The following is a 72,089-nucleotide window of genomic DNA, read 5'->3' on the forward strand; positions in this document are numbered from 1 at the left end:
TGCCTCTGGCGTTGCTTACGTCCATAAGCGACGGTAACCATTCACCATCGGGTGGACTGAGCATTTGCTTACAAGAGCAAAAAAAAGAGTAAACAAAAATCAGCCCATCTCGTCTTAAGTGGTAAAAAACTCCACAATGTGAAGACATTTCACTTTGAATTAACTAATTCTTAATACAGTTTTTGCTTTGGTTTTTATGGTATTTTCAGTTATCTAGCGACCACGAAAACTGTAAGGTATTCGAAAAGTCGTAAATAACACAATTTCAGTAAAAAATCCTGAAATTAAACCGTAAAAGTTGTTTTAACTTAAAAAAATATTAATGATGTTATATTGCAATTGAAAAATGTGATCGGTCTTAAGTGATTACCGAAGCCCATAGATATCTACAAAGTAAATGCCGCCACCCTCCTTGAGATAGGAGTTCTAAGGTCTCAGTATAGTTACAACGGCTGCCTCACCCTTCAAACCGAAACGCATTACTGCTTGACGGCAGAAATGGGCTATAGTTATAGTTATAGTATAGTTAGTATAGTTATCTACGTATATACTTAAACTATAAACATATATTTATCAGTCTCTATTTTTATTGCTCTTGTAGGCACACGAGCACACGGCCCACCTGACGCTAAGTGGTGACTGTCGCCCCTGGACGTCAGCAATGCCAGGGACAGAGCCAACCTGTTACATACCGTTAACTACTCTCCCCAAGCCTCGTTTAAAGAGGGACATGTCATAGCATAGATACTCATAACATAAGAAATCCTAAATAGAGGTCGGATAATACCAGCTACTTCCATTTGACTCTATACAGAAGAGAGCCGTTCGGATTGCCGATAATCCCATTCTCACGGATCGTTTGAAACCTCTGGGTCTGCGGAGGGACTTCAGTTCCCTCTGCATTTTGTACCGTATGTTCGATGGGGAGTGCTCTGAGGAATTGTTTGAGATGACACCATCATCTCGTTTTTACCATCGCACCGCCCGCCACCGGAGTAGAGTTCATCCATACTACCTGGGGGCGCTGCGTTCATCGACAGTGCGTTTCCAGAGATCATTTTTGCCACGTACCATCCGGCTATGGAATGAGCTTCCCTCTACGGTGTTTCTCGAGCGCTATGACATGTCCTTCTTCAAACGAGGCGTGTGGAGAGTATTAAGCGGTAGGCAGCGGCTTGGCTCGGCCCCTGGCATTGCTGACGTCAATGAGCGACGGTAACCACTCTGCATGCTCGGGCAATAAGTAAAAAAGGTGATTTGTTCTTTGTTATTGTTATTTTTCGATCTAAATACATCCTAATAATTGGGAGTAAGAAGGACTGCGTCTCATGATTCATCTCAGTGCTGAAACTGCATTCAGTATCGATGGCGAAGTCAAAGTGAATGATCTAATTCAATTAAAAACAATTTTAAATTGAGCATTATTAAAGTTACTTTTACGGTTTAATCACCACCTTTATCGTACCAAACGCTTCGTTGTGTTACAGTTTTCGTGGTTACCTTTAAATTTCGTCGCCCATTTTCTTTTATCTGTAATATTTTTCTGAAAGAAAAAAAAAAACGCTTCTGACCGCATAAACTGTAAAATGTATATTTATATAACGCGCAATTAACTTTAAAAAAAAAGGATTTAAAGTTAAAGTAATAAAATAAATTTGTAATATATTATATAATTAATAAAATAAACTTTTATATTCTTCATTCGTTTATTAAACGCCATAAATATGTACACTGATTTTAAAATTAAACAGTACAGTTTTTAAATCTATGTAAGATCTAATGAGATTTAAAATAAACTTGTAATATATTATATAATTAATAAAATAAACTTTTATATTGTTCATTCGTTTATTTAACGCCATAAATATGTACATCGATTTTAAAATTAAACAGTACAGTTTTTAAATCTATGTAAGATCTAATGAGATTTAAAATAAACTTGTAATATATTATATAATTAATAAAATAAACTCTTATATTGTTCATTCGTTTATTAAACGCCATAAATATGTACACTGATTTTAAAATTAAACAGTACAGTTTTTAAATCTATGTAAGATCTAATGAGATTTAAAATAAACTTGTAATATATTATATAATTAATAAAATAAACTTTTATATTATTCATTCGTTTATTAAACGCCATAAATATGTACACTAATTTTAAAATTAAACAGTACAGTTTTTAAATCTATATAAGATCTAATGAGATTTAAAATTAACTTGTAATATATTATATAATTAATAAAATAAACTCTTATATTATTGTTCATTCGTTTAATAAACGCCATAAATATGTACATCGATTTTAAAATTAAACAGTACAGTTTTTAAATCTATGTAAGATCTAATGAGATTTTAAAATTTATTTTCCTACTTAATATTCACATTAAATCTACTTGGACTTCTAAAAACATCTTAAAGATTAACATGTACATACTTAGTCTACGTTTACGCATAATGCGTATTGCTCTATATATATAATATTAGAATAAAATTCATAGTACTAACTACGAGTATACTGAGACCTTAGAACTTATATCTCAATGTGGGTGGCGCATTTACGTTGTAGATGTATGTGGGCTTCAGTAACCACTTCACACCAGGTGGGCTGTGAACTCGTACACCTATCTAAGCAATAAAAAAAATAAAAATTAACAAATATGAAATCCAGAACACTTTATCACTGAGTAACAAAAAAATTAATACACTTATTAGAATGAAAAAAATTATAACTAAAACTTGATTAAAAATGACAACTTATTATCCTTTAGTGGAATTAGAGAATAAGCACTTAGAGCATAAACAGAGGTACCTACATTACATAATATAGTTCAGACTCAAGCCGAAATTTTCAAGGTGGGAAGTAGCCATCACGTGAGATTTATGTACTCTATCCATTACTACGAGAACAGATCGTCTAGCTAGATGCGCATAGCCTTAAGAGGCTATTTCAACTTCACCCTAACGTTTGTAGGTGAGCTCACGGGGCTCAAACCGGAGAGTTGCTAACACTGACCCTAGCAAGAGCAGTGCTTCGCAGAATCTACCACCGGATCCGAAACGCGACTCACTGAGAAGGTCCGGCGAGAAACTCAGTGGGCTGTGTCTGTGGGTTAATTCGCTCGTCGAGCCCTTCGTCGCAAGCGACGGGTTCGACGAGGACGGTGACCGGTGCTGATCAGGAGGATCCGTAATGACGTGCTTTGGGCGACGTCGACTGTAGCTAGCGCAATAAAAACTCATATACTAGCCTTCATTAGAGCATCGAGTTTATATTCTTCGGATAAGCGATGAATACTTCATTCGATTCAGTATTCATGATGGCGTCCCAACGTCCGACTCGGGTTCGAAACATTCATTTATGTTTTTAGTTTCTCAGAAAACGGAATTTCACGAATGTACTCAACGGAGAATAAAGGCTTCCTCAAACAGAACGCTTATTTAGCGCGCGTCAGAACGCTAAGATGACGGCGCGCTATGACGCCGAGATGTGTTGTACTACTATGGTAACATACTGTCCAAAAGAGCGCCAGCGCTATAAGTACGCAACACTCTGTCGCGGCGTTAGGACGCTTTGACGTCAGGCGTCGTAATTTTTTACAAATTGCATTTTAGCGTCCGAGAGAATGTGTATTAAAATAATGGATAATGCCCGAAAAATTGATAGAATTTGTTAGAAAATACTCATGCTTATACAATGCCACATCTGAATCACTTGACACTGCTATCGAAAGGCACTATGATTTGGAGTTCCGTTGCGTCAAGGAGCGTTGGGCTCATCTAGTCAATTTGTGTGACATGTAAAGAGCGCGACGTTAAAACGCAGCGCTAAGTACGCGTTCTGTTTGACGAAGCCTTAAAATGCCTTTACGTTTGACTTGTGCATTTTACGATTTCAATGGCTCCGTGCAGTTTTCATGATAGGTTTATAGCGTAAATGTGTTTTTAATTTGCCCTTCTGGTTTCCGAGGCAATCTTACTGATTATTTACTAATAAAATGCGAAAGTTTGTAAGAATGTATGGATGTATGTTTGTTAATCTTTCACGCAAAAACTACAGAATGAATTTTGAAGAAACTTTACAATAATATAGCTTACACATTAGCATAGCACATAAGCTATAATTTATAAAGATATAGTGTGAATTACCCAAAATATACTTGTAACTATACTGAGACCTTAGAACTCATATCTGAAGATGGGTGGCGGCATTTGCGTTGTAGATGTCTATGGGCTCCGATAACCACTTAACATCAGGTGGGCTGTGAGCTCGTGCACCCATCTATGCAATAAACATTAAAAAAATAATTGAAAAGAAATGTTACATATTAAAAAATATGGTTCATTTAAGAATACTATATTTAAAACATTGTATTCACAATTAATTTTAACAAAAAATATTACTAACAATTGATATTATTAAGCGAAGATAGAGTTTTTTTAGTAATTAAAACGGACTTCATTCAAGCCATATTTACATACATAATAATATAAAAAATAAATCAGCTAAACCATAATTCTTTTTATTGATTTACAATGAGATTTTTTTTAAGTATATACATACAAATTTTTAACACTAATTTAAGGAGCACATCTTATAAATTTCTAACTTTATTGATTTTATATAACTAACATACGTTATTAGAATTTTAAGAGTACAATTTTTTTGATCTTCAAAGATTACCACTGAAAGCTATTACAAATGGTTTTGAAGTAGTAATTGACTTTCTTTTGAAGAAAAATTATAACTTATGATCAAAACGCCTACAGTTTATTAATCTTTTATTTTTATTTATTTTGTACACACAACTGCTAGAAGAAACACGACAATAAGGATACAGAGTACAAGGGCACTACTTATTTCATGTTGAAATCTCTTCCAGTAGGCCCGCAGAAGGAAAGAAGAATTAGGAACACAAACCTAGTCTCTTGTTTGTTATCAATATTTCTTTACCATGAAAACTATAAAGTTTTGTGAATAATTTTATTTAATTGTCATCATCTGTTGTGACAAACAAAAATTTGAAATTTCTGTAACCTATGGAATTCTTATTACCTTACCATTAAAAGTATGAAATGCGGTTATATATTACGTAAATTATCACAAAAATATTCGAAGCTTAGTAAAAGGTAACTGACGCCAGATTTAAGCCTGCTTTTTTTTAAAACCATCCTGGTTATTGTATTCTTAGTTATTTTTTGTATTGATTTTCGCCAAAAAAAATTACATTTTCATATTTTATGAAATTTTGACATTTAATAATAGATTAACACAAGATTAACCAAAAAAAGAATTTACCTATTAAACTATGGCTTTAATATAATCCTACGAAAATACTATTTATATACAATACGCCTATTTTATTTATTAGACGGCTTTTGTCTCTTACGATCATGTTTGAGCATTATGGTTCATGAATGCAATAATAAATACAAAAAAAGACACCTTCAAAAAAAATTAAATGAGAATTTCATTGAGGTAAATCGAAGTCCATCAAATATACATTGGGATGCCTAAAAAACAAAAATTGTTTACCTAGAAAAAAATTCTAAGCTTACAATATTCTTTTATCATAGTTTAAACACAACGTTAAAAAATTGCTAGGTACTACACTGGCTATCAGATACTTCATTTTACAGTATACATTTTATACTTAACAAAAAAATTATTTCAAAATTAAATACTATAAAAAGATTTTTCTTCGGTTTTGCGCAAAATTTAAGGTTTTTTAAGCAGTTATGTATTCCACAAACAACAATACCAACCAACACAACACAACAACAACCTACAACAGTAACTTGAAAATATCCAAATTGAAGCCTTTAATATTTATTATTATTACTATTATTTAATAGTTTAAAAAAACAAACAAAATACGCTTTAATAGAAAATCCAACTAAAAAATTTAAAATAAATTTTAATAAATTTGAATTCAAAATGTGTAAGAAAAAATTATATTATTGTAAAAAAAGTGTGGAGTGCATGGTATAAGTAGTTATAAATATTTTATTATACAGATATGAGTAGAAGGGTTATTGTGATAATACCCTGAAAAGCAACCCACGCTTTTTTACAATAAAATCATTTTTTATTACACTATATTTAATTCAAATCTATTAAAATTTACTTTCTATTTTTTAGTTGGATTTTCTATAAAAGCGCATTTTGTTAGTATTTTTAAACTATTATTTATATTTCATTTTTAGTTGAATTTCAATTTTTGCAATTCATTTATTTTTCATTTTTTTTTATTAAGAATTGTCATCAGTCCTTAATAAGCATACCAAATTTCGAGTTAATACGACGTTTTGAAGGGGGTCAAAATCATGTTCAAAGATTCCGTTACAAACATACATACATACGTCTGAAGCTAATAAAAACGTATTAAAACTAGATTTACTACAACGAATTTACCTGATTTATTCCATACACACATTAAAATTTTAAGGAGAAATCATAATCGTGAAACTCATTACATAATAGGAAATACATGATTGGTTCATTTTTGCGTAACAGCATACGCAAAGCAATTCTTTTTGCCATAATATTCGCCCGCAGCTAAGTGCTGTCGAGTTATAGAACGAGAATCGATTCGCATATGTAATATCGATTTTATTGCGAGTAATACGACCTCGTTTCTTTTCTTTTTTTTTAATTTATTCTCTTATTATCCGCTGGCAGGTAAGTGATGTTGGATTGTAGAACGAGAATCGAGTGGCATATGTAATATCGATTTTATTGCGAGTAATACGACCTCGTTTCTTTTCTTTTTTTTAAATTTATTCTCTTATTATCCGCTCGCAGGTAAGTGATGTCGGATTGTAGAACGAGAATCGAGTGGCATATGTAATATCGATTTTATTGCGAGTAATACGACCTCGTTTCGCTATTTTTAGTCGACGACTTCTATTTTAGCAAACGGCCAAAGGGTCGGAATATCGATTGACTTACAACGAAATAAATGTAATCGAAAGAATCAGAAGCTTTCTGAATCATTCGCATTCGATAATTAGAGAGAGAGAGAGAGAGAGAGAGAGAGAGAGAGAGAGAGAGAGACAGAGAGAGAGGGAAATAGAGAGAGAGAGAGAGAGTATTCTTTTATTGTACACCAAAAAAGAAATAAACAGTGCGATACATTAAATACAAAAAAAAGTACAATTGGCGATCTTGTCGCTAAGAGCGATCTCTTCCAGACAACCATCAGCTGGACAAGAATCATTTGGAAACGAATTACGCGCGGTGCACCATTTCAGTGAAATATATATATATACATATCGACGCTTGAAAGGCAAACGTGACTAAGCGACAATGCGTGAACTTTACAGTAGACTAATTTAAAGTTGAAATACCTGAAAAAAAATCTATTTTAACGGATCTAGCTGTAGGATTGAAATAATTTTAATAGACCTAGAAATATATTTTTTTTGCGCATCGAATATGGTTATTGCCTATCATTTATGTACAAAGCAGTTATTGTCGCTTAGTCACGTTTGCCTTTCAAGCGTCGATATGTACACACATATATATGCATAAACACACACATACACACATACATACATATATCCGTAAATATACATAAAATTAATACACAATGTAATACAATAATTATTATTAAAAATAATTAATGTATTATTATACAATTTGATTATATATAAAGAGAACTTAATTCGATTCACTGTTGTCGAAGTTTCGAACTACCCCATTACGAATGCAGGGACAGCAGCAATATTAACATAGTATTATTCTGAGGAAAAATAGACATGCTTTAACAAAAACTGACTTCAAATAGAATAAAAAAGATATTCCAAAACAAATCAATATACACTAAAAACAATAATCATCGAAATCGGTTGTCGTGATATTGAGTTATTGAGTTATTCATCTATTTGTCGCGCACGTACTTAATGCAAATTTAAGACTTACATATATGCTTTTCTCATGGATACTGGATTATCAGAACTGGACTAAATTGAAATGGGACCACACGGGAAGCGTCAGCTTTTTAATAAAAAAAAGAATTATCAAAATCTATTCACCCAGTCAAAAGTTATGAGGTAATAAACATAAAAAAAACAAACAGTCGAATTGAGAACCTCCTTCTTTTTTGAATTCAGTTAAAAATCAAAACGAGCTGCTCGTTTCTTTACTACTAAATCCATAAAACATATCAGAACTCCGAATTCGTAATAAGAATAAACAATTTACAATACATACAAAACCTTTCTATGTGATATAACATCGCATGCAGTCGCAGTGTTGTATTTACTGAACTGTGACGTCATTAAACATTGAACGAAACTTAGCCCATAGACATCTACAACGCAAATGCGCCACCCACCTTGAGATATAAGTTCTAAGGGCTCAAGTATAGTTACAACCTGCTCCACCCTTCAAACCGAAACGCATTACTGCTTCACGGCAGAAATAGGCAGAGTGGTGGTATCTATTGCGGACTCACAAAAGGTTCTACCACCAGTAATTACGCAAATTATAATTTTGCGGGTTTGATTATTATTATAACAGAAGATTTTGGAACAGTGGAAGTTTTATTTTATGCGGTGCGATACCTATTCTACAGTTTGACTCATGTTACTAGTTAGTGTATTATTTAAAGAGATATTTCCTCATAAAGTCGAGGCGCGAGTGGGCCGATTCATTTTCTTGATATTCATTACACATATTTGCTTTTAAATTGCGTTTAGAAACGTTTGAGTGTGCTCAATGAATGCATTCTTAGACGTAGGGACAAAAAAATTAAAGTGTATTTTAAGAAAATATATTTTAAAATTACTTTTACGGTTTTCGGTCATTCTATTATTTCGAATACGTTACAGTTTTCATGGTCACCGATGACCACACCTCGTACATCCGTGACCACGAAAACATATCGTCGAGATTTTGCTATTAACCTAACTTCCGTCTATTAATACGCTTTTATTAGCTTCAGACGTATGTATGTTTGTAACGGAGTCTTTGAACATGATTTTGACCCCCTTCAAAACGTCGGATTAACTCGAAATTTAGTAAACTTATTAAGGACTGATGACAATTCAATATTTAAAAAAAAAAAAAGAAAAAAAAAATGAAATTCAACTAAAAAATGAAAAATCAATAATAGTTTAAAAAAACTAACAAAATACGCTTTTATAGAAAATCCAACTAAAAAATAGAAAATAAATTTTAATAAATTTGAATTAAAAATAGTGTAGTAGAAAAAATGATTTTATTGTAAAAAAGCGTGGGGTGCACAGTATAAGTAGTTATAAATATTTTATGCACAGATATGAGTAGAAGAGCTATTTTGATAATATCCTGAAAAGCACCCCACGCTTTTTCACAATAAAATAATTTTTTCTGACACTATTTTTTTATTCTAAAGATTATTTCTCGACTTGAAAGTTTTATTTAGCATTGAACGAAATTGATTAATTGAATTAATATTTGGTTCCGCAGAGTAATGAAAAATTTAATCAGACATCTCGCTATCGGGATCCATCCTTGAACAATCCCGTCAGAAGTGAACGAGAATTCTAAGAATTCTCATAATCGCTTTCAAAATTATTATTAAATTTGCAATATCATCGGCCTTCGCCGCTTCAATCAGCCATCAATGAATGAATACTCAATCGATTTATATTAAATTTTAATTAGAAACACTCCGATACTCCACTCCAATTGATGTGTAATTTTCTTCGATTATCCCGAGTCATTGAGTTCGTAATACTAAAAATTAATTTTATAGTTTAATCTTGCACTAGAGGTCCTGCAGTAGTCGAAATTCGACTATAATTAATTGGAATTGTAAGTTTGTACACTATTATGATTGTATTTTATACTTCTATAATCACAAATTTCGCCAAGGCTACACTATAAAAAATATTAACAAAGACAAACAATATATAATCTATTCTCAATTTGACAACAGACGTCAAGAACAAAAGTTTGACAATAAATAGTATGCATGCGTGTGTGCGTCAAATACATGGTATGTAGTGTGTGTAATGTTTTCTTTATTGATTGAATGTATCTTTTATGCATTATTTTAAAAAAATATTAGCATTGTGGACTTCTTCTCTATATTCTCTATAAGTGTGGAAAATTTCATAATCCTCCGTCCGCGCAATTTTCGTAAAAAGTGATACAAAGTTTTTGCTTCACGTATTAATATATAGATTCGTTATAGTCATTGTATATATTATTTCAGACATTTCGAATAATTTACAGTTAGTAATTTTAATTTAAAAAAATCTATTCTAAAATTTTTAAACTTCATCGGTTGTTATAGGTAATGATATGTCTCCGTACATGACGTACTGCTGAAGAGATTATTAATTAAACTCATATAAACTGTGACTTTTGAAGATAAACAAATATTTTCTCGGTCAATTAATTTATTTATTTATTGCTTAGATGGATGGACGAACTCACGGTCCACTGGGTGTGTTACCGGAACCCATAGACATCTACAACATAAATGTCGCCATCCACATTGAGACATGAGTTGTAAGATCTCACTTTGAACAGTACAACGGCTGCCCTACCCTTCAAACTGAAACGCATTACTGCTTCACGGCAGAAATAGGGTGGTGGTTCCTACCCGCGCGTACTCTCAAGACGTCCTACCACCAGTAATTACGCAGACTATAATTTTGCGGCAAATTATCGCGTTTCAATAAAGATTTCTTGACTTTTTTATTTATTGCATACATGAGTGAACCAGCCTACGACACAGTCGGTAATAAGTGGTTATTGTAGCCAATAGACATGACAACGTGATTACCGTCGCCTTGAGATATGAAGTTTAAGTTTAACATGTATAACGCCTGTCTCAAATCTTCAACTCAGATTATGAATTATCGATTGAACATATTTTAAAATTATAGAGTCGAAAATACATTAAACAGTTTGATAACGTACATAACCTCATTCGGAAGTGTTCTCAATAAATACCTACTATTGAATCCATGTAAACTAGTCCTTAAATAATTATGTTACGGTAAATTCGACAATGGTCATTGATTCTTAGCGATAACGGCCCTTATTCTAGTTTTACTGGTGGTAAGACCTATTGTGAGTCCGCGCGGGTAGGTACCACCACCCTGCCTATTTCTGCCGTGAAGCAGTAATGCGTTTCGGTTTGAAGGGCGGGGCAGCCGTAACTATACTTGAGACCTTAGAACTTATATCTCAATGTGGGTGGCGCATTTACGTCGTAGATGTCTATGGGCTCCAGTAACCACTTAACACCAGGTGGGCTGTGAGCTCGTCCACCCATCTAGAAATAAAAAAAAAATAGTTTCAAGTTTGTCGATACTTCCTTTGAAAAATTCGATTTTCATATCAAAGGCAGCTGTAATAAACGCCTTTTACTACGAAGCCTCGTTTTCTTGTGGGTAATTAATCGAATTTTCATTTGAGGCTTTATAAGCTACTGTATTGGTTTTTCTTTGAGCAATACGTACATAATGGGAGTTGTTTGTGACATTTTTTCAGATCAATTATTTACAGCTTGGAGAAAATGATACGCTATCCATGGATTGACCCGCGGTAAATTTTTAATAATTAAACGTCCGACATATTATCTTTGAAGCAAGTAGCTGGGCCAGGATGGTTACGTACAGCAAAGGACAGAAGCAAATGGAAATCTTTAGAGGAGGCCTTTGTCGAAAGACAAGCTGTTAAGAGGAGAGATAACCCGAATGCCGGGATATGTTTCAGTATAAGTTAATTTTATAGTTTTCTTACCTCTATTGTTATCATTTTATGTTTAGTTAAATAAGTTAAACTCTAACAGCAATAAAGGCTAATTTATTATTATATTATCTTTTGATATAGGCGGGCGTGTCGTGGGTAGTCGTCTAAAGAGAAAGTAGTTCCCGACCGAGTAACTAACAAAACTTCTTAGTAAATTATTATTAAAAAAAATAAAAAAATTAAAAAATACTTTGTTTTTGGTGACCCACCCACCTGATGGTAAGTGTTACCATCGTCCAGGGACGTCAGCAATCCCGGGGGCAGAGCCAAGCTCCTGCCTAACGAATAAAAAGAAAATTTACCAGCCAAAAAAAACACTTACATACATCGGACTTATATTTACAAAAAAAAAGTGCGCTTATTTTTCTTTATAATTTAAGACTATACAAATTAAGTGCTAGTAGGCGCTTTATTACGCATATTGCTTTTTTGGAACGAAGTTCCTTATGGGACGATTCGGAGGGGTACCCTAACCGGGATAAAACGTCCGTAACGTAAGATTTTTATTAGTAATGCACACAGTGTACGACTTAACTTTGTTATAACGTACAAAAAATAGCATATTTTATTATATATTTTTTATAAATCATTGTGAATAAAATAAAGTTGATAGTTTTGTAAAGTAGTTTTTTTTTTTCAATAAAAAATGTATACCCGAATAATTATTTTCTTTATACCTCGAATAGAACTTAAAATTTGATATTTTTATAATAAGGAACTTCGTTCCTATCCGGTGTCCCACGACACCACACATTTTTTTTTTATTACACACAATAAATCTTATATACACAACGCCTATGGTAGACTAACTAGGAAAGAACGTCTTTGGTAATAAACACAACCATCATACTAAATATATACCCAATTAAGAGTAATTGATTCGAAGTTCTGCCCCTGTTTTTGACGTGACAACGTCTTATAATTCGATGGAGCCGGCTGCACGCACGAAAAAACATGACTCATTGAGGCGTTCCATTTAAGGCTTGAAGTGCAAGCGAGAGCGCGCAACAAGAGCGACAAAGAGGCACAATCGGCCTCCGCGTTCGGCAGCGTTCGACATCTGTATCTCTCCTACTTGAGTGAGCGATGCATCTGCGTGGACAGCCGCTATACAATAATACATTAACATGTTTTCGTCAAGTATCAAGTTCAGTGAAAAGTGAATGTGGTGTCAATTATCCATACAAAATATCCATAGTAATAATTAATATCCATAATAAACCATTCCGTCTGTTAGCGATGCGTTGAATATCAATTTGGAGCTGTGATTTTGATCTATTTGGATGGATCTATTTGGTGTATGTTTGTTTGTGTGGTGGATTCGTTTCGTTATAAGAAGTTAACAAAACTTTTAGCTTAATTTTTAAATTAACAAGATTTGTAAGAAGGAGTGCGCGGGGTTCAACGAGAGGTGAGGGGGCCTCGGACCGGTGACCGATGAGGCGAGCGAAGTCAGTGCTGTTACCCAAACAACGAACCCCGCGCGCTTCCTAACCACTAAAGCTTTTGTCATCCGACGCCACTATAGAAAATAAATATTTTTCACACAAAAAACCTCTGTTAGTGTATTCCACAAACCTATGAACCAACATAAATTACACCATCACTATTTTCTTATGACGTTGTCACGTTCAACTATCGTCAGTAAATCGACTTTACAGACAACCGTTTTTTTTTTGTTTTTCTTCACTATTTTGTTCACGTTGCAAAAACGATGTCGTCCGGTCGCGAGCACGAGGGCAGGTGGGCTCTCAGAACGTCTGCTGAAGTCGACTTGACGCAGTTGTTCATGTGGATGTCGGAGGACGCGTTCGAATGGTGCTGGTCGCGACGCGGCCTGCGACAACAATAGCGGCGGGCCACGTCACCGCATAGCGACCTGTAGGGAGGAGAGGAAAGCTTAACTTGTGTAATGGTAGTTAAAGACACGCTCGTGAATCGTATCGGCGACCCACGTCTTAACCTTAACTTGTGTAATGATACCTAAAGGCGGGGGCACGGGTCGGGCCTCAGGGTAATCTCCTCTGCCCGGGCTTGAACTCTGCCTAACGAGGCAGAGGTGATGATTATGCTTGTTGGCCATTTTCTTGAGGCGATGAAGTGATGTGGTTGAAGATGTGATGAGGTAATGAGAAGTTGAAATGAATGGTGATGAGTTTGTTTTATGAGATTAGTGATGATGATGATCTCTATGGTTCCGATCATATAAAGGTGGGTAAATGCAAGGCGCATGATATCTGCCCACAGCAATTATACTGACTGACTACCCAGACCACTCTGACAAGACACGACGTGCTTTTAGGTACCTCAAGCACCGGTGGTCGTTTTCGTCGAATCCGTCGCTTGCAACGAAGGACTAGTAAAATAACTCACAGTCGCAGCCCACTGAGTTTCTCGCCGTATCTTCTTTGTGAGTCGCGTTTCCGATCCGGTGATAGTGAAGTAAGGTAATTACTGGTGGTAGGACCTCGTGTGAGTCCGCACGGGTACGTACCACCACCCTGCCTATTTGTGCCGTGAAGCAGAAATGCGTTTCGGTTTGAAGGGCGGGGCAGCCGTTTTAACTATACTTGAGACCTTAGAAACTTATATCTCAAGGTGGGTGGCGCATTTACGCCGTAGATGTCTATGGGCTCCAGTAACCACTTAACACCAGGTAGGCTGTGAGCTCGTCTATATACTATATGCTATTATATTATAGCGCAGTCTGAAAGTGGCTTAATTAGGTACCCACGAGTAAACTTGTCTAAAGCCTTCAAAGGTCCACATTGCTCAGCTCAATGGTTTAAACTATCAAAGTTGTGCTATTTATTGGAGGGTCCCGGGATAATGAAGGTTCGGCGCCCTTAAACGTTTCTCATATCTGCCCGTGTGCATTGACGTCTGATGTAATTGAAGATTAAAGAGATATTTTAATATATATAGTATATAACTATACATATCGACGCTTGGAAGGCAAACGTGACTAAGTGACAATAACTGCTTTGTACATAAATGATAGGCAATAACCGTATTCGATGCGCAAAAAAAATATATTTCTAGGTCTATTAAAATCATTTCAATCCTACAGCTACTAGCTAGATTCTACTACAGCTAGATTCGTTAAAATAAATTGTGTTTTCAGGTATTTCAACTTTAAATTACTCTACTGTAAAGTTCACGCATAGTCGCTTAGTCACGTTTGCCTTTGAAGCGTCGATATAATATATCCCGTAAAGTTTCCATCTATCATCTAATAACTACATTAACCATACCAAAAAAACAATAGTATCTCAGATATACGTTCTGTATTCGAAACAATAAAGAAACAAATATATGGGGATACTGGGTATAAAAAAACGTAACGCCAATTTTAGTTTGGTATAACTCTATACCAGAAAAAAAAACAGGCATACCGTTGCTCACGTGATACAAATTCATCACTTATCCACTTAATCGATTTCATTTACAGTATTTTTCTACACACTCCAGGCGACAATATAATATAATAATCTAATAATACCGACTATTAGTTCGTAATTTCTATTTCTATTTCAAGTAATCGTATAAAAACAATTATGATTGTATACCCAACGTTTCTCAAAGTTTAATCTAGAGTCACTTGGCAGTAATTTTATTTGAATTTCTAATTTCCTTTGATTAATTACGCTGAATTGTTCGTGACTCGAATTTTTCCCTTTCAGGACACACGGTTGTTTCAAAATTAGGCAGTTAATAACAGAGAATGGTTTTGATTTTCCTAGGAGGGTATGCATAATTTATGAAGTCGTCGTGGCCTAAAAGATAAGACGTCCGGTGCGTTCGTGTTGAAGCGATGCAGCGGTTTTCGAATCCCGCAGGCGGGTACCAATTTTTCTAATGAAATACGTACTCAATAAATGTTCACGATTGACTTCCACGGTGAAGGAATAACATCGTGTAATAAAAGTGAAACCCGCAAAATTATAATTTGCGTAATTACTGGTGGTAGGACCTGTTGTGAGTCCGCGCGGGTAGGTACCACCGCTCTGCCTATTTCTGCCGTGAAGCAGTAATGCGTTTCGGTTCGAAGGGTGGGGCAGCCGTTGTAACTATACTGAGACCTTACAACTTATATCTCAAGGTGGGTGGCGCATTTACGTTGTAGATATCTATGGGCTCCAGTAACCACTTAACACCAGGTGGGCTGTGAGCTCGTCCACCCATCTAAGCAATAAAAAAAATCTTAACTTTATTACGTTGTCGGGGGTATATATAACTCGATCACAGAGGAAGTCATAAACATCGCTATCACCCTTTGAGACACGAGGATGAAGTCTAGATAGTATTTTATGACGACTGTCCCGAACTTCGCGGTAGAAATAGGTAGTGGTGACGCTCATGAGGGCTCACAAGATGCCCCTCCAGAAAATGCCGGCTGGTGATGGCACCATGATGGCATAATGTCCAGAGAAGGCTGTTGTCAATTCCCTGGCGAATAACTCAGTCGACGTTTACAACAAACACAGGGAGAGATGGGGTGGTGCTATCCTACGCCGACACCGCGCATGCCAGTTAAAGTTTGTCAACGGTTGACTAATGATATTAGCCCACTGAGTTTCTCGCCGGATCTTTTCTCAGAGGGTCGTATTACCGAACCGGAGGTAGATTCTACGAACCACCGCTCTTGCTAAGGCCAGTGTTAGCAACACTCCCGGTTTGAGCCCCGTGAGCTCACCTACACGTCAAGGACAATCTAAAATAGCCTCTCAAGGCTATCAGTATCCTGATAGGATTTCGCTAGGAAAAAAAAAAGGTGGTTTGATAATAAAGTTAAACATGTCTGATTCTAAGGTTTCATTTAAGAAAAATCCACTGTAAGACCATATCGAGGGGTGAGATATTTGGTTTACGCGACACTTTTGCAACTTTACAGTTTAAAATTTCAAAAATATCTAGCAAAGAAAACTTTCTTCAGCTATATCAATAGAATAAACTTAATTGAAGTTCAATTAAAAACATCGAACTGTCAATGCTAAATACCAAATAAAATGTCGCGTATTAAGCGAAATGTCACTTAAAAGCAGGTAGTCAGCGGCTTGGCTCTACCCCTGGCATTGCTGAAGTCCATGGGCGACGGTAACCACTCACCATCAGGTGGGCCGTATGCTCGTCTGCCTACAAAGGCAATAAAAAAAAAAACAAATATCCTTTCACCCCTAGATATCAAGAGACCCTTAAGTTTTTATTACATAGCAAATATCTCACCTGCAGCAAGAATCCAAGGTCTTTCGGAACGCCGCTCTGAAATCTCTGTTGAAATACGCATAGATGAGCGGGTTGAGTGCGGAGTTGAAATACCCCACCCAGAAGACCGCAGCCACCACCGGCGGAGGCGATGGACAGTCATCCCCACAAAGTGCTGTTATAATATACCTGTACACGAGAAACATTTTCAAGTAGAATCCAGTAAGCAATGCGGTTGCTATTAGTTTAACATTTCAGTGGTTTTTGTTTTTATTGCTTATATAGGTGGACGAGCTCACAGCCCACCTGGTGTTAAGTGGTTACTGGAGGCCATAGACATCTACAACGTAAATGCGCCACCCACCATGACATATAAGTTCTAAGGCCTCAGTATAGTTACAACGGCTGCCCCACCCTTCAAACCGAAACGCATTCTACTTCAGTGCAGAAATAGGCAGGATGGTGGTACCTACCCGTGCGGACTCACAAGAGGTCCTAACACCAGTGAAAATAATAGCAGTTTAAATAAGATGCTTTTTTATGTTTTCTTTAAATAAAAACTCTTGACTAGCTCGAAGTTTTAGACGTGACTAACCATTTTATTCTTGTTCTTGCCCTAATTCTTTATTATGTGGGGTTAGCACAACATATGCTCTATCAGGCTACGTAGGGTTTTACGACCGGCCTACCTGACGTCAAGCCTTCTTGGATTATATATACCTCTAGTAGTACATCAATTGCAACGTGCCATAGAGAGACATTTCTGTTTCTTCTTTTGGTGTTTCTTTCGCTTCATCCGGTTTTTCTTTAATTATTTTCCCTTTTTTATTATAAATTAAACGAAAATTTAGATTTTCAAATATGTCTCTTTTCCCTGTCTAATCGTTGGTTGCCCAAAAGGCTATTCCTCCTACGCGCGGTTTAGTATTATAGGTCTTGCTCACGGAAGAACTTGATAATTCTGACCCTAGCAAGAGCAATACTTCGCAGAATCTACCACCGGATCTGAATCACGATCCACTGAGACGATCCGATGAGAAACTCGGTGGGTGATTTTCAAATGCCAAATAATAAAAATTTCAAAAAATTCTATTGTTTATCTGTATTTTCATGAAACATGACCAACTAACTGTCATCTATAAATCTACTAGATAGATAATACGTGACAAGTTATTTAGATAATTAGGTCACAAAAAGCGCTTCTTTTTAATACGCTTTTATTAGCTTCAGACGTATGTATGTATGTTTGTAACGGAATCTTTAAACATGATTTTGACCTTCAAAACGTCGGATTAACTCGAAATTTGGTATGCTTATTAAGGACCGATGCCAATTCAATACTTAAAAAAAATTAAAAAATTTGAAATTCAACTAAAAAATGGAAGTAAATAATAGTTTAAAAAAACTAACAAAATACGCTTTTATAGAAAACCCAACTAAAAAATAGAAAATAAATTTTAATAAATTTTAAGTAAAAATAGTGTATGAAAAAATGATTTTATTGTAAAAGAGCGTGGGGTGCTTTTCAGGATATTATCAAAATAACCCTTCTACTCATATCTGTTCATAAAATATTTATAACTACTGATACCCCACGTTTTTTTTACAAAAAAATCATTTTATCTCCTTCTCCTACCTACGCCAAAAGTTCGGTTTTCGTCCCGCTGTAAAGGGAAGAAAGTCTAACTTTTTCTCCCTGGGTTCTGACAAGTGCGCATGCGCGTTAGTGTCTACGTCTGCTCTCACACACCTAAAATTCTCCGCCATTGTTGTGCTCGGTTAATTTGCAATATTGTGTTTAGTGTAAAAGTGAAATAAACAAAAGGCAATAAAATTTAATAGTGAAGTACAACGTCGAACAATTTTTGAATTTACAATGTCGAACATTCGGCCTGGTAGGAGAAATCAATTTTTTTTACACTATTTTTAATTCAAATTTATTAAGATTTATTTTCTATTTTTTAGTTGGATTTTCTATAAAAGCATATTTTATTAATTTTTTTTTAAGCTATTATTTATTTTTAATAGAAATCTTCATTTTCTGATTGACAAACGGGGAACGTATAACTAACTCACTCACCACAAGAAGAAAGGTAGCCAGCAGGCCAAAAACGCCGACATGATGATACCCAAGGTTCTGGCCGCCTTTCGTTCCCTCTTCATTTTGCTACTCGCCATCGGCTGCATTTGGATACTGGTGCGTTCTCGCATCACCTCGCCCATGGAGATGCCGTTGATTTGCAAATGCTTATCTAGCAGCAACGCGGCCACCTTACTCCTGTTGGGAAATACACTTAGAAATAATTTTGAGAGAATTAGAACAATAATGAATGAATTAGCCTGATGGAAGACTAACTTGTTCACAATCTGTACTCAGTAATCTATTATCTATTGAGGGCAAATGTGGGACGCTGAAGGCTAAAAAGTCTACTGAGAAAGTCTCAATAAATGTTCACCATTTTACTGAGATTGTATTTCATCCCATATCATCATCTCGTTTCATTTAATTTCATGCCAACTGATTAAGTTTCCTTCGTTTTTTATTATTCATAAACTGTAAATAATTAAAACGGCAAATTATAAAAATCTTATTACTTGAAACCGGCTAATGGATCCAAAAACTAAAGAAGAAGAAATATGTCAATATTCGAGAAGTTCTGAGATACAGCGTGTATGTTACTTAATCTCTATATATAAAAATGAATTGCTGTTCGTTAGTCTCGCTAAAACTCGAGAACGGCTGGACCGATTTGGCTAATTATGGTCTTGAATTATTTATGGAAGTCCAGAGAAGGTTTAAAAGGTAGATAGATGGATGAAAATGCTCGGAATTAAATAAAAATAACAATTTTGTTTTCCCTTTTTAAGTTTATTTTATACAAAAGTCTTTTATTTATCCGAAGTCTGCCGGGTCAGCTAGCTAAGAAATAAAAATATTTTATTACTGCTGAACTAAATAATACTGTCTCTAGAGTAAATCTTTCATATGCCTCTTTAGAACATACTATGTTTATCTAAGAAAAAGCAACGCTTTTAAAAATAAGAACTAAACAATACTGTTTCTAGATTAGATATTTCATATGCCTCTTTAGAACATACTATGTTTATCTAATAAAAAGCAACGCTTTTAAAAATAAGAACTAAACAATACTGTTTCTAGATTAGATATTTCATATGCCTCTTTAGAACATACTATGTTTATCTAATAAAAAGCAACGCTTTTAAAAATAAGAACTAAACAATACTGTTTCTAGATTAGATATTTCATATGCCTCTTTAGAACATACTATGTTTATCTAATAAAAAGCAACGCTTTTAAAAATAAGAACTAAACAATACTGTTTCTAGATTAGATATTTCATATGCCTCTTTAGAACATACTATGTTTATCTAATAAAAAGCAACGCTTTTAAAAATAAGAACTAAACAATACTGTTTCTAGATTAGATATTTCATATGCCTCTTTAGAACATACTATGTTTATCTAATAAAAAGCAACGCTTTTAAAAATAAGAACTAAACAATACTGTTTCTAGATTAGATATTTCATATGCCTCTTTAGAACATACTATGTTTATCTAATAAAAAGCAACGCTTTTAAAAATAAGAACTAAACAATACTGTTTCTAGATTAGATATTTCATATGCCTCTTTAGAACATACTATGTTTATCTAATAAAAAGCAACGCTTTTAAAAATAAGAACTAAACAATACTGTTTCTAGATTAGATATTTCATATGCCTCTTTAGAACATACTATGTTTATCTAATAAAAAGCAACGCTTTTAAAAATAAGAACTAAACAATACTGTTTCTAGATTAGATATTTCATATGCCTCTTTAGAACATACTATGTTTATCTAATAAAAAGCAACGCTTTTAAAAATAAGAACTAAACAATACTGTTTCTAGATTAGATATTTCATATGCCTCTTTAGAACATACTATGTTTATCTAATAAAAAGCAACGCTTTTAAAAATAAGAACTAAACAATACTGTTTCTAGATTAGATATTTCATATGCCTCTTTAGAACATACTATGTTTATCTAATAAAAAGCAACGCTTTTAAAAATAAGAACTAAACAATACTGTTTCTAGATTAGATATTTCATATGCCTCTTTAGAACATACTATGTTTATCTAATAAAAAGCAACGCTTTTAAAAATAAGAACTAAACAATACTGTTTCTAGATTAGATATTTCATATGCCTCTTTAGAACATACTATGTTTATCTAATAAAAAGCAACGCTTTTAAAAATAAGAACTAAACAATACTGTTTCTAGATTAGATATTTCATATGCCTCTTTAGAACATACTATGTTTATCTAAGAAAATGAGCAACGCTTTTAAAAATAAAAGCATAAAACTTTATTAAAGCTAAAATTGCGTATTTTGTAGTCAATTATGAAATCTAGTTTGCATTTTAAAACAAAATATGTACCTATCAACTAGATTGTAAATTAGAAACAAAAAAAAATTGCTGTTCAAAATTCAAATGTCAATAACACATTAATTGTCTCTAACGACAAAAACTGTTATGTATGCGAAACATCAGGAATGATAATACGAAAATGTGAAACGCGAGATTGAACCACAATGTAGCTTTAATTATTTATGTCTACGCCTCATTAAAACCAAAAAAGCACTAGATATATATCTAAGACATAGAGTTTTAAAGCAGAGACGTAATTTTAAAAGGTACACTGCCGGCCAAAAACTTAAGTCCGCACTGAAACAACATAATAATCTAACAATTGTAATAAAATCCCATAAGATAAATAAAAGAAATGCACATCCGCATATTCTATTGTTAATATCAAATATTTATAGAACTCATTATTTTGCTTACTTTCAAGTTATTGGACAATAAACATCTATTGTTTTCAAACACCGACAAACACTTCGCTAGAGTCAGGTGGTTTTTTTTTTTGGTCAGGAGGAAAATGCCTGACTTCCGCCCTTCTCTGGGGATGGCGGACGGGGTATGTCAGAGTCGAGCTGACTAAAACCTCCTGTCGCTCAACAACCAACGTCCAAACCTCGCATGAGACAGAACTCATGAAAAGGTAAAAGGGGGAAAGTGAAGCGTTTAGTGCGGAGCACATCTCTCCCATCACCCTCCCCCTCGGGACGCCGGACTGTCAGTCGTCGGCACCACGACCATCAGCCCTCTCGGTCGGCAGACTGTCCGAAGCCCGCTTAGATGGCGCCGGTTAGAGTGGGTTACCCTACGGAATACCCCGCTGGGCCAGAATCAGCGTGGGTCGAGGATAGCCGGCCTTCCATCACCCGGATGCTCTTACGTAAAACGCGTGCAGAGCAGCTTGCACGTCGTCTTCTTAGGCCCCCCTCGCCGGTCCCCAGACCGACATGTGAGGGGGAACACTTAGAGGGCCAAGGCTTGGGCGAGATCCGCCTCCCTGGCCCCCGCTCGACGGCGGCGGGATTGTGCGTCTCTCACGCGCCCCGCCGCCTCCTTCTGCGAGATGGTGCACTCGCAGAAGTCGAGCATCGCTTTAGAGTCAGGTGGTAGAGTCATAATAATATTTTTATGATGCACTCATTACGAATTACTTTGCTTTTGTTTCTAATAGGTCAATAATTAGGATTATTTAGCTTCCGAAAACACGTGTTTCCAACTTCTTATTACCTGAGTTTACTTAGGTTTGTTCACAAAAAATCTCAATTAGTCTAAACTTGTGTTTTCTGCAGTGAAGACATCTTAAAATGGAAAAAGCACGCGAAATTAGCAGTGAAGTAGTTTTTGTCATCGTTGTTTTACATAATGAAGGTGAGTCCGACGTATATAGTGCATTAGTCCATGACTTCTCTAACAAAGGTATACATTTATTTATATTAACTAGCGAGCCGCCCTTGCTTCGCTTCGGAAACATTAAATTTTATTATTGATGATAGCTGAGTCCCGCGATGCTACTCGCGGTTGTCGTACCGCGAGTGACGCTGAGGGGCGAAGCTAGTCTAAAAAAGTAGCCTAAGTTACTCCTTATATCATCAGCTACTTATCAGTGAAAGTTTCGTCAAAATCGGTTCAGACATTCCAGAGATTAGCCGCAACAAACAGACAGATAGGCAGACATACAGACAGACAAAAATTGTAAAAAATGTTATTTTGATGTATGTACCGTATATATATTCATATAGAATATAGACGCTTGAAAGGCAAACGTGACTATGCGACAATGCGTGAACTTTACAGTAGACTAATAATTTAAAGCTGAAATGCCTGAAAAAAGTTATATTTTAACGAATCTAGCTGTAGGATTAAAATGATTTTAATAGACCTAAAAATATATATTTTTTGCGCATCGAATATGGTTATTGCCTATCATTTATGTACAAAGCAGTTATTGTCGCTTAGTCGCGTTTGCCTTTTAGGCGTCGATATGCATGTAGTAAAAAGCGGTTATTTCAATATTACAAACAGACACTCCAATTTTATTTACATGTATAGATTACATGAGTAAATAGAATTATGAAATAATATTTAAACAAAGAGCTCCGGTTTCGATCGCGGCTTTCCAAAAGATTGTCAAGTGGCTCTAAACAAAAGCCATGGACCTTTTCCCTTCGAGGCAAATAGCTGAGGTCGTTCAAGAGCCCTTGAAAGGGTATGTAACAAGCCCTAAAACCACCCGAAGGTTTTGGCATATTTTATATGAGATTTCATTTGTCATCTATCGCAACAAATACCTCAACTCATTTTCATTCAATCCAAAGAGCGTTTAAGCCAATTGTACCTTAATAAAAAGGTTCGTGTTATGTTTGGTATGAGACTAGCGACCCGCCCTCGCTCGCTTCGGAAACTTTAATTTATTATTGATTTCTCCACTATTTAATGGATGTTATTATATAAATAAACCTTCCTCTTCAATCACTCTATCTATTAAAAAAAACCGCATCAAAATCTGTTGGGTAATTTCAAAGATTGAAGCATACATAGGGACAGACAGATATAGGGACAAAGAAAGCGACTTTGTTTTATACTATGTAGTGATTATAACCCTATAATCTCATTGGTACCAACGTTGAGGATTCCCTCATAAAAAAACCACATCTTATGTCAATTTTTTTGAAATCTAATTGTCGATGCTATATAACTTTTGCACGCATACCTTGTGAATATTACATTCTGCATTGCGACGGAATTTTTAAACGATATCGGAAAAATAAATCTAAATGACTAGTACATGAAGCCAACGAATCAGTGTTTTATATGTATACACATAGTTTGAAGTTAAATACTCGTTACAATACAAAAAAAAACTGTGTGTGCAAGTCACAAACGTTAGAAGTGAAACTTATAAAAAATAAAAATAATCGCAAGGGTCAACCCACTCCGCAGTGCAATGGAGCAGCCTCACCCTGGGGAAGAGCCTGCATAAACACGGTATCCCTACGCCAGATAAGTAAGATTTAGCAAGAGTAATACGAGAACGTCTATCAACTGTGTAACATCTCGTCACCATGATTCAGGAATTGTTGAATTTATGTGCAGCGACATCTGTTGATAACAAACTAAATAAAAATAAAAGTATCTCAGGGCGCTCCGAGAGCCACGACAGCGTGCATGGACGTCAAAAACACACCGAACTAGTCGGGGACGCGAGACCGTGTGGAGCGCTTCGTGATTTGTCGGCGCCGCTCGGAGCCGCTTCGGCAAGCCAATCGCGGCACACTTATTTTTTCGTTTCGTTTCATTTCGATTCATCGAGTTTGAAATCACAACGATTCTAAAGAAGTTTCACTTAAAAAAAAGACATTAAATGGCATTTGAATTTGGAACCTGTCATTTTGACATCAACCATGACTTTGTTTTATCATTTTAACGACCGATACTTGCAAAATGTTGTTGTGATATTAAAATTCTCCAATATTTTGGTCATATAGCAAGAAAACCCTCTCGATAATCTGGAGAGACTCATAGTGATTGGTAAAGTGGATGGAAGAGGAACCAGAGGTTGGAACCAAAAAAGATGGAGTGACCAAGTGTCCGGGCATCTGGACACGAGAGTGTACCACGCACTTCACTGTGCCACTGACCGACATAAGTGGCTACAAATTACAAAAAAAGGTCACAGGCGGGCGTATCTCGATGTTCAGCAATGAGCGATCGACTGAAGGAGGAGGCCAATGAGCATACGGCCCGCCTGATGGTGGGGCACAACCAAGCCGCTGTCTACCGTTTGAAGAAGGATATGTCATAGCGCTCGGGAAACACCGTCGAAGGGAGCTCATTCCAAAGTCGAATGATACGTAGCAAAAGAGATATCTGGAAACGCACTGTATAGCATCATCTTCTCCATTAAAGTTAGGATCTTTTTCAAATGCAACGCCTTTGCGTGTCTCACTTGTTAATAAATTGTTTTCTTTAGCAAGTATTTGGATTTCGTCAAATCATATAAAATGGTTGGATATTGGCTGAATAAGTAAAATCGAAACGGCTTCTGAGACGATACGCAAGTATGGTCACAAAAAAAAACTAAAGAGATATTTTTTTATTGAGCCGCTTTTTCGCAAGCCTTAGCCATCTACATAAGCCATCTTCGAGCGCACGAGCGCCAAATCGACGGATAGGAGTCAAAGTGGTCGCCATGGCCGAAATCGGTCGGATGAATCATCATCAATGTTCAACGCTTTGAATAAGCAAAGTACGACTTGGAAATTATCTGGCCTAATGTTCTTGTTAGGTGTTAGCCATTCAAAGAGTGACTGCGTCATATTTTTGAGAAAAAGTTATCCGGACATCAGCCGGTTTGAAGGTTGAGATCGTGGCGAACTAAGTTTTACAAGTTCATTGATAAGTACCATATTTTGTAGCGATAGGCAGCGGTTTTATTGCGCCCTGGCATGATGAAGTTCATGAGAAGTCCATGAGGTCACATTTCACCATCGTCTGTTTCAAAGGCAATAAAGAAAATGTTATCAACAAACATTTTTCTATAATTTGTAACAAAAGTCGGTATTATATAGCTACCCAAACACAAGAAGCCATACTTTAAATTCCACATTTCCACTTACTTAAATCAATTCAGTAGATATTACGGGTCCTCCTCGAATCGACAATCAATAAATGGACCAGAATTCAACCATGCCTACAAACTTCGGAATGAAGTCGAAAAGAAAATCAAATAAATCCCTTTCTGATTGTGTGACCTACCCGTGAGAAAAGATTAATCTGGGATTTTGCTCCTTTGATTTTGTCAATCTAGTTATTTTAAACGGCATTTTTTTCTAGTTTTGGGTTAGGACGTTTTGTGAGTCCGCACGGGTAGGCACCATCACCGCGCCAATTTCTACCGTGAATCAGTAATGCCTTTCGGTTTGAGTGGCAAGGCAGTCGTTTTAATGTAAAAACTGAGACTTTAGAACTCACTAGCTAGCTGCACGCTAGTTGTAATCATAATAGTAATTAGTTTTTTTTTTTTTTATTGCTTAGATGGGTGGACGAGCTCACAGCCCACCTGATGTTAAGTGGTTACTGGAGCCCATAGACATCTACAACGTAGACGCGCCACCCACCTTGAGATACAAGTTCTACAGTCTCAGTATAGTTATAACGGCTGCCAAACCGAAACGCATTACTGCTTCACGGCAGAAATAAGCAGGGCGGTGGTACCTATCCGCGCGGACTCACAAGTGGTCCTACTACCAGTAATTACGCAAATTATAATTTTGCGGGTTTGATTTTTATTACACGATGTTATTCCTTCACCGTGGAAGTGAATCGTGAACATTTGTTGAGTACATATTTCATTAGAAAAATTGGTACCCGCCGGCGGGATTCGAACACCGGTGCATCGCTTCAACACGAATGCACCGGAAGGTCTTATCCTTTAGGCCACGACGACTTCAAAATTAGTTAGATAGTTAGATACTCTATACTAAAATTTTATATATGTAATACCTAAGCATAAAAAAAAATTGATGGCTTTTATTATTATTGTTTAAAAGTCGACAAATTATACTTTAGTTATCCGTGACCATGAAAAATGTAAAATATTTGAAAAGTCTTAAATGATAGAGCTTAACTTATTAAAGCTTTAGGAAATATAATGAAATTGAATTGAGTAAATCTACGCCCAACGTAATTGTAACAATGTCGGTAATTTTTATTTGTCCAAATATAAAATTAGGACCTTCAAATAAGTTGAGGTAATGTAATCATCTGGTCATCAAACGCCAATTGTGGTTGGATAACAAAGGGGCGAACTTTCCCAACACCCCACCCCACCTCCTAACTTTTACAAACCTTGATACTATGTAAATTTTATACTTTTCTTTCGCTTGAAAGCCTAATGAAGTGGTAAAAATTGAGTTTGTTTTACGCGATTTTCGCGTCCTTTTTTTTTTTATTCAATTAAATTGCAAAAGCAAATTTCAATCGACGTGTACTCAAAATTTAATGGGTTTATAAAGCACGTTCGAAGTTTGATAGATGCGGAAATTCAGGTCGGATAAAAATAGATCTGTATTGTTACATTATTGAATATACCTGTTAAACAGAGGATCGTATCGATATATTCTTTACTAGCGGCCCGCTCCGGCTCCGCTCGGGTCTTTAACAAAAATTTCAACGATATTTGACTTATTGCGCCTTAACTATAATAGTTAGACATATGCTGTCGTGACACTTTTTGTAAATAATAATTAATGTGTTCTACAAAGTCGTAGTACATTAATTTATTCTATCATCAATAGTTTTCGCAGGGCACGCGATGTAAAGAATATTTTAGGTAAATTTTTTTTACATCTTGGGTTACATTATTGGAGTTCTAGTAAGGATCCCTAATTTTTTTCAAAAAAGATTATAGCCTATGTCACTCGGGAATAGTGTAGCTTCCAAACAGCGAAAGAATTTTTCAAATCAGTTCAGTAGTTTCGGAGCCTATTCAATACAAACAAACAAACAAATCTTTCCTCTTTATAATATTAGTATAGATATATTTACTTATTCAACCAGATAAATATTCCTCGTTCATGGCATATCAGTAAGTAGTACCGTTAGCGTTACCTCAATGAGTTCGACGAGTTCCGACGTCGGTCAGATAGTTTATTAACTTGACAGGAATTGCTTTGTGATTTGACATATTAACATTGTACAATATAGATCCTCAAATTTTAAGTGATTTTAACTCATCATCATCATCATTATCCTGCCTTTCTCCCAGTCACCTGGGGTCGGCGCAACATGTTTTCTCCTTTCATACTCTTCTATCATATACCATTTCTTCGCTCACTCCCCTCCTACCCATATCGTCTTTCACACAATCCATCCATTTCTTCTTAAGTCTACCTCTTCCTCTAAATCCTTCCACATTCATAGTTAACACTCTCTTAACAACCTCATTTTCATTTCGTCTCATCACATGTCCATACCATCCCAAACGTGCACTCCTCAGCTTCTCTGTCACAGGTGCCACTTTCAGACCTCCTCTAACATATTCATTCCGTATTCTATCCATTCTCGTTATTCCATACATCCATCGCAACATTCGCATCTCTGCTGCATGCAATCGCCTTTCATCCGTTAAGTGATTTTAACTATCCAAAATAATATCATCAACGATTTAGAGAAGTATTTAATTACAAATTTCGTTTGTAGCGTGCCTCTATCATAGAGCATATTTGACTGATGCCTGAATTTAGCTAGTGACATTTTCATAGTAAGTTTACATATGGTAGTCACAAAATACCAGTCACAAAATTTAATATAACTAGAGGTCCCGCAGTAGTCGAAATTCGACTATAGTTAATTGGAATTGTAAGTTTGTACACTATTATGATTGTATTTTATACTTCTATAATCACAAATTTCGCCAAGACTACACTATAAAAAATATTAACAAAGACAAACCATATTCTATTCTCAATTTGACAGCAGACGTCAAGAACAAAAGTTACACAATAAATAGTATGCATGCGTGTGTGCGTCAAATACACGGTATGTAGTGTGTGTAATGTTTTCTTTATTGATTTAATGTATCTTTTATGCATTATTTAAAAAAAAAATTGGCATTGTGCACTTCTTCTCTATATTCTCTATAAGTGTTGTAAATTTCATACTCCTCCGTCCGCGCAATTTTCGTAAAAAGGGATACAAAGTTTTTGCTTCACGTATTAATATATATAGGTAGATTTGTACATGTTTCTTTAAATATGTTATTAAGTGTTTTCAGATAATATTGACAATTGTTTTCCAGTTAAAAAAATACATTTCAATAGAATGACAATTTCATTTAATAATAATTTATTTAAATCAATTCTGTCGGTCAGCTCGAGTTAGTCGGCGTGAACGGCACAAGTTTGTGCTTAGGTTACCGAAAACCGAACTGGATTTGCATAAATTAAGATTTCAATATTCAATACAAATTCGGCTTCGCGAATTTTCGTTAAGATTAAAATAATTTCCAGAACTGCTGGGAAATATTACACTTCATGTAAAATTTACATTGGCGGACTTAATGCCTAAGGCATTCTCTGCCAGTCAACCAAAGGTAGTGCAGAGTAAATAGTGGTAGGTGCAATTAAATTTATATTAATTTACAAATACATACACACAATAAAATAATTTAGAGGAAGATACACACAAAAAAAATGATTTAGAGAGGATTTAGAGGAAGAGGTAGACCTAAAAAGAAATGGATGGATTGTGTGAAAGACGATATGGGTAGGAGGGGAGTGAGCGAAGAAATGGTATATGATAGAAGAGTATGGAAGGAGAAAACATGTTGCGCCGACCCCAAGGGACTGGGAAAAGGGCAGGATAATGATGATACACACAAAAAAAGTATATACATACATATATACACAATCACATATACATACTAGGACCTCTAGGACCTCTTGTGAGTCCGCGCGGGTAGTTACCACCGCCCTGCCTATTTCTGCTGTGAAGCAGTAATGCGTTTTGGTTTGAAGGGTGGGGCAGCCGTTGTAACTATACTGAGATCTTAGAACTTATATCTCAAGGTGGGTGGCACATTTACGTTGTAGATGTCCATGGGCTCCAGTAACCACTTAACACCAGGTGGGCTGTGAGCGCGTCCACCCATCTAAGCAATAAAAAAAATACATACATTCAAACACAAATACATCCATACATATAATAGTTTATACGCTATTAAAAGGAATATATTAATAAATTTCCTTAACAAATAACTTCATCTTAATAAGTTCATGACGATTCCGCTAACTTTTCCAACAACATTCGCCGAACTCTTAACTTGAACGCGCACCGGTTAGTAATAGTCCTGATCTCGAGAGGAAGCGCATTCCATAGCAGAACGGATTGCACGACAAAAGAGTTACGAACTTAACTAGAACTATGTGATGATGATTCATCCGACCGATTTCGGCCATGGCGACCACTTTGACTCCTATCCGTCGATTTGGAGCTCGTGCGCTCGAAGATGGCTTATGTAGCCTATCTTCGCGGCAAAACTCCTTGCGCATTGAGGGCACGTAAGCACGCCGTTCTCATAATTATAGGTTATGGCAGCAGGTGGGCGAGCCTTTAACTGGTCGCGTTTGTAATCAAGGTCAGCTTTACGCTGATCCTCGAACTCGCGTACTTTGCTGTTCACCATCCTGCGCCATTCTGGCCGCTGTGCTGCCAAGCGCTCCCATTGAGAGGGCTCTATATCACATCTCTTCATGTGTCGTTTCACGACATTCTTGTACCTACCGCAGGAGCTGTCCGCCAATGTACTATTAAGAACGAATCAGATTTGTTTCCGTTACTTAATCACTGGTAGCCTAGGGGGCTATTTCAGTTACGCTCTGACGGCTAAATAAACTCTCTCAACCTAAAGATAATTCGCTAACAGTAATGCTAGCAATAGTGCTTTGCAGAATCTACTACCGAATCGGAACCGCAACTCACTGAGAAGATCCGACGAGAAACTCAGCGGGCTGTGTCTGTGGGTTAATTTACTCGTCGAGCCCTTTGTTGCAAGCGACAGGTTCGGCGAGGACGGTGATCGGTGCTTGAGGTACCTAAAAGTAATGTTAATGGATCGGGAGGATCCGTAATGACGTGTTTAGGACGACGTCGACTGTTTACCATTCAGTCCACGGGATCGTATGTAATTCGAAATGTAATTTCCGGCAGTCACGACAAGTGGGTTTTCGTGTCGTGCCGCCTTCTCAAAGTGGCGCAATGATGCCGCCTGTAAATACTTACTAACTGAGTCAAGCTCCAGGTCATCATGGAGATCCACGTTCCTTAGAAACCATAGTGCTCCGACGGCTATCCTGCAAAAACGGGATTGAGTCTCTTGAAGGGGTTTCAAGTTGGTGCGGGCCGAGTGAACGAACACTACGCTTGCATAGGTCATGAAATTCTGAACTACAGTAATACGTACTCAACAAATGTTCACGATTGACTTCCACGGTGAAGGAATAACATCGTGTAATAAAAATGAAACCCGCAAAATTATAATTTGCGTAATTACTGGTGGTAGGACCTCTTGTGAGTCCGCGCGGGTGGGTACCACCACCCTGCCTATTTCTGCCGTGAAGCAGTAATGCGTTTCGGTTTGAAGGGTGGGGCAGCCGTTGTAACTATACTTGAGACCTGAGAACTTGTATCTCAAGGTGGGTGGCGCATTTACATTGTGGATGTCTATGGGCTCCAGTAACCACTTAACACCAGGTGGGCTGTGAGCTCGTCCACCCATCTAAGCAATAAAAAAAAAACAGCAAATCATTGAAAACACATAAACGCGTAAAAGAAAATTCAGCTTTAATGAATTTTAACATTGAATTACCAATTATTATTTTGTTACTCCGTTAAAGAGAAATATTTTAACATTTTTAATACCTGCCTATGTACATACTGTTTTGCTTAAAAAAATATATTTGTATTTTAGATCGTATATATGCGGTAACCGACTCTCTGATGCTTAGTTACTGGCGCAATTTTATTTCAATTCGAATCAGTCAAGATACGTGATGCGGTCGTAGTTTAACTCGAGTCTTTGAGTTTCTCGCCGGACTTACTGATTTTCTCTTTACAAGTGGTAGGACCTCTTGTGAGTCCGCACGGGTAGGTGGTATCTTGCCTATTTCTGTCGTGAAGCAGTAACGCGTTTCGGCTTGAAGGGTGGGGCAGCCGTTGTAACTATACTGAGACCTTAGAACTTATGTCTCAAGGTAGGTGGCGCATTTACGTTGTAGATGTCTATGTGCTCCAGTAACCACTTAACACCAGGTGGGCTGTGAGCTCGTCCACCCATCTAAGCAATAAAAAAATATCTAAGTAATCAAAGCGCATGCGCTCTATACACCGATTCTAAAAATAGATATTTCATGATTTCCCTCAAAATTTGTTTTAATAAAATTCCAACCAATCATCGCTTTCGTGAGAATCCTCAATTTATCCAACGAAGTCCCGTAAATAAACAGCAGCTTAAATATCGTCTTAAATGATCTTTGAAGCCTTAAGAAATTCATTCGAAAGTTCCGAGTTATCGAAGATTCGACTTGTTTTATTTAAGAACGGAACTGTTAGGGAGCTTGCAAAGGAAACGGCGTTTCGGGAGAAGCTCCCTGTTTGTTATTACGAACAATTCGAGACTTAATTTCGATTTGGAAAACGCTGTATTAATTTTAATTAAAGATGTTATGATTGTATTTTATTAAAATATGCTTCAATTTGCAGTTAACAGAGGTATTACTGGTCGGAATAACACAATAGTTTGGTATTTTAATCTATATATATAAAAATGAATTGCTGTTTGTTAGTCTCGCTAAAACTCGAAAACGGCCGGACTGATTTGGCTAATTTTGGTCTTGAATTATTTGTGGAAGTCCAGAGATGGTTTAAAAGGTAGGTGAATATGAAAATGCTCGGAATTAAATAAATAAAAAACAATTTTGTTTTTCCCTTTGTTTGTCTTATGTTTTTTTATACGAAAGTTTAGGTCTTTTATTTATCGATTGAGGCACTACGAAGTTTGCCGGGTCAGCTAGTTTTAAATAAAGCATATTATTATAATAATACTGACTGTACCCGTCCGCTTCGCTGGGCATTTAAATTTAAATTATTATTTCTCGCCCTTACAAAGATTCTCATTATTATCGCCCCCGCAACTGGTGTAGGGAGTCCAACACTCAAATAAATATTAGCCTATCCGTTAAGTACATGTATTTTCTACATGGATACCAAGTTTCAAGTCAATCGGATGTATGGTTCAGTAGTTATAACGGAACATCCGTAAAACTACTGTAGATTTATATATTAGTAGTAGATGATGACCGAGGTTTTTTTTTGATAACGCCATCTTGTTGTGTCTTTAAAGCGGTTAGTTTGAAATAGTATTATTATTCGCCAATAGATGTCGGGAAGAGTTGATTATTGAAAACACGAATAAAACAACATTTTCTGAAAATAAATCGCAGCTAGATCGATTTATCGCCCCCGAAATCCCCTGTATACTAAACTTTATGAAAATCGTTGGAGCCGTTTCCGAGATTCAGATTATATACATATATATTAATATACAAGAATTGCTCGTTTAAAGGTATAAAATAGATTATAGTTCACGTCAATTTACACTAATGACGTCACTAATGACGTTTTTCATGTGCAAACGTCACATACGAATAGGAAATGCTGAATTAATTATTAACGAGAGCTGTGAATTATTCAAGACCAGTTAGTGCAGTTCTGATTTCAGAATTAACCATTAGCTACGGCTTAAATTATGAAGTATCTCCAATTGGATCGGTTTATGCAGTGCCAGCGTGCCTGTCACCTGTATGTGTCACGATTGGCTACTTGTAGGCAATATTTTTTTATTTATTATTATTGCTTAGATGGGTGGACAAGCTCAAAGCCCACCCACCTGGTGGTAGGCGGTTACTGGAGTTCATAGACATCTACAACGTAAATGCGCCACCCATCTTGAGATTTGAGTTCGAATCCCACAGCCATGCATAGTTTTTTGGCTTACAATTACTTAGATCATGGTCACGGATGATTTCCACGAAGAATGAATAATAATACTGAGCCTGTGAGCCTGCAAGGGTAGGTACTACCATCCTGCTTATTTCTGCCGTAAAGCATTCCGGTATCAAGGGTGGTACAGCCTATTTACCATACAATTGAGACTTACAATCAAGAGTCGCGGTTGCATTCACAATGCTATTATAACTACGAGTGCCGGCATCAACTTAACACCGGATGCATCTAAATCTCATTTACTCGTATACGTAATAAATAAATTTTAAATAATATTACCTGTACAGCATTCTCTCCTGTCTATCGGCTTCCACATAAATCCTGTAATACATGAACAACATAATCACACCGGGAATCCAGAAACTTATACTGCTCGATATCACTGCGTACACTTTGTTGACTGTGAAACTGCACACTTTCGGGTAGCGTCTTCTGAAGTCCAAATGATCCTCGGTTGTGTACCAACCCATGAAGATCGGTAGAAACGAGACCAGCGCCGGACTGCACCAAACCACAGCCAACATTATGCCGAGCTTGGCCGTGGTCATAATCAACGGGTAGTCCAATGGCTGGACGATTGCGTAGTATCTGTCGACACTGATGCAGCACAAATGAAGAATGCTCGCCGACGAGAAGTACACGTCCAACGAATTCCAAACGTCGCACATGAAATAGCCAAATAACCATTCCCCGTTGGTGATCTCCACGCTGAAGTTGAAGCACATCGCCCAAATAGCCACCAACATATCAGCCAAAGCCAGCGACACGACAAAATAGTTCGTTATCACCCGCAACTTTCTGTGTCTCATCACCGATACTATAACCAACAGATTGCCAAATATCGCTGCCAATATTATGAACAGCATTATCATGCATTTTAGTATGATTAAAAACACAATTAGGGGATCGTCTTCGAACTGATTCGAGTAAACCAAGTCATTGGTCGTCAAGTTCACTTCCAGCGTCCTGTTTACGTAAGTGTCCGTTAGATACATGGATGTGGATAGATCTTGCAGGTCCGCTGTGAAGTTGCCCAGTTCAAGGCTGAATACGACTTCCAGTTTCATTGTTCACATTTTGTTGGAACTTTAAGTGGTCTGCCGAAATTTTCGTCTCGAAATCTGTTTTGTTCTGTCGTCTGCCATTGCGCCGTGGATCTGTGAACAATTGATCAGATTTAGTTTTGGACAATAGACTTTTCGGGGCTTTCGGTTTTTGCGATTGAGTTTTGGGAGCTTTAAAGCCGTAAGATGGGTACGTATGAATAGATTTTGGAACGGAACGTTAAGGTGTAAGTTCAAGAAAATGGTAAGAAAGGAAGAAAACAATACGAAGGAAAAAAGAAAAATGGCGAGGACTGTTGAATGAGCGAGTGTGAAAAAGGTGTTGATTCATTTTTTTATTTTAGTAATAGGAAAGACTTGGGACGACAACAATAAAAGTTATAAGAATCGCGTGATTGATATCACATATCAATCACGCAGAAACATGATATCTCAACTTTTAGATTATAAAGTTTTATATCAAAATTCAAAAAGTCTGGGTATGTCTGTTTGTTTCATTCATAGCCACAATTTAATATACTGATGAAACCTTGTCAAGATCGGCTGTTATTAGAAAAATATCGTTTTTATTATAACTGTCTATAGTATTTTGATTGACCTAAGTTAAAAGTATTAGGACAGCAACCCTCCTACCAGTGGTAGGGGATCTTTTGAGAACACACTGCTAGGTCCGACCACCCGGCTTATTTTAATTAAGCCGTAATGTCTTCCGGTTTGGAACAGCCCTTATAATTTACAATTGAGGCTTAAACCTCATGTCTCAAGGTGCGTAACGCAATTCATGTCCGGTCTCCGGTAACTACGTAAACACAGACGGGCCGTGGATTCGTCCACTCGTATGTGTAATGAAAATAGATAATGAATTTTTCATAATTTTTTTATACTTCCTGTAAAATCTATCTATATAACTAGTCAGGTCATAAGTATTGTCACACAGTAAAAACTTTTCTTTTAGAATGCTGGCCACAAAAAAGTTTATTGAATTCGAATTTCGAATTGCTCATAAAAATAAAAATGTATACTTTTAGAATTTTACTCATTTTTAAATATGGAGTGGACGCTTAAAGAAGACCGTGTTGCAGTTATTGCGTTGCATCGTTGCGGTTACGCGTCAATACAAATTTTTAACATACTCAAAAATTTGAATATAACCAAAAGATTCGTTTATCGTACCGTCAAACGATACAATGAAGACTCTAGTGTAGATGACAGGTCAAGAAGTGGTCGCCCTCGGTCTATTAGGACTCCAGCAGTGATAAAAGCTGTAAAGGCGCGAATTCAAAGAAATCCCAAACGTAAGCAAAAACTGTTGGCCCTTCAGATGGGGTTAAGCAGAACCACGGTGAAAAGGGTGTTAAATGAAGACTTAGGGCTTCGGGCATATCGAAGAAAAACAGGACATCGTTTGAATGCTCGTCTAATGGACCTGAGACTGAAGAGATGCCGCGCTTTGTTGAAGCGGTACGCGGAAAAAAATATCGGGAAATTCTTTTTTCGGATGAAAAAATTTTTACCGTAGAAGAGAGCTACAACAAACAAAATGATAAGGTGTACGCACACAGTAGTAAAGAAGCGAGCAACCGTATTCCGCGTGTCCAACGAGGTCATTTTCCTTCCTCGCTCATGGTATGGTTGGGAGTTTCTTATTGGGGCTTAACAGAGGTACATTTTTGTGAGAAAGGTGTAAAAACGAATGCAGTTGTGTATCAAAATACAGTCCTGACGAACCTTGTGGAACCTGTTTCTCATACCATGTTCAATAACAGGCACTGGGTATAAGATGCGGCGCCAGCTCATAGAGCGAAGACACAAGACTGGCTGGCGGCGCGTGAAATCGACTTCATCCGGCACGAAGACTGGCCCTTCTCCAGTCCAGATTTGAATCCGTTAGATTACAAGATATGGCAACACTTGGAGGAAAAGGCGTGCTCAAAGCCTCATCCCAATTTGGAGTCACTCAAGACATCCTTGATTAAGGCAGCCGCCGATATTGACATGGACCTCGTTCGTGCTGCGATAGACGACTGGCCGCGCAGATTGAAGACCTGTATTCAAAATCACCGAGGTCATTTTGAATAAACTTTAGTGTCATAAGAATCTATGTTTTGTTAAGTTCATTTTGGTATATGAATGGTTACATAATGAATAAACTTGTTTCAATTATTTTACATTAAACATGTGACAGAATTTATGACCTGACTAGGTATATTAAAAAAAAAAAAAAGGTATATAAAAATGAATTACTGTTCGTTAGTCTCGCTAAAACTCGAAAACGGCTGGACCGATTTGGCTAATTTTGATCTTGAATTATTTGTGGAAGTCCAGAGAAGGTTTAAAAGGTAGATAAATATGAAAATGCTCGGAATTATATAAAAACAAACAATTTTGTTTTTCCTTTATTGTGTCCCCCGTCGGACGGATTCCTTTTGTTTGTTTTAAAGTTATTTTATACAAAAGTTTAGTTATATTCGATTTTAGTATTTAGTTATACAAGTTATCTATCAATTGAGGCACTACGGAGTGTGCCGGGTCAGCTATATTCAATGAAACAAATCGAAATATCACTCTCGCATTTAATCCTAAACTAAGGACGTGAAGTCAGAACATTTTATCACGTCAAACGATCTAAGATATTGGAAACGAGATCCGAACGAATTCAACTGTGCGAAATTGAAAGATAAAACGTGTTTTTTGATTTACGAAGCGTTTTTGTCCTTTGTTTTGCTTTTTTTTTCCTCTTCGCTCCAGAGTAAATTGAAAATTTGATTGCGATTCATAAATAATATCGCTACCTACTTTTTATCGTTCCTTTTTGAAACGTACGACTGTTTAAGTTTCCCATTTTTTCGAACCTCTTTATAGAGTTGGTTCATGGACATCAGTAGCGGTGGAACACAGCCAAACTGTTCAAGGTACTTGTCAACCTCGTCTGAAGATAGATAAGTTTAAACACTTAAAAAACACCGTTGAAGAGATCTCATTTTAGAGCCAGCCATGATAAAAATGTTCTTTTTTTTCTACCTTTGCTGAGAGCCTTGATATGCTATTTCAGCTATACCCTAGCATGTAAGTGAGCTCTCTGGGCTCAAATCGAAAGTGTTGCTAACACTGGCCCTAGCAAGAGCAGTATTTTGCAGAATCTACCACCGAATCGGAAACGCGACCCACTGAGAAAATCCGGACAAGAAACTCAGTGCCCTGTGTGTTTGGGGTAATTTACTCTTCGAGCCCTTCGTCGCAAGCGACGGGTTCGACGAGAACGATGACCGGGCCCATACCACAATAACCTAAAATAAATACACTAAATTACAACAAGGCGTTTGTTTCAAATAATTGAATAATTAAAAGCTAAATTGTGACATCAAAAAATTTCGACGCCTCTCCCGAAGCAGCGACCTCGAAATCAAACCTTAAAACCAATTCATGCGAAATCCCTAAAGGGTTTTTTCGTAAGCGAACGTGCCCGTTCTAACAACTCCCGGGAGGTGATTCCCGTGTAATGAGAAATACGAGTGTGCGACACGTGGATTTTTTTTATGACAGCTTCCTCTGAACGTTGTCGTTGATTTAAAACTTAATCTACACTCAATGAAATACGTACTCAAAAAATGTTCACGATTGACTTCCACGGTGAAGGAATAACATCGTGTAATAAAAATGAAACCCGCAAAATTATAATTTGCGTAATTACTGGTGGTAGGACCACTTGTGAGTCCGCGCGGGTAGGTACCACCGCCCCGCCTATTTCTGCCGTGAAGCAGTAATGCGTTTCGGCTTGAAGAGTGGGGCAGCCGTTGTAACTACTTTATACTTGAAACCTTAGAACTTATATCTCAAGGTGGGTGGCGCATTTACGTTTTAGATGTCCATGGGCTCCAGTAAACACTTAACACCAGGTGTCCAGGTAACAGCTCACATCTCGTCCACCCATCTAAGCAATAAAAATAAAAAAAAATCATAAAAAACTTAAAGCGTACTTGAAAGACTTTCGATCCCACAAAAACACCTTGTATGTTCCAATTTTTCTTTGCCAAAGAAAAGTAGCTTTTGTGGCAAAGCCGTAACAGTTTATTATTGATTTTATATAACGTAATATTCGACTTTTTAGTTCTGACATATCGGGCAATAGTTGGAAATATCCAAAAAAATTAGTACGACAAAAAAAGACTGACCCAAAAAAATTTGAAAAACAAGACATTAAATCTAGAACTCTATTTATCCGGGTCAATAGTATTATCAACTTCATTCGAGACATTGCCCCGGGAAACGTTTCCGCCATTATTCTCCAGTAATACACTGTACTGTTCTTCCTTTTACAAGGAAAAGTTTGGTTTTATTCAGTGTAAGTATTGTATGGTGCGCGGGGCCATAAGGCGAGCGATTTGAAATACTAAATAATTTTCCCTGTGAATAAAATGTTAGCAGTCTACTTTATTATAGCTTTAGATGAGCAAACTAGATTAGATTAATGGTTCCAAAAACCCAACGGCAACCCCAACAAACCCAACGACAACCCCAACAAACACAACGGCAGAGTGGGTGCCGGCGCTATCCTTGAGAAATGCGGTGAAAAGTCAATATTATAATCCCCCCTTTCCAAACAAGAGAATACATGAAATCGTGATCAAAATGGCTGAATTGTGGTATAAGCTCTTGTGAGCCTACGATAACATAATCTTCTAAATATTATATGTAAAAAAAAACTTTATCATTTATAACCTTTAAAACTCTTTAGTTTTAAAAGAAGATTTTTCTTAGACAGAATTGCTCACCTGTCTGTCATTCAGTGAAAAGAGTAAAGAATTTTGTATTTTATAAATACTGTTTAAAATATTAATTTAATAGTAAATTAAGGGCTATTAAATAACAGAAAAATCAATTAAGTATTTTGTTGTTAATTCATTCTGGAGTATTCCATACCATTATATATATTTTTATGTACATCAGATTACTGTGATCAAATTGTCAATATTTTAGAATCGTTTTAATTCGCCACTGATCTATCCAGAGATTTCCATTCTACTTTCTAGAGATCCTAATTCATATATCATCTGGCGCGGGGATGAGCTCCCCTCCAAATTTTCCTCGATTTGACATGCTCCTCAATAAAGGCGCTACAAAAGCTGATTTCCTGAGGGATTACAGTCCGTATGCTTATCAATCTTAAGAGTTAACAAAAACGAATAATAATATATTCCCACCTGTCCTGCGGCCGCGTCGGCTATCTCCACAATGAACAGTACAATGAGAGCAAAAAGTTTTAATGAACACAGAATAATACCGTACGAAAATAAAAATAAAGGCCGCATTTATTTTTACTGTCCGAACCGCTGATTCATTCCACCATTTTCGAAGGGTATTTCGTGATAGTTTTTTTTTTTCAAAGGCCCACCTCACGATGTCTGCGAAAACTTATTATTATAATATCTGGCAGTAGATTTATGATGTCCTTAACTTTAGGATTTATTTCTTCGAAATTCTAGACTGTTCTGGACGATTCCAGGGAGGTCGTCGAACTCAAGCTTGACGATTTTATTTGAAGAAAACCTTTTTTTTTTTTTTTTTTTTCGGGTAGAGGGCCGAACCTCCTACGAGGTCCCCGCGCAAAAGGGGCGCGCGGGGTATGTGAGACTCAACGATCTGCATGGTGTTGTGAGCAGACCGCGGGCCCAAGGATTTTAGAGCCCACCCACTAAACGACTCCCCTGCACTCTTACACCCGACGTCCGATCCCCTCCGAGGTCAGAACCCGGATGAGGTAGGGGAGCTACCGCGGTCAACACTACAACCAGACGGCGCGGCTCACCCCAAGGACGCCCAGCCGACGGAGCCTTCGAGGCGAATCGAAGGCTCTGAAACGTCGGCCGTCTCGGTACGGCAGCCCGTCGGGCCGCCCAGACGGTGCCGCTGGTGTCCCGGAATACCCCGCTGGACCAGAACCAGCCTGCCGGGTCGGGACGCGATACACCGTCGACCGGTCGCTCTAATCACTCCACGGCAGCGCGCTAGAGTGCTGGTAGCGCGCCGCGCGGCCTCACCCCCTCAGGTCGCCCCTTGACCTTCACCGGGGGGAGGCCGCCACCTACAGGGGCCGGGACGTACGGGCGTATTCCCGCCTCCGGCCCCCGGCTCGACGGCGACGGATCGGTGCGGAAAGGGAAGAGCTCTCCCTCTCTCGCTCCGCCGCCTCCTTCTGCGAGATGGTGGACTCGCAGAAGTCGAGCATCGCCTTCCAGGACGCGTCGCTGCCGAGCATCGTAGCCACGACGCGCGGCAGCGAGAGGTCCTCTCCAATGACCGCGACGAGGGCGGCGCGCTGCTCGTCAAATCCAGAGCAACGCGCCAGCGTGTGTTCCGCTGTGTCATCCTCGTCGCGGTCCGCGCAGTGGTGGCACTGCGCCGTCGGTTCCCTTCCGGCTATCTTGTGCAAGTACCGGCCGAAACAACCATGGCCGGTAAGCATCTGCGTTAGCCGGAAGGTGAGGCATCCGCGGTCACGGCCCACCCATTCCGCGAGAACCGGGCGGACCGCCTCGACGGTACGGATGCCGGCCGACGGGTCCGCCAGGCGGCGAGACCACGCCTCCAGCACGGACCGCCGAGATTGGAGCCTCCGCGCTCGAACTACTCCTTCGCCGGGGCGCCCTTCCCCCCTAGAGCGGAGGTCGCTACGCCACCGGTAATCGGCAGCGAGCGCCTCCGCCTCCAGGTCCCAGGGTGGCGCCCCGGCGAGCAAGCACGCCGCCTCGAAGGAGACGGTGCGGTATCCTCGGATCGCCCTGACCGCGATCGCGCGCTGCGGACGTCGCAGCGCGGCGACGTTCTGGCGGGTCAGGGCGTGGCACCATACGGGCGCGCCGTATAGTGCCATCGACCGCACCACCCCCATGTAGAGGCGGCGCGCCACCTGATCGGGACCCCCGACGTTTGGAAGCAGCCGGCTCAAAGAGCCGGCCGTCGCCATCAGTCGAGGGCCCAACTTCTCAAAGTGAGCGCGGAAGTTCCACCGACCATCCAGTTCGAGGCCGAGGTACCGAAGACCGGTCACCCCGACCCCGACGCGGACGCCTCCGATCACGAGGTGGGCACCCAGAGGCGGCGCTCGTCCCGGCCCGTGAAAGAGCAGGGCCTGGGTTTTGTCAAGCGCCACCTCGAGTCCCAACCGTCGGATCCTTGTGACGACGTGTGCCACGCCTGCGCACGCCAGACGGGCAGACTCCCGGTAGTCCCTCCCCGGAGCCACGACCAACGTGTCGTCGGCGTAACAAATTACGCTCAGCCCGGGGAGGGGACCCCGAATTACGCCCCGCAGGACCCAGTCGTAGCCGATGTTCCACAGCAGGGGGCCCAGGACGGACCCCTGCGGAACACCGCGCTCGACGGGGAAGCGGTACATCGCCCCACCGTGTCCGATGCACTGGATCGACCTGCCCTCGAGGTAGGAGCCGATCAGTCGGCGGAGGTATGCGGGGACGCCGTGATACTCCAGCGCCCCCGCGATCACCGACCAGGGCAGGGTGTTGAAGGCGTTCCTTACATCTAAGGATAACGCCATCGCCACCCCGCCCCGGGATACGGCTTCGTCGGAGAGGGCCCGTACGCGCAGAATTGCGTCGATAGTCGAGCGGCCCTCTCTGAAGCCGTATTGTTCCGCCGAAAGATCGGGACCCGTCTCGGTCAGGTGCCGGACGATGCGGGCCGCGACGATCCTCTCGAGCATCTTGCCCGCCTCGTCCAGCAACACGATGGGGCGATAGCCCGCGGGTGAGTCCGCGGGGCGCCCGTCCTTCCGCAGAAGGACCAGTCTGCCCGTCTTCCATTTCGACGGGAACCGTCCCGACTCGAGGCACGCTTCGAAAAGCCCCCCGAGCCGGTCCCCTAGGGCCTCGAAGGCCAAGCTCCAGACCCGGCCGTGAACGCCGTCAGGGCCGGGGGCCGTGTCCTTCGCTCTCATTTTGGACACGGCCGCATGGATCTCCGCCCCCGTGATAGGGGGAGGGGGCTCCTCGGCAGCGGGAACGCTGGGGCGACGCGGAGGCGTGCCCCACGTGGCGTCCATCTGGGGGGGCTCAAAGTCCCCCCCCGCTGCCGGCGGGAAGAGTGCCGCAACAATTTCCCGCAGCTGCCGAGGCTGGAGCCGCTCGGTCACCGGGAGCGCCCACGGCTGCAGTTTCCTGCGAACCATCTTGTATGGGCGCCCCCAGGGATCTTCGTCGAGCGACTCCAGGAGAGTCTTCATGCTCTGCTTCTTGGCCTCGCCGATGGCCAGCTGCAGCGCCGTCTGTTTTTGACGACAGTCAGCGTGCAGTTGGGCCGCCGTCTCCGCGAACGCAGCGTCGTGACGACGGCGGCGGCGGTGGCGTGCGCTCCGGCGGCGCGCCCTCACGCACTCCTCGCGGAGTCTTGCGATCTCGGGCGACCACCAGAACGCACCCCCACGTGGTGCTCGGGGGCCGACCCGGGGCATGGCGGCATCGCAAATGTTTGCCATGGTGCCCCGGAACCAGTCGACCTCCACATCCACGTCCGCGAGCCGCGCGGGTTTTGGCGCCCACGCAGCAACAGCGGCCGCCTCCATCAGCAACTCCTTATCCATCCGTTTCAAGGCCCACCTGGGGAACGAACGGGGCGCACCTTGCGGGAGCTCCTCCTCACCGCGGGCGCCCGCGACTGACGACGACGACACGGAGGAGGCGGAGAGCTCGAATCGGACGTATCTGTGGTCCGAGAGCGTCTCCGCTCCCTCGAGTACGCGCCAGCCGCGGGTGCGGCGCACGGCGGACGGGGACGCGAACGTCACGTCCACGTGAGATTCCCCGTTCCACCGCACGCAAGTCGCGACCGTGCCTCTGTTTAGGAGACAGAGGCCGGTCGCGATCGCCCACTCCGAAAGGGCCTCGCCTCTCGCATCCGTGCGGGGGGAACCCCATGCCGTGCACTTGGCATTGAAGTCCCCCGCGACGATGACAGGGCGGGACCCGAGGCGGTGCAAAAGCGCCTCGAGCCCGCCCAGAAACCGCTCGAACTCGGCGAGGCTCCTGTTCGGAGAAAAATTTGAAGAAAACCTGATGTCTGGAAAGTTAAATCGTTTTTTTCGAGAATAGAGATTATCCTGGTTGATCTTAATTGATGCATGTAAATTTTATTAGCTGAGTTAAAAAAAAAATGTTTTTTAATTGGCTTATTAATTTGACTATCGTGATGTCGCACGTGTTAGATATTCTATTTCAAAAATATATATATTTGACTTCGTCTGGATGTAAATAGTCTTTTAAAAACTTAAAGAAATAACTTCTATAAAATAGTTATCTGTAAGCTCAAACAAAAAAACTGATTAAGAAAATTATAATTTTATCGTCAAATGCGTGGGGGGTGCCTTTGACATGACAATTATTGTTAAAAAAATATCACAGAATTTTTTGAAATTGAAAATTGAATTGAGAGAGAGAGAAAGAGAGAGAATATACTTATACACCAAAACAAAATTTACATTGTAAACAGTCCAGAGCCGATAGTTATAGGCAATATAGAGTGCAATAGGCGATCTTATCTTGCCAAAACGGATACCTAGCAAATAAAATCGTATTAAAAAAATACAATCATGATCTGAAACTTATCTGTATTCGTGTTGAGATGCATCGCTCAATGACGAACGCAGTAAGAATCAGGTACTATTTTTTTACATATAACACGCACTAGAAATATAAAAAACTTAAAATTGGAAGTCGCCTTGACCTAAAGGATAAGACGCCCAATGCATTCATATCTAGCGATGCAACGGTGTTCGAATCCCGCAGGCGATGTTGTTAATCAACTTTAACTAGTAGTCGCCCGGTAGTCGAAATTCGACTATAATTAATTAAAATTATAAGTTTAAACATTATTAAGGGTCTGTCTTCAAAGACTACCATAGACTTCTATAATAACAAATTTTGTTAAGGCTACACAATATTAATCTATCCTCAATTTTACCACAGACTTTAACAATAAACAAAAGAGTTTAGATGTATGCGTGTGTGTCAAATACATGGTAGTATGAGGAATGAATTTTTTTGAATAAAAATCAATATTTAATGTATTTTTTATGTTTAATAAAAAAAAATATTAGCATTCTTTATATTTTCTATAAGTGTGGGAAATTTCATACTCTTCCATTCACGCGATTTTCGTAAAAAGGGTACAAAGTTTTTTCTTCACGTACTAATATATAGATTACCATTAAATAATAGCATCGCTTGAAGAGAGTACACAGCGTATCTTATTAATTAAGATATTATTATTATTATTAATAATAATAAACCTAAGAAATAAAAATCCGCAAAAAGACATGGACGACACCCTCATGACCTAAGCCAATCTCACATAGACAGCAAAGCATCAAACATGTGGCTCAAAACAGGAAGTCTGTTCCCCGAGACGGAAGGAATTTTAATTGCAATACAGGACCAAGTAATAAACACAAAAAATTACAGAAAATATATTATTAAAGATCCCACTATTAGAGACGATAAATGCCGCAAATGCAACACCCAGCCAGAAACCATACAACATATAACTGGAGCATGTTCAACCCTTACACAGACAGATTACACTCATAGACACAACCAACTTGTTAATATTATCCATCAACAACTGGCTCTCAAACATAAATTGATACAAAATACCAACACACCGTACTACAATTATAAACCACAAACTGTTCTTGAGAATGACTCCTGCAAACTTTACTATGATCGCGCTATTCTCACCGATAGGACGATTCACTACAATAGACCGGATATCACTTTACAAGATAAAAACAATAAAGTCACCTACATTATTGACATTGCAGTCCCGAATACCCACAACATTCAAAAAACTTTTACAGAAAAAATGACAAAATACACAGAGCTTAAAGAAGAAATAGTTAGAATTTGGAAACAGAAAAAAGTTTACATAGCCCCAATAATAATCTCAACCACTGGAGTTGTCCCAAACCACATCCACAATAGCTTAAAGCTTCTAGATTTAAAAGATAGCATATTTATTTCACTACAAAAAGCAGCTATACTAAATACATGCAGAATAGTGAGAAAGTTCCTGCAGCTTGAAGAATACTACACATAATAAAAACTAGCCTAATAATTCATAGCTACTGTATGTTACTTGGCCAAAAGCCCGTATATACAGTTCTACCGGCTCTGTCGATAGACTGGGCTGAGAAAGGGGAAATCTAGAAAAATAATAATAATAATATAGCCTTTTATTCAGATCCATATCACAATTATATGACTAAATATAATTACAGAAAACTTAAATTTTATTTAAATTAATTAGATTAGATTAGATTAGATTAATTAAGATACCAACCTAAAAACCAAAGATCCGAGTTTCCGATAAAAAAAAATCGTTAAACAAACGATGTCTGGTAACAATCTTTGCAAGAGACAACTTCGAAAGCGTTGGGGCCTTAATGAGCCCCACCTTACAAAGTTTCTTTGGAGATCTTGTCGTTTCCAGACGTTTTCGCCTTCAGAAATCTGAGGTTAAATAGATTCGTTTTTTCTTTTCTTTGGTTATTTTTAGAAATTCGGGACACATTTTATTGTTGGAAAGAAACTTTGCGAAGGGTTATTGTTTCGCGCTTCGGTGACCTTGAAATATACTGGGTGTTAGGAGACCGCTTCCGAAAACGAAAATATTGTACCTAGAAAGTTGTAATTTTTTTTTTTTATTGCCTTTGTAGGCAGACGAGCATACGGCCCACCTGATGGTGAGTGGTTACCGTCGCCCATGGACTTCAGCAATGCCAGGTGCAGAGCCAAGCCGCTGCCTACCGCTTAATACTCTCCACAAGCCTCGTTTGAAGAAGGACATGTCATAGCGCTCGGGAAACACCGTGGAGGGGAGCTCATTCCATAGCCGGATGGTACGTGGCAAAAAAGACCTCTGGAAACGCACTGTGGATGACCGCAGTGGCTCCAGTTAGTATGGATGAACTTTACTCCGGTGGGGTTAAATTACTATACTATACTATACTATAAGTTACTATACTATATACTATAAGTTACTATAATTCTCATGTTGTATTTGTTATTTTAGCTGTTCTACACACACACTCATCACTTTTAATTATTCTCATAATCCTGTCGCGGGTCTGCTGGAAGAGATTTCTTAAAGAAATAAGCAGTGCCTTTGTACATAATTTTCCTATTACTCTGTACTACCATGTCTTCTTTTTTGTGTGTACATAAATAAAAAAATAAAAACAAAAAAATTTTGGTGAGCGGTGTAAAAAAAAATCCGCACTCGGTACACATTATATCTCAAGATGGGTGGCGCATTTACGTTGTAGATGTCTATGGGCTGCAGTAACCATTTAACACGAGGTGGGCTGTGAGCTCGTCCACCCATCTAAGCAATTAAAAATTTAAAAAAATTACGTTCAGATCGCTTTTTTTTTGTAGTAAACTGGAATAAAGTGATGTACAAATATCTTTTTTTTTGCTAAGTCGGGTGGACGAGCTCACCGGCCCACCTGGTGTTAAGTGGTCACCAGAGCCCATCCATATCAACCACGTCAATGCAGTCGGCCATCTTGAAACATGAGTTCTAACTCTCCGTTTTTACAGTACAACGACTGTCAAGTGATGGTGGTATCCACCTGTGGGAGCTCAGAACACGTCCTACCATCGGTTATTATGCATATTATAATTTTTGCGGGTTTGATTTTTATTATACGATATTATTCCTTCACCGTGGAAGTCTATCGTGAATATTTGTTATTTCTTTACAAAAATTTGTACCCGCCTGCGGGATTCGAACACCGGCCCAGTCGCATCGCTTGATACGAATACACCTGGAGTCATATCCTTTAGGCCACGACGACTTCTAAAATTAGTTCTTGAGTAAGTTCAATAGTTGATGATGGCAAAACTAAATTCGTCAACACATGATTACAAACATAGTTACGATGAGAAAGTTTTATTGCAGAGACCGTGACTATTGAATGCTGATACTTTATGAGAACAAACAGAAAATATATTTTTACGATGCGACAAAAAATAACGGATAACCAGTAAAAAAACGAAATTAAGACAGGTTGTTAAATAGCTGTGGGATTAGCGAAGTAACAAAATAACTTTGCTCAATTATAATAATAGATGAAGCTAAAAAGCTTTGTGTTTGTGCCTAAAGTATATACCTCAGCAGTGCTTGGTACAAGTCAGAAGTTATAGCGATTGATAGCGGACGACTAATAAAACTCTTTTTTCCTACCGAATAGTTGGTAGCCTAAGTTGGTAGCCTGCATCGCGCGGACCGGTAGGTGAACTCACGGACTCAAGCTGAAAGAATAGCTCTAGCTAGTGTTAGCAAGTTGCTAGGGCAAGAGCAGTGCTTCGCTGAGTCTACTACCGGATCGGAATTGCGACCCACTGAGAAGATTCGGCGAGAAACTCAGTGGAACAGTTTCCTTTTGTTTTCCGCTAGAGGCGCTGTTCCAACTTCATACAAGTTTGAGTTTCCCTTCATTAGCCGTTAAGGGCGCTGTTCCAAGTTTCGGAAAATCAAATCGCTTAGTTTTGAAATTAAGATCACCAACCCAGCGATCGACCAAGCGATAAAGATAAAGATGCCTTTATTAACAACCTTCATATTTCAGTACTATTACTTTTACTATTAATGTAATTTTTTTAAGCATTTGACATCGGCAAAGATGGTTTTGCTTTCGCATAGGCCTTCCCCAAATCCTGCCATAAGTCCCGGTCGTGGCATAAGTTTTTATTTTTTATTTTTTATTGCTTAGATGGGTGGACGAGCTCACAGCCCACCTGGTGTTAAGTGGTTACTGGAGCCCATAGACATCTACAATGTAAATGCGCCACCCACCACATATAATAATAATATACTAGAGGTCCCGCAGTAGTCGAAATTCGACTATAATTAATTGGAATTGTAAGTTTGTACTATTAAGATTGTATTTTATACTTCTATAATCACAAATTTCGCCAAGGATACACTATAAAAAAAGATTAATAAAGACAAACAATATTTAATCTATGCTCAATTTGACCACAGATGTCAAGAAGAAAAGTTTGGCAATAAATAGTATGCATGTGTGTGTGCGTCAAATACATGGTATGTAGGGTGTGTAATGTTTTCTTTATTGATTTAACGTATCTTTTATGCATTATTTAAAAAAATATTAGCATTTTGCACTTCTTCTCTATATTATCTATAAGTGTAGAAAATTTCATACTCCTCCGTCCGCGCAATTTTCGTAAAAAGGGATACAAAGTTTTTGCTTCACGTATTAATATATAGAGATCTGAGCGATACAAAGTAATTAATCGAAATCGCCTCAGACTACGACCGGGACCACTCAAAATAATCCGAGCTAAATGGGCCGTACCGTTTCGCAGGCTTACGAGTTCCACAACAACTATTCGGGCGTAGTGGCTGCGTACAAGGCCCGTGCCGCATTTCTCGTATAACACACTCGTTTTGAAGGTAAAGTTTGCGTATTGTCAACAGGTAAGGGGGTAGGTACACCTGAAAAAGGCATTGTACGCTTTCTGTGACGATGATTTATAGCGGTTCAGCTTGTTTAGGCATATGCCTTTTTCCTTCTGTTTGTATATTTCGTAGATCTGTTGATGCTCGAATAATCAATATTTGTTTTGCTTCGTTTGATCTAGCTTCGTTAAGTTCGTAATTTGTTATAATGATGACAAATTACACTAGATTGATGAAAGAGTTAGTTAGTATAGTATATACTTAGTCGGACCATAAATACTGTTACAATAAAAAATAAAAAAAATCTATTGCAAATAACATTTATTACTTTTACAGTGTGTTAGTTTAATACATAAATATAAAACAATTTAAAGTATAAAAAGCTTATTCGAAGTGGTCTCCATCGGCTGTAATACAGTCCTTTAAACGTTGAGGCCAGTTATCAATAGAAGCACGCACTCTTTCCATGGGAAAATGTTTCCCTGCCAATCGTACGGATTGTTTTAGGCACTCCAAATTATCATGGCGTTTAGAGCAAGCCGTATTCTCTAAAAATGACCATAAATCATAATCCAGCGGATTAAGATCGGGACTAGACGACGGCCAGTCTTCAGCTCTGATGAATTCCGAAACGTTCGTTTCCAACCAAGACTGCGTAGACCGAGCTTTATGACCTGGCGCCGAGTCTTGCTGGAAGTACCATTCTTGATTATTTAACATGGTGTTGTTAAGGGGCTTCACTACCTTCTCAAGAATGATATCTTGATACACTTGTGCCGATATATTGATACCTTTTTCACAAAAGTATGGCTCAATCACTCCTTCGTGGCTAATACCCCACCAAACCATCACTGAAGTCGGATAGTGCCCACGCTGCACTCTGTCGTCTAATTGGGAAGCTTCCTTAGAGCTTTGGGTATAAATACGGTCATTTTGTTTGTTAAAATGTTGCTCAATTGTAAAATTTTTCTCATCCGTAAACAAAATTTTTCTATGACCTCCCTTTGCGTACCGCTTCAGTAGTTGTTTCGATTTTACCACCCTATTCTCTTTTAAATTATCAGTTAAGAAATGACCAGTACGTCTCTTATAGGCTGCAAGTTCTAAGTCATCTTTTAAAATACGCGACATGGTTGTAGGTGCTATCTTCATCTCCCGAGATAAAATCTTTTGCTTTCGTGTCCGAAAGCAAAAGATTTTATCTTTATTACTGCTTTGACAACCTTTTTCGTACGAACACTACGTGGACGGCCAGATCTTTTTCTGTCACAAACAGAGGAGGTCTCATTGCACCTATTAATAGCCCGGTACACAAACATTTTACTAATACTAAGCGTATGGAGAGTTTTAAAATTTGCATTTGGCTCCATACCTACTTTATGTAATGCAATCACAGCGATTCGGTTCTATTTATCATCCCACTCCATTTTAATATCGCAATATATTGTACAATGTATTGGCGCCAAAATGAGAAAAGTCAATGAGCAATCATATAAAAATGACAGATTCCAAATTCAAATGTAATATTTTGTGTATTTTAAATTGTAGCAGTATTTATGGCCAGACTAATTATAGTTAGTACACCAACTGCAACCGAGGTCCATAGATACCACGATGTGATTGATTCATTAATATCATCAATTCCACAACTTCTTCTCGTAGGGGCATTATAACTATATTCACTTTATGCCATTATTTAATTGGATTACCGATTAATATTAACTTGAAAATAATATAACCTATTTGTACCTCTGCATTACCTGCTTGTCCGTTCTAGCAGAAAAGCATTCTAAGGATTGCATTGCGGCTAATTTTGTGATGGTATTGGGATTTAAACTAACTGTTCCAAGTAGAGCCGTGAGCTTGCCTATTCATCATAAGATCGGTGAAGTATTAAAACTGATAACGAACAAAGCTAAAACTGCCATATTTGAAAGGTGTTATATTGGTTTGCTGTTTATTAACATTATAAACCAATATCATTAAATGATTCTGATAATAAATAACTATTATATACTAGCTGACCCGGCAGACTTCGTAGTGCCTCAATCGATAAATCAAAAAAGATACTTCTTTTGTATAAAATAAATTTAAAACAAACAAAAGGAATCCGTCCGACGGGGGACACGTGAAAGGAAAAATAAAATTGTTATTTTTATTAAGCTATTTCATTCCGAACATTTTAATATTTATCTACGCAAAGATATCACCAACCTGTTTCATATATTAAAGGTGAGGCAGCTCTTACTCTCTTACAATATATTTTATTGGTGGTAGGACGTCTTGTGAGTCCGCACGGGTAGGTACCATCACCCTGCCTATTTCTGCCGTGAAGCAGTAATGCGTTTCGGTCTGAAGGGTGGGGCAACCGTTGTAACTATACTGAGACCTTAGAAGTCGTATCTCAAGGTGGGTGGCGGCATTTACATTATAGATGTCTATGGTCTCCAGTAACCACTTAATTCCAGGTGAGGGGTGTGCTCGTCCATCCATAAAAAAAAACTAGATTTATAACCGAAGTCTCAATGTTTCGGTAACCTCTTAATCCCAACTGGGACGTGAGCTCGATCACCGGTAGCTATTAGAACGATTCATGTTCAATACCTCATCACTATTTCAACGTCAATTCAGTCCCTAAGTAAAGTTGGCTGGTTCGTTAATGGATACAAACGTCCTGTCAGTGGAAATTAAACAACATATTAGTTACGTACTCTAAACACATACATAGCTAATGGAGAGCATAATGCGTGCGTGAACAATTAATGTTTTTTTTTTTTTTGCTTAGTTGGGTGTACGAGCTCACAGCCCACCTGGTGTTAAGTGGTTACTGGAGCCCATATACATCTACAACGTAAATGCGCCACCCACCTTGAGATAAGTTCTAAGGTCTCAGTATAGTTACAACGGCTACCCCACCCTTCAAGCCGAAACGCATTACTGCTTCACGGCAGAAATAGGCGGGGTGGTGGTACCTACCCGTGCGGACTCACAAGAGGTCCTACCACCTGTATAGTGATCCCCCGGTAGTCGAAATTCGACTATAATTAATTGAAATTATAAGTTTGTATAAGCACGGTTAAGATTCTATTGTCAAAGACTATTTATTCTACTTCTTCACAAATTTCGCTAAATTTCTTCACACTTTAGACAAATATTAATAAAGACAAACAATATTTAATCTATTCTCAATTTGACCACAGACTAAAAGCAATAAGAAAAGCTTGACAATGAACACATAGTATGCATATTGCATGCGTGTGTGCGTCAAATACATTGTAATGTGTGTAATGTTTTCTTTATTGACTAATGTATTTTTATGCATATTTAAAAAAAAAATTAGCATTTTGCACTCCTTCTCTCTATTCTCTATAAGTGTGAGAAATTTTATACTTCTCCGTCCGCGCAATTTTCGTAAAAAGGGACACAAAGTTTTTGCTTCGCGTATTAATATATAGATGAACAAAGGTTTTGGTACGTTTTTATTTTTTTTAATTAACGTGTAATATGATGATGAAATTTGGTTTAACCGACATTTTTACAACTTTACAGGATAATAGATGATTTTAATGGATAAAATTTGGAAAAAATATCATTACAAATATGTTATTCAGCTATTTGAATACGGTAAACTTAATTGAAGTTCATTTAAAAACATCGAATTGTTGATGCTAATCACTACATAGTATAAAACAAAGTCGCTTTCTCTGTCCCTATATCTGTCAGTCCCTATGTATGCTTAAATCTTTAAAACTACGCCACCGATTTTGATGCGGTTTTTTTTAATAGATAGAGTGATTGAAGAGGAAGGTTTATATGTATAACAACATCCATTAAATAGTGGAGAAATAAATAATAAATTACAGTTTCCGAAGCGAAGCGAGGGCGGGTCGCTAGTACCAAATAAAATGCACCTTTAATTACAAAGATAAATGTCCCGTGTTAAGCGAAATGTCGCTTAAAACAAATAGCCTTTCACCTCTCGAAATAGTTAAGAGATTGATTCCTCTCAAAATCGAAGCTAATCGAAGTACAACTCCAAAATGAAAGGAATGTTTAAAAACGTTAGAAATATCTCATAATTGCATCTGTATACCCGTAACTTTTTACTAAAATTATCCTTTGCGGATTCCAGGTTTTTTTTTCATTTCTTACTTTTTTATTTATTTATTTTTTTAGTGCCCTTGTAGGCAGACGAGTATACGGTCCACCTGATGGTGAGTGGTTACCGTCGCCCATGGACTTCAGCAATGCCAGGGGCAGAGCCAAGCCGCTGCCTACCGAGCCAAGCCGCTGCCTACCGACTCATACTCATAATACAATAGTTCGAACATTTATTTAAAAAAAACAAACAGTCTAATACATTAGGATCAATTCGAAAATTTGCAATCATTTTCGGACGTCAGACCTCTGATATCAAGTCAATCAAGATGTCAATTTCAATTCCGGTAGCAGGAAGATTCGTTCGTGAACTGTGGAGCTACATATGAAAAGCAACACATTTTTTCTTATTAATATTTTTATTTAACACATTACTCTGGATCAGGCTTTATTAACTACTTTTTACTATTACTTACAAAAGTAAGTAGTTAATACGTGAAAAAAAAAACTCTATATATTAATACGTGAAGAAAAAACTTTGTACCCTTTTTACGAAAATCGCGTGAACGGAAGACTATGAAATTTCCCACACTTATAGAAAATATAAAGAAGGAGTGCAGAATGCTAATAATTTTTTTTAAATTATGCATAAAAAATACATTAAATATTGATTTTTATTGAAAAAAATTTAAATTACTCATACTACCATGTATTTGACACACACACGCATACATACATACTCTTTTGTTTATTATTAAAGTCTGTGGTAAAATTGAGGATAAATTAATATTGTGTAGCCTTAACAAAATTTGTTATTATAGAAGTCTATGGTAGTCTTTGACGACAGACGCTTAATAATGTTTAAAACTTATAATTTAAATTGATTATAGTCTAATTTCGGGTATCAGCATTCGTAGGGTTTTCCCTGCGTTGCTGCGTAGCGTTGAGAGGCTATTTCAGCTTCGCCCTAACTTGTAGTTGAGCTCACAAGGCTCAAACCGGAGTGTTGCTAACACTGGCCCTAGCAAGAGCAGTGAAACTCAGTGGGCTGTGTCTGTGGGTTAATTCGCTCGTCGAGCCCTTCGTCGCAAGCGACGGGTTCGACGAGGAGGGTGACCGGTGCTTGTGGTACCTAAAAGCACCGTTCATGGATCGGGAGGATCCGTAAAGACGTGTTTTGGGCGACGTCGACTGTTTACCATTCGGTCTACAGGATCGGGTATGACAGAGCGTATTAACTTTCTACGTTGAGTATAAACTTGAAAAGAACTCATTAATGATAGAACAATAGCTTATCAAAAAAAAGTTGCTAATAATAAATTGTAGTAAATTTTATTTTAACAAAATTATCATTATATTGTTCATATTTAAATATTTTTCAATCGATAGGTCTCTCTCTCTCTCCCCCCCCCCTCTCTCTTTCTCTCTCTCTCTTTCTCTCTCTCTCTCTCTCTCTCCCTCTCTCCATCTCTCTTTCTAATACATAAATATAAAACAATAATACGTACAGTCCAATTAATTACCGGTACGCTAATAATTATACGCATCGTTTGATACGGGCGATTCTGTGTCGCTTCGTCAAGCGCTATGATCATCAACTCGATACGATATTTTCGAGTAATAATTTAATGAACACAATATAATGATTCAAAATAAGTAATTAAATCAACGTTTTTTGAAGAGCCTTTTTTTGTTTTACATTTTCCCTTCGATATTAACACTAATTGGTCGTCCAATGATCAAAGTCACTGTATCATTACATTTTCTGGTTTCATTGTTTATTTATATATCGTAGAAAAATCGATTAACGAAAATTGCTTTAGCGTTTGTCAATACATAAAATAGCTGGATTTAAAAAAAAAAAGAAAATCGATTCACAAACAGATAACGCTAAAATTCGTCAATAAGTATCAAATAAGATCTCTTGATACTGAGTTTGAAATGCTAAGGTTTGACCTTGCCTTGTAATTCATGTATGAATAATTTAGTGTTTCAGTGAAATTAGTTCATATATTGTTTGTTTTGCAGACTACGCTAAATTGAAATTTATTAACGTAAATAATGTCGGAAACGTATCAAATACAAACAAGAAAATAGAGGCTTGAGGCAGAAAAAATAATATTCAAGAATAATGACTACTGATTAAATAAATTCTAAGAACTACAATTTTTTTTTTATTGCTTAGATGGTTGGACGAGCTCACCACAGCCCACCTGGTATTCGGTTACTGGAGCCCATAGACATCCAAAATGTAAATGCGCCACCCGCCTTGAGATTTAAGTTCTAAGGTCTCAAGTATAGTTACAACGGCTGCCCCAGCCTGCAAACCGAAACGCATCCAAAATGCCACTTTTTAATTTTGATTTATTACCAGACGAGCATACAGCCCATCTGATAGTGAGTGGTCACCGTCGCCCATGGACTTCAGCAATGCCAGGGCTAAAGCCAAGCCGCCGCCTACCGTTAGTTAGTTACTTCGGACTAAAACGATTCGTCTCGCTTGCCCACGCCAAAAACAATTTCCCAGAACATACTCGATCCACTTAAACTAAAAAAAAACAACCTTGATTTTAATTGTGGGTTTACCCGCTCAGTTTACCCGGCTACCTGGGCAAATTGAAACGAACCCACAACACAACCGTGTTTGCACAGCAGCGCGTGTATACCCGCGTAATTTTCTTTTTAAATTACACGGCTTAATGGCGTCGGGGTGTGTATTTATATAGAGAGCGTGAATTGTGAGTTTTTTTGGGAATTTTTTTGGATTACCGCCGCCCTCAACGAGATATAAGGTTAAAGCTTCATTTGTATTCTAATATCATTTAATTTGTAAGCTATGCTATCTGTAGCCTATTTTTATTTATTGCTTAGTTGGATGGACGAGCTCACAGCCCACCTGATGTTAAATGGTTACTGGAGCCTATAGACATCTGCAACGTAAATGCGCCACCCACCTTGAGATATAAGTTCTAAGGTCTCAAGTATAGTTACAACAGCTGCCCCACCCTTCAAACCGAAACGAATTACTGCTTCACGGCAGAAATAGGCAGGGCGGTGGTACCTACCCGTGCGGACTCTCAAGAGGTCCTACCACCAGTTATGTTATATATGTAGCGTATCCTTTGACTCTGAACCACATAGCTGTATCGTGGTTGAGACAGCGTTTAAATAAGTAAATGTCCGCGATATCAATATTCGACATGAAGCAGAAGCAAGAAGTCGTTGTGGCCTAAAGGATAAGACGTCCGGTGCATTCCTGTCGAGTGATGCACCGGTGTTCGAATCCCGCAGGCGGGTACAATTTTTTCTAATGAATTACGTACTTAACAAATGTTCACGATTGACTTCCACGGTGAAGGAATAACATCGTGTAATAAAAATCAAACCAGATAAATTATAATTTGCGTAATTACTGGTATTAGGACCTCGTGTGAGTCCGCATGAGTAGGTACCACCACTCTGCCTATTTCTGCCGTGAAGTAGTAATGCGTTTCGGTTTGAATCTCAAGGTGGTTAGCGACATCTACGTTGTAAATGTATATGGGCTTCGGTAACCACACGGTTGGCTGTAAGCTCGTCCATCCATATATGCAATGAATAAATAAAATATTGCTCATTACTTTCAACAGTATAAAATTTAGAGTGAAACTTATCGGATGATATAAAATTAAATGGGCTAAGCATAATTTTTTTAATGTTTGTAGGTGTAATTTTAAGAACAAAAAGGTTTCCCCGTTCAACTCGCAGGGGCTGTGTAACTCTGTAAGAATATTTTCTCACAATGCCGAAACGAATTGTTGTGTGAAAACACGCATGGAAAACTTTTTATTCGTTCAACCCGTTTGTCGTTAGCTTTATTTTAATAACGATGTTTATAAATAACTTCTGGATGAAACCATAGATTAAATGCAGTTTTTCTAGTATTTTCTTTATGGCTTTTGTAGGCAAAGGGCTATACCTTAGGGCCCACCGCATGGTGAGTGGTTACTATCGCCCATGAACATCAGCAATACCATGGGCAGATCCAAGCCGCTGCCTACCGTTAAGTGCTTCTTCACAAGCCTCTTTTTGAAGAGGCTTTTTGGGCCCTACAAACATTTTTCTATCGTGAAAATGAATAAAAAACTGCTAGAGCCTGAACACAGCACCACCTATTGGATCTAGTTGTGAACCTAAGCCATCCATGGATCCACTTAAATGCTCATAAAAGATATCGTCAAATTGATCAAGCTGTTTAGAAGAAATTTAATGTCAAATGCACTTTCACAAGAATTAAACACCCAAATAAAGTTGAGGAACCTTATATGATAATACTATTTACCAGAAGTATTTAAATACTGGAACTTCGATATTACCTCTAAATTAACCTTTCCCATGAGAGAGAAAGCGGGTATTCGTACCGTGCGGTGCCCATAGCCACCACCAGCTTGAGATAACAAGTCTTAGCCCTAATTATATTAGAGCCCGTCCCACCCTTCAAGTCTGAAGAGGTCGCTGCAAAAATAGACAGGGAGGATTTGGAGAATCCACACTGCATTGATCAGTTCATGTTATAGCCGGGTATATTAATCTACTCCAAGCAAATCTTAAGGATTCCGAACCTACTAACGCATATCATCTGATCAATAATCCATGACAATTGCTTCGGTTCTCTCACCAAAGAACTCACTCTTCAGTTTTTACGAGCAGACTAATCCTACTTCACTTCCAACAGCCAGGAAATAAATACACAGATTGCAGTAGTTCACTTGATTCTGCATTACTGGTTGCGATAGCTATGTCAAACTTACAATTTTTAAAGCTTATTGCCAGAATTTTTACGCCAGTAGTCTGTGGACCACATACACGCGGAGAGCTTACAATGCCCTACGCGTTCAATATAATAATGCGTTTAGGATGATGTTGTCACTGCCGCGCTTTTGTAGTTCATCCACAATGCTTGCGACATCTCACACCGATGACTTCTTTGCAATAATGCGGAAGAGAAGTGCATCGTTATTGCGTCGAGTTCGTGACAGTGGCAACAGTCTTTTGAGAATCATATCGAGCAAGATCGAGGGACTGCTGATCAATAGCCTTTGCAGTAGGCACTTGGAAGGAGAAAAAATAAAATAAAAAATGTAATGGTATAAAATGTATATATATATAATGATAGTTATGTGTTAGATTTTTTAAGTCACTAACATAGATATAAGTAATTACTACTAACAAAATGTTATGGTTTAAAAAAAAAAAACTGAAATAAAGTATTAATAATAATAATAATAATTACTCTATTTGTAGCTTGTATAACTTTTAGATATATGTTCATAGATAATACACAAATTAGTTATAGATAAGCAACTCTAGTACTAAACAAAAATGTTTACGGGCGTCGGCCGCTAGATGGCTTCGCTTCGATTAGTTTCTCATTGCTCCTGTAGATGGTAGTAATATATTACCTATCCTATATTTAATTTCTAATTTGTAAATTTTCAAAAACCACAATTTGATAAAATTTTGTCAATTTGTCTATTACAAATAAAGAGTTGTATGATTTATTAATTTTCTATTTTCTGTGCTTAATTATACCATAACCAAGTTCCTTAACTTTAACAACATATAAGTTTAGGGGCATCCGCTACAAGATGTCGCTAGTTTCGATACAGTTTAGTCTTAAAGTATCGCAGTTTCAGGGCCCTCATATATTCAATACAGATTACACCGCTTTTTCTGCCATCTTTTCCGACTACCGCCTTTTTTATTACGCCTCTTCCTCACTATTGCCATTGTTCCCAACAACAGTATTACCATATGGCAATCCAAAAATTGTCTAATTTGAACATGATAAATTTTTTGTTATAGTTATTTAACAACAAACCTTACACTACTAAACATATTTTATTGGTATCAATAATTCCCTTTACGAGGAAATTCTACCCCAGATCGCTCAATCAAAGGAACCGTTCGGATTAATATCCCAAATACCTTACGAATACAGTAATTCAATATATCTCTTTTCCATCGAATATTTCCTGTCATCGGAATATTTGAACGGCGTTTGTGAACGAAGATAGATAAATTGATTGATAAATGAAAGTTAAGGTATGAGTGTAGGTAGTAATACAGTGTGGGTGTGGATAATGTCTGTGTTGCTAGTATGGTTTAGGTAAATCTTAATTGTACCTTCTAAATTAGTACATACCTATCACAAAAAAATCGTTCCGATGATACTACGTATATATTATGATACAAAAAGAAACCATTTAAAGTATCTATATGTCGGAGAAGCCACAATTATTAACACCATCATCAGACATCGCAGGGGCGAATAGGGTGATCGAGCTAAGAGAAATATTGAATACACCAATCACGTTTGTTGTCTTAGAACAATTTAGAAATCTTCTCTTGACGTATGCAAACGAAAACGAATGATAGTTCTTAGGACGGAGGCACCGCTCTTCAAGAAGGCTGGTTGGTAAGTGTGATGGCGTCTACGCGCCTCCATCGGCTAGGCTCTGTCGTAGCACGAAGTTAGCCGAGTCCGACAATACTGCAATCGTGCTGCCATATTTTAGGAATCATACTACGTTTCGTTTAGATACCAAACTAAAGACCGTCTCCCATATATATCACTGTACCTATGGAGTGAGATTTTTTATTTATTAATTGGTTAATCGGGTCCACAAGCTTCCGGTCCGTCTAGCGTTAAATGGTTACCGGAGCCCGTAGTCATCAACGATGTAAATACTGACCTACCTTGACAAATGAGTTGTAAGTTTCAGTTTTATAGTACAAAGCTATCCCACACTTCAAACCGAAACGCATTACTGCTTCACGGCAGAAATAGGCGGGGCGGTGGTACCTACCCGCGCGGACTCACAAGAGGTCCTACCACCGATAATTAGACAAATTATAATTTTGCGGGTTTGATTTTATTACACGATGTTATTCCTTCACCGTGGAAGTCGATCGCGAACATTTGTTAAGTACGTATTTTATTAGAGAAATTGGTACCCGCCTGCGGGATTGGAACACCGGTGCATCGCTAGATACGAATGCACCGGACGTCTTATCCTTTGGGCCATGACGACTTGCAACAGACAGAGATTCACAGCCCAAAAACGTGCAACTTTAAAAATAACAAACTATAAACAACGCTTCCTCTATTTATAGGCCACGATCAATACAACTATTGCCCGCAATCCTAGCTCGAGCCGTGTAGTCGCTCATTAAATTTTATTTGAAGCCGGCTGTACGACATTTTATTATGTCTAGTCAATATCTTGTATATATAATAGTCAATATTTTGTATGTTTCATGGGGAGTGCTCTGAGGAATTGTTCGAGATGATACCGTCGTCTCGTTTTTACCATCGCACCGCCCACCACCGGAGTAGCCACTGCGGTCATCCACAGTGCGTTTCCAGAGGTCTTTTTTGCCACGTACCATCCGGCTTTGGAATGAGCTCCCCTCCACGGTATTTCCCGAGCGCCACGACATGTCCTTCTTCAAACGAGGTTTGTGGAGAGTATCAAGCGGTAGGCAGCGGCTTGGCTCTTCCTCTGGCATTGCTGAAGTCCATGGGCGACGGTAACCACTCACCATCAGGTGGGCCGTATGCTCATCTGCTTAATAGGGCAATAAAAAAAAATCGCACATAGTACAACGTATAAAAGACTTTGCGATATAACTATTTACAAACAAAAAGGCTATTGTTAATAACGCCTTTAGATCTACCAGTGAATACGTGAAAAACAGTATACGGATTTTTAAATCGTGTTCGAATTCAGTTTGAAGTAGGTAACTTGGATTTACTGAGGGTCTATTAATAGTTTGAAAGTGGAACGCCTACGAAGAGTGCACTGGAATCTCGAGAATCGGACACGTTCAAAAGACTATTCCCGTGTGCTTAGTGCGAGTTTTTTGAAGTGACAACGTCTTATAATTCGATGGAGCCGGCTGCACGCACTAAAAAACATGACTCATGAGGCGTTCCATTTAAGGCTTGAAGTGCAAGCGAGAGCGCGCAACGAACGACAAAGAGGCACAATCGGCCTCCGCGTTCGGCAGCGTTCGACATATGTCTCTCTCCTACTTGAGTGAGCGATGCATCCGCGTGGACAGCTGCTATACAATAATACATTTGCATTTCGTCAAGTATGAATGTGGTGTCAATTGTTTATAGCAACGATAATTGTGATAATTGAAAAACGAAACCATTCCATCAGTATTTTCTTATGACGTTGTCACGTTCAACTATCGTCAGTAAACCGACTTTACAGACAATCGATTTTTTTTTAACTTCTCGATCGCGTAAAAGTTAACTCAAATTTGTATGGAGTTAGAACAACGCCCCTAGCGGCAAACAAAAGGTAGCTCTTCCAACTCCATACAAATTCACAACAGTTAGACGGAAAGCTAACCAACCCGTATATGAAAAACAAAAAATACTCCCCCTAAACCTCCTTGAGAAAAATCACGTCACTTTGGATATACGAGATAAATTAAATTGAAAACTTAATGAGAACCTATAAGCTTGAATATTCTAGAGAAAAAGAAAACATTATTATTATATGAGTAGGTTGTGTCTCGAATTGCCTTGCTTAACGCCCACAATGCGAACAGAAGCTAAACAACACCCACCACTAATAGGTATATTTTGTTTTACTTCAAGCGCTTCCTAAAGCTCGAATAGCCGTATATTTGCTAGTTAAATAATATTAAGACATTGTTTTGATTATTATTATTTTTTTAAGGGATTTTATGACCTAGTAACTAAGACCTTCTGTCAAGTCAAGTCTTAAGTCGGTCAAGTCTTATTTTAATTTTAATTAAAACCTTTTTTAACCTTTTTTTATATGAAAATATGAATGATATGGGATGAAATATAATCTCAGTAAAATCGTGGTCATTTACTGAGACTTTTTCAGTGGACTTTTTGGAGATTAGTTATACTTCTTTAGGCGCGTTATGAAAAATTGATGAGAGTGAAATTTTACGATGCGCGCGCACCGTGGCACAAAATTAACAGAATGAAGTTGCCCACTAAATCGCTCATTACAATACGACCGACGTAACTTGGCGAGTCTGAATATAGCCGCAGGTGAACTTTCCGAACCGTACCGAGAATTACCGAATTTATACGATGTCAAGAAAATGGATGTCCAATATGCATGTTTGAGGATGTTGTTTAATCGATTTTTTTCAAATTGATTAAAATTTAAATTAAAAAAAAGAAATAAATTTATTAAAAATAAAGTATAGCTTCTTACGCGCGTAAATAAGTACACGCACCGTTTGTTATTGCTCAAAGTATGTGGTCAAATTGAGAATAGGTTAACATTGTTTGTCTTTATTAATATTTAATTTTGTCTATACTGTAATCTTGGATTTTCAAACTTATATTTGCAATTAATTATAGTCAAATTTCGACTACTGCGGGACCACTACTTAGTAATAAAAGATGAAAATCAAAAAAATGTTTTTGTGTATTAGACATTGAAACTTTGAGAGCCCGCGCGGATAGGTTCCAACATCCTGTTTATGTAGTGAGGCTGTTATGTGACCCGGTTTCAAGGGAGCGAGAATGCTTAATATAATTGAATATTCTACCCCAAGCGAGGTAGGCAGGTCATCTGACTGTATACAACAGAAAACAATTGCAACTTAAATAACAGACCACATTAAAAAAGTTTGTTTGTCTATTCTCAGTCAGGATATTAGAATAAAATAATACAATTAATATATCGGACCTTGATATGTGTACAGGTTCGGTGAAACTAGCATAACCCCTCGAGGTCAAGGGTTTTGAAGCCGTCGTGGCCTAAAGGATAAGACGTCCGGTGCATTCGTATCTAGCGATGCAACGGTGTTCGAATCCCACAGGCGGTTACCAACTTTTCTAATGAAATGCGTACTTAACAAATGTTTACGATTGACTTTCTGGGTGAAGGAAAATAGCATCGTGTAATAAAAATCAAACCCGCAAAATTATAATTTGTGTAATTACTGGTGGTAGGACCTCTTGTGAGTCCACACAGGTAGGTACCACCACCCTGCCTATTTCTGCCGTGAAGCAGTAATGCGCTTCGGCTTAAAGGATGGGGCAGCCGTTGTAACTATACTGAGATCTTAGAACTTATATCTCAAGGGCATTTACGTTGTAAATGTCTATGGGCTCCAGTAACCACTTAACACCAGGTGGGCTCTGAGCTTGTCCACACGTCTAAGGAATAAATAAATGTCACTAGCAATAGATAGGTATAAATCTTGTCATGATTAGTTTTCCTTGTTCTTTGAGCTCAAGCTGATGGAAATGTGTTAAAAATATTATCAAAGTACTGGCGAGCATCGCTTCGCTTCTGAAACATTTCATTTCTTACTGATTATGATGAATAAGATGACAGATTTTTTTTTACTTACATGACACTTATCGTTACATTTTAGGTAAATCAGAATTTAACTTTATAAATAATAGCCTATGTGTTATTCTGATGTGTAAGCTGTATTATTGTAAAGTTTCATTCAAATCTATTGAGTAGTTTTTGAGTGAAAGAGTAACAAATATACTCTTAAAAGGTCCCATACAGGCCCATAACAGCTTCGTGATAGAATTAAGATAAACAGTACAGTAAGCCCGTGTGAGACCACAGATTCTCGTTGGTACCTCAATGCGAAACAACAAAACCCCAAGCTCCATTACATGACAATCAAAACTGGCCTTTCTCGTTAATGCGACAACGATTATTTTAGTTCTTTTGCGAACTGGTTCATCTAGCTTTATCATTCTGGCTACGGTAAATGAAAAATTAATGTTCCGTATTGATTAACTAATTTTTAGAATTTTTTTTATTAAATGATGGCTCAACTTAATAAAGTATTTTGGTTCAATACCTTTTTTAAGCTTTTTTGTTGTTTCAAAATCAAAACTGTTTTTTTAGTGACCTCGATAGTGAGTAGTTAGTCGCCCATGGACTTCAACAATGTCAGGAGCAGAGCCAAACGGCTGCCTACCTTTAAGTACTCTCCACAAGCCTCGTTTGAAGGATATGTCATAGCGCTTGGGAAACACCGTGGAGGGGAGGTCATTCCAAAGCCGGATGGTACGTGGCAAAAAATATCTCTGGAAACGCACTGTGGATGAACGCAGTGGCTCCAGGTAGTATGGATGAACTCTAGTCTGCTGGCGGGCGGTCCGATGGTAAAAACGAGATGATGGTATCAAAAGAATCCTCTCATAGGAGAACAATTTGCATGAACACCGCGGGATTCTCATATTGCAAACCTTGGTCTTCCTCCTCCTATCTCAGTGGTGGGAGAATGCATCTTTAACATCTATTTCTATGCGACGATAAATTAATCTTTCATGACTACCGTTTTAATATTTCAAGATTTCTATCAAGATAAGAAGCATCTATAATCGTTTCCTATTACAAATATTTTTCTACACCTGCATTTTTTTTGCTTCGATTGGTGGACGATCTCACGGCCCAGCTGGTGTTAAGTGCTCTAAATCTCAGTTTTTACAGTACAACGGCTGCCCCGTCCTTCAAACCGAAACGAATTACTGCTTCACGGCAGAAATGGACAGGGTGGTGGTACTTACTCGTGCGGACTCACAAGACGTCCCACCAGTGAGCATTAGTGTTTAACATACATTATTTGCAATAGTTTGTCCACTAGATACCAAGTAGGAAACTAGCCGTCTGTACTGTACGTATAATGTACTGTATAAACTGTACCTATAAGAAGCAATTAAAATGTATTATAATTGATGAAACATATCTAGAGTATAAAATATTTAATAACTTGATTTGAGCGCCCTCAGAAACCAAATTTGATATCTACTTACAATAGTTTCATGATAAAACTGACTATCATTACAACGCTATCAAAAAACAAACATGAATTCTAAAAGCTATTTGAGAATTCATAATTAATTTTACTATTGATCAAACATTCTTAAAAAGCACAAGCCTTGAGAATAAATTATTATTATTATTAAACATATATTTTACAAATCGTCTTTTTTATTGTTTTATTGGGTGGATGAGATCCCGGCTGACCTGGTGTTTTGTGGTAATGAGCAGGGCTTTGAAACTTCGATACTTTAAGACAAATATTTTTCTGTATGGAAACTAGCGACATCTTGTAGCGGATGCCCTTAAACTTGTATGTTGTTAAAGTTAACGCATTTAATTATTGTATAATTAAACTCAGAAAATTAAAAAAATATACAAGCCTTTATTTGTTATAGACAAATTGATTAAATTTTATCAATTTGTGGTTTCTGAAAATTTACAAAATTCTTCATTAGAAATAAAGTATAGGATAGTTAATATGCCATCTACAGGAGCAATTAGAAACTAATCGAAGCGAAGCCATCTAGTGGCCGACGCCCGTAAACATGTTTGAGGAGTGTTTGAGTTGCTTATCTATAACTAATTTATGTGTATTATCTATGTTCAACTTGTCCACTATACAAGACTCCTTGCTTCTACGCTCCACAATATAAATAAAAGTGACGGAAACTAATTTACGGACTACCTTTCTTTTTACACCCACGTCACGCATATCGATTACATTATGCTACACCGGTGACTCCGATGCGATCTGCGTGCTTACTGCGAGTTTTTTAACGTTCTCGACAGCGTATAAGTTAACTCAAATTTGTATGGAGTTCGAACAGCGCCCCTAGCGGCAAACGTGGGCAAACGTTCCAACTCCATACAAATATGAGTTAACTTTTACGCTATCGAGAACGTTAAAAAACTCGCACTAATCAAACAGGAAAATAACTTACAAATTCATTTATTTTTACATAATTTTAATACGAACTCTAAAGATTGTGGGCCCGTTAAAGGATTACTCGGTGGTTTTAGATAAGCATTGAAAGCGTGTCATTTATATTATTCTACAAACGTCACTGACATCTCGCAACATGAAATTAAAGGTACCTAGACACTTAAAGCAAACATATTCGAAGCGTTTTTAAAGATAGAACTAGCCATACTCGCCCGCTTCGTTGGGCATTTAAAATTAACATTAATGTTTATTGTCATTATTATTATGGAGTCCAACACTCAATAAATCATTAAGCACATGTATTTTCTACATGGATACCAAGTTTCAAGTCAATTGAATGCACGGTTCAGTAGTTATAACGGAACATCCGTAAAAACCACTGTAGATTTATATATTAGTATAGATCAGCCTTTCCCAAAGTAGAAGATAACGCCCCCTTGTGGGCGCTGCAATCCTAAAGGGGGGCGGTAAGAGATCCAGAAAAAAAAGGGGACATTGTGTAGAGGCTTTGTTGGCTATTTGTAATTTAATCTAGGAGGACTCTTAGACACCGACTGTGCTCGCACTACAGTAGTTTTGAAGTTGGTGAAAAAATGGGAGCACTAAAACACAATTTATTCTCAAAGTGGGCAGTAGACTAAATAAGTTTGGGAGCCCCTGGTATAGATGATTACGTTTTTATTGAATTAGTAGTCAGACGAGGGGCCCAATTGGTGGTTAGTGTTTACCGTCGCTAATCAAAATTAATAATGCTAGGAGCTGGCTAGCGCTACATTACATTATTTAAATAGGTTTAATTTTTTTTCCTACCTATTCGCTGGTAGCCTAAGAAACTATTCCAACTACGCCTTGACGGGTAAGTGAGCTCCGGGTTCAACCTGAGAGCATTTGCTAACACTAGCCCTAGCAAGAGCTGTGCGGAATCTACCACCGGATCGCGACCCACTGAGAAGATCCGGCGTGAAACTCAGCGGGCTGTATGTTTAGCCTCGTGGGCCAGTGGTCGGCAAACCAGGGCCCTCGAGCCACAAGCTCTTTGTCCTCGGCTAAGGCCCTTTCGTGAAACGTATTTCAAGCACGGAACATTACTTATTGTCTTACTTAATAATTATTTTTTTTATTGCCCTTGGAGGCAGACGAGCATACGGCCCACCTGATGGTGTGTGGTTACCGTCGCCCATGGACTTCAGCAATGCCAGGGGCAGAGCCAAGCCGCTGCCTACCGCTAATAAGAGACGAGTAGACAATTTGAAACACAAGGCTATAAAAATATATGTTAAAATTTGGCTCTTTGAATAAATTTCAATTGTGTGTTCTTTAATTGGGTCTTTTGATTGACAAGGTGAGCGACCACTGATGTGCCTGTTTCTTCGTTGACTTATCCTAAGCAACACTACCAATTTCGATACGATTTTCACTAATACAAAGAGCTATAAACGAGGAAGGTTTGTGTACTGCATTAACTGAGACCTTAGAACTCATGTCTCGAGTCTTGGTGTGGCTGATGTCCATAGGCACAGGTAACCACTTAACACCAGGTAGACGTGAGATCATGCTCTCATCCAACTAATTAAAGTAACTTTATGAGCCTAATTTCATCAATGAAACCAAAAATTAATTTACACCTCAGTATTGTTGCAATTTGATCTCAAACTAATTTGTTTAAAGAAGTGATCAAATAACACGATTTATTGACTAGAGATTGGTGCACAAAAATATCAAAAACTCAATTCAAAGTGCACTTTAGTAGAAAAGACAATAAATACATAATTTTAATTTCATTGAATGAAAACATTTCGTAATTCTAAACAACGATGGTTTGCATTAGTGTGATTTTTTTAAATTATTCACTACGAATTAATTTCACAGAATATAATTTTAAATACTCACCTCGAGATCCAAATAACACAAAAGAAAATCGTACACAAAAACAAACACAACAACTCATAAACTCGTAAATTTGTTTTTTTAGATCGACGGTCGCAATTTACGGGCAAGTACGTCCATCTCTCGCGACGGTCGGAAACAAACTGAAGAAGAGCTTGCTAAAATTCTGGGCGATGCAGCATTGGCTATTGGCCTATTGGACATTAGCTTATGCCTTCTAGCGCAAGTCCGATGCAGTGGATATCTTTTAGAAAAAAACTCCGAAAATCATTTTGATATAAATGAGTCGACTATTATCAAAGCCGGCAATCTGACTTTTGGATAATTATTGGTAAATCAGAAAAACGAATTATTGACTTTGTATTCCATTGGCAGTCACAAAACTCTTCGGAACGACATCTTAGATAAATAACAGGTTAACTATTAACCTTTATTTAATGCAGATTTTGAACCGTATTCTTTGAAGGAGACGATTATATTCAAATCAATCTGTATTGACATATCTATAACATTTTTTTGTCCAAATGCACAGATTGCCACCTTTGATAATAGACGACTCAAATAAACATTTGCACAATACTATTTAATGTATAGATTCGGCAACTTATTTCTGAACGAATTGGCAGTAACATTTAAAAATTAGACTCGCAATCTAGTGTGTTGTTATTATTCTATTCAATATACTACATTCATACTATTTTTTATTATTAATTTTCTTATACTCTGATAAACGTCTTATATTTTATGCCGTGTATAAACGTATACATGATTATATACATATGAGAAGTTATTTATAGATATATGTGTCAATTTTATATTTTAAATAAGATATAATAATGTGTACGTTATTGTATGTTATGTTTATATATTTAAACCGTGTGTTTGTTTGTATATAATATTATTATTATATTTTTTTTCCTAAAAAGGAATCCCCTTACCACAGGACTCTCTACACCACACTTGGTTGACTGGTATAGATAATGACTCAGGTATTAAGTCCGCCATTGTACCTTTGTGCATGGAGCTGAATAAATAAATATATTTAAAAGTGACAAGTCAATATTGTATTGTTTTTTTTTTAAGTTTTAAGTTTCAAGCGCCATCTTACTTTACGGTACTTTAGATCATATCTTTCTGGAGTGCGCTCTTAATGATGAATGGCCCACCACTATATTGTTTACTAACTAACACTAACATCCCGTTCCCAGTTAATATGAACTATCTCGGTGTTATATTAGTTAAAATGAACGGTAGGCAGCGGCTTGGCTCTGCCCCTGGCATTGCTGAAGTCCATGGGCGACGGCAACCACTCACCATCAGGTGGGCCGTATGCTCGTCTGCCAACAAGGGTAATAAAAAAAAAGAAAAAAAAAAAGAAAAAAAAAATGGAAAAAAAACATTCCCTAATCCTAAAGCTGTAAATGCATTAACTTATTTTATTTCCCGCAATAACATTATGCTGTAAAAATATTTACAAATTCTTCTCCCGTTCTCATTCTTCTCATCTGCTATCATCTATCTGTATCACTGATATTCTATCTACCTGATATTGGCAAAGTCATTCGTCAAAGAAGAGACTTGAGCCAGTAAATAAAAAAAAATAAAAAAAATGCGCAATCTGATCTTACGAGATAACAGTTTCTTCAGATTTCAATCGCAGGAGACTATTAATTTTATATCACAATTTAGGCATTTACTTTGTAATCTATGAACTTAAAACCGCGCATCATCAGAGTAGCAACGACCACGCCACTCGTCCCAGCTATTTAAAACCAAAGCTCACAAAGCATTAATTCCTCGAAACACGAAAATTTATTCTCTCATTTCTTATCACACGTAAACACGTGCCGTAAATAAATTAATATCAGAGATGTTTATTTTTAAATTTCGTTGATGATTTTTTTTATTGCTTGTATGGGTGGACGAGCTCACATACCACCTGGTGTTAAGTGGTTACTGGAGCCCATAGACATCTACAACTTGCCACCCACCTTGAGATATAAGTTCTAAGGTCTCAGTATAGTTACAACGGCTACCCCACCCTTCAAACCGAAACGCATTACTGCTTCACTGCAGAAATAGGCAGGGCGGTGGTACCTACCCGTGCGGACTCACAAGAAGTCCTACCACCAGTAATTACGCAAATTAAAATCCAAAATGGTATTTATTATTTTTGGTTCATTGTGTTTTTATTTTCTTCTACCTGATCGCCGGTAGCCTAAAGGGCTATTCCAGCTACGCTGTAACTGGTAGGTGACCTCACGGACTCTATCTGAAAGAATTGCTAACACTTACCCTAGCGAGAACAGTGCTTCGCTGATTCTACCACTGAATCGGAACCGCGACCCACTGAGAATATCCGACGAGAAACTCAGTGGCTTGTGTTTATAGGTTAGCTTGCACGTCGAAATTTCTTCATAATCGAGTTCGCCGAGAATGGTGAACGAAGCTTGAAGAGCCTAAATTAACCAAAAGTGGATTTGCGGAATCTGGCAAGGCATGTTTTAGGCGTTTTAGTTTTGTGCTGCCTCAAATTCAATGCAATTGGGGTATCCCAGTATAATAAGCACTATCCACATTGTCTATGGGCGCTGTTAGCGACACGAAGCGACCTCTGAGCTCGTATACAAGAGCACAACAATAACAGTTATAAAAATTAAAACAAAACTCTATCAGTATTTGAATATTACGGTAATATTATAGTCGTTCATTGTAAACAAAACGATACAAGTAAAAGAAAATGCGGTTAATCGAAGCACAATCAGCGGCTTTATGGCTAAAAATGATCTCTTTCATACAACATGATTTTTTATTGATAAAATAAAAAAAATTAAATGTTATCTTTTGTACGTTATTACAAAGTTAAGTCGTACACCGCGTGATTTACTAATTTGTACGTTATTACAAAGTTCAGTCGTACACTGTGTGCATTACTAATAAAAATCTTACGTTAGGAACGTTTGTTCCGGTTAGGGTGCCCCTCCGCATCGTCCCATAAGGAACTTCGTTCCAAAAAATGTGAAATATTAATAAACTTGTTGTGAATTACATTGAAGAATATGATACTTTATGATATTTTCGAAGCGATTTATATCGCATCTACGTAGTGGCTGACAATTTAGTCGGTCTATAAAAAGGCTTCACTAAGAACAGACTAAAGAAAATAAATTGGGGCGGCCATGACTCTCCACACGTCCGCGCTGCGGCGACGTCGCTCGCAGGGCTGACTGTTTGTAGACAGTTAAATACAATTAAAAATACTTTTACGGTTTAATCTCGCATTTTTAAATGTGACTTTACTAATTCCGAAGTTTTACAGTTTTCATGGTAACGGACAAGTCGAGGATAATTTTTAATGTAAGAAGTCGAACAGTAAAAGCTAGATACGATTAAAATTACTTTTACGGTCTAATTTCGCATTTTTAAATGTGACTTTACTAATTCCAAAGTTTTACAGTTTTCATGGTAACGGACAAGTCGTGGATAATTTAATGTAAGAAGTCGAATAGTAAACGCCAAGATACGGTTAAAATTACTTGTACGGCTTAATCTCGCATTTTTAAATGTCACTATACTAATTCCGAAGTTTTACAGTTTCCATGGTAATGGACAAGTCGAGGATAATTTAATGTAAGAAGTCGAACAGTAAACAGCTAGATACGATTAAAATTACTTTTACGGCATAAGTTCACTTTTCTAATCATTGTACTTTTTCCGAAGTTTTAAATGAACAGTTTTCATGGTCACGGACAAATCGAGATTAATTTAATGACAAGAACAAACGCGTGATTAAATCGAAAAAATAG

The 72,089-nt window shown here is 38.0% G+C and overlaps 1 protein-coding gene across 1 annotated transcript; it reads right to left on the reverse strand.

Annotated features, from left to right (window-relative positions):
- Window positions 1–13,275: 13,275 nt before the first annotated feature.
- On the reverse strand, window positions 13,276–35,164 carry LOC114253124 (octopamine receptor beta-1R). Its single transcript, XM_028187886.2, has 4 exons — window positions 34,232–35,164; window positions 19,044–19,241; window positions 16,985–17,152; window positions 13,276–13,637 (listed from the first exon to the last, which is right to left on the reverse strand). The coding sequence occupies exons 1-4, from the start codon at window positions 35,017–35,019 to the stop codon at window positions 13,457–13,459; spliced, it is 1,335 nt and encodes a 444-aa protein (XP_028043687.1). The 5' UTR covers window positions 35,020–35,164; the 3' UTR covers window positions 13,276–13,456.
- Window positions 35,165–72,089: the final 36,925 nt, after the last annotated feature.

Source organism: Bombyx mandarina, chromosome 26 (assembly GCF_030267445.1).
Source record: "Bombyx mandarina strain Sakado chromosome 26, ASM3026744v2".
Taxonomy (NCBI): domain Eukaryota; kingdom Metazoa; phylum Arthropoda; class Insecta; order Lepidoptera; family Bombycidae; genus Bombyx; species Bombyx mandarina.

What these genes read in the sequence shown, in the direction of transcription:
- LOC114253124 (XM_028187886.2), bottom strand. Translation starts at nt 35,019, where the DNA reads ATGAAACTGGAAGTCGTATTCAGCCTTGAACTGGGCAACTTCACAGCG. An exon ending in CAGGAGAGAATGCTGTACAG is followed by an intron (nt 19,242 to 34,231) that starts GTAATATTATTT and finishes ATTTCCCAACAG; the next exon opens with GAGTAAGGTGGCCGCGTTGC. An exon ending in TGGCTACCTTTCTTCTTGTG is followed by an intron (nt 17,153 to 19,043) that starts GTGAGTGAGTTA and finishes TCTCGTGTACAG; the next exon opens with GTATATTATAACAGCACTTT.